This window comes from Cervus elaphus, chromosome X, assembly GCF_910594005.1.
Source record: "Cervus elaphus chromosome X, mCerEla1.1, whole genome shotgun sequence".
Lineage (NCBI taxonomy): Eukaryota > Metazoa > Chordata > Mammalia > Artiodactyla > Cervidae > Cervus > Cervus elaphus.
Window position 1 is genome coordinate 121,339,047 of NC_057848.1, and position 72,089 is coordinate 121,411,135.

Genomic DNA, 72,089 nt, shown 5'->3' on the forward strand with positions numbered 1-72,089 from the left:
ACACAGAATAATATTCAACCAAAGTCATAGTCCAGTAAAATTGATATAAAAATTAATCACCACAGAGTCATTGATAGAGGAAGAATGAACAAAATCCCAAGCCATCAGGCCAGAAAGGCTGTTGGTTTGATGTTAGCATAGTTAACAGACATAGGTTCTAGTTCAGAATCAAGGGGCACTGATTGTATAAGTGAAGGTGGAGGCACAGTTTCAAGGTCTAGAACAGAGAGTTACTGATGGAATAATTTGAAGAAGCCCAAGTTAAGGTCATGCCAGAGCAGCATAGATGGTGTAATACTAAAAAGAGGCTTGATAGACAAGAGATGTCAAGTGTTAGTGAGAGTGTGCAGAAAAGGGAACATTTATACATTGTTTGTGGGGATGTGAATTGGTACAGTCACTTTTGAAATGTGGTGCTGGAGAAGACTCTTGAGAGTTCCTTGGACTGCAAGGAGATTGAACCAGTCAATCCTAAAGGAAATCAGTCCTGAATATTCATTGCAAGGACTGATGCTGAAGCTGAAGCTCCAATACTTTGGCCACCTGATGCAAAGAGCGGACTTATTGGAAAAGACCCTGATGCTGGGAAAGATTGAAGGCTGGAGAAGAAGAGGACGACAGAGGATGAGATGGTTGGATGGCATTACTGACTCAATGGTCATAAGTTTGAGCAAGTTCTGGGAGATGGTGAACGACAGGGAAGCCTGGTGTGCTGCAGCCCATGGAGTTGCAAAGGTTCGGACATGACTAAACAACCAAACAACAATAGCCACTATAAGGAAAAGTGTGGAGATTCTTTGAAAAATTAAAAATTGATCCAGTATTCTCACTTCTGGGTATATACCCAGAGGCAATAAAATCAGAGTCTCTGAGAGATATCTATACTCTCATGTTCATTGCAGCATTATTCACAATAGCCATGGTATGGAGACAATCTAAATGCCTGTTGACAGATGAATGGATAAAGAAAATACATGAACACACACTATAGAATATTATACATCAATAAAAGAAGAAAATCCTGCCACTTGCAACAACATGGATGAACCTGAAAGACATTATGCTTAGTGAAATAAACTAGACAGAGAGATACAAATATGTATGGTATAACTTATATGTAGTAGATATAATGGTCATCTGAGTTAAATTCACCCATTCCTGTCCATTTTAGTTCGCTGATTCCTAGAATATCGACATTCACTCTTGCCATCTCCTGTTTGACCACTTCCAATATGCCTTTCATGGACCTAACATTCCAGGTTCCTATGCAATATTGCTCTTCACAGCATCGGACCTTGCTTCTATCACCAGTCACATCCACAACTGGGTATTATTTTTGCTTTGGCTCCATCCCTTCATTCTTTCTGGAGTTATTTCTCCACTGATCTCCAGTAGCATATTGGGCATCTACCGACCTGGGGAGTTCCTCCCAGTATCCTATCATTTTGCCTTTTCATTCTGTTAAATGGGGTTCTCAAGGCAAGAATAGTGAAGTAGTTTGCCATTCCCTTCTCCAGTGGACCACAATCTGTCAGCCCTCTCCACCATGACCCGTCCATCTTGGATGGCCCCACATGGCATGGCTTAGTTTCACTGAGTTCGACAAGACTGTGGTCCGTGTGATCAGATTGGCTAGTTTTCTGTGATTATGGTTTCAGTGTGTCTGCCCTTTGATGCCCTTTTGCAACATCTACCATCTTCCCTGGATTTCTCTTACCTTGGACGTGGGGTATCATTTTAGGGCTGCTCCTTACCTTGGACGTGGGGTTGCTCCTCTCGGCCTCCGCCCCTGACCTCGGGCGTGGGGTAGCTCCTCTCGGTCGCCGCCCCTGACCTCGGGCGTGGGGTTGCTCCTCTCGGCCGCTGCCCCTGACCTCGGGCGTGGGGTAGCTCCTCTCGGCCGCCGACCCTGACCTCGGGCGTGGGGTAGCTCCTCTCGGCCGCTGCCCCTGACCTCGGGCGTGGGGTAGCTCCTCTCGGCCGCTGCCCCTGACCTCGGGCGTGGGGTAGCTCAATTCAGCCGCCGCCCCTGACCTCGGGCGTGGGGTAGCTCCTCTCGGCCGCCGCCCCTGACCTTGGAGGTGGACTAGCTCCTCTCTGCCGCTCCTGCGCTGTCGCAGCCTGGCGCTCTCGGTCGCCGCCCTGACTTTGGGCGAGGGGTAGTTCCTCACCGCCGCGCTTCTGCGCAGTCCGTCGCAGCTGGCGCGCTTCTGCGCGGTCCGTCGCAGCCCGCGCACTTCTGACTACCCCACGATTGCACTCATCTCACATGCAGGCTTCAGCAATAGGTGAACTGAGAACTTCCAGATGTTCAAGCTGGTTTTAGAAAAGACAGAGGAACCAGAGATCAAATTGCCAACATCCATTGGATCATCGAAAAAGCAAGAGAGTTCAAAAAAACATTTATTTCTGCTTTATTGACTATGCCAAAGCCTTTGACTGTGTGGATCACAATAAACTGTGGAAAATTCTGAAAGAGATGGGAATACCAGACCACCTGACCTGCCTCTTGAGAAACCTACATGCAGGTCAGGAAGCAATAGTTAGAACTGGACATGGAACAACAGACTGGTTCCAAATAGGAAAAGGAGTATGTCAAGGCTGTATATTGTCACCCTGCTTATTTAACTTATATGCAGAGTACATCATGAGAAATGCTGGGCTGGACGAAGCACAAGCTGGAATCAAGATTGCTGGGAGAAATATCAATAACCTCAGATATGCAGATGACACCACCCTTATGGCAGAAAGTGAAGAGGAACTAAAAAGCCTCTTGATGAAAGTGAAAGAGAAGAGTGAAAAAGTTGGCTTAAAGCTCAACATTCAGAAAACTAAGATCATGGCATCTGGTCCCATCACTTCATGGGAAATAGATGGGGAAACAGTGGAAACAGTGTCAGACTTTATTTTTTGGGGGGCTCCAAAATCACTGCAGATGGTGACTGCAGCCATGAAATTAAAAGACTCTTACTCCTTGGAAGGAAAGTTATGACCAACCTAGATAGCATATTAAAAAGCAGAGACATTACTTTGCCTACAAAGGTCCATCTAGTCAAGGCTATGGTTTTTCCAGTGGTCATGTATGGATGTGAGATTTGGACTGTGAAGAAAGCTGAGCGCCAAAAAATTGATGCTTTTGAACTGTGGTGTTGGAGAAGACTCTTGAGAGTCCCTTGGACTGCAAGGAGATCCAACCAGTCCATCATAAAGGAGATCAGTCCTGGGTGTTCATTGGAAGGACTGATGTTGAAGCTGAAACTCCAATACTTTGGCCAGCTCATGCGAAGAGTTGACTCACTGGAAAAGACCCTGATGCTGGGAGGGATTGGGGGCAGGAGGAGAAGGGGATGACAGAGGATGAGATGGCTGGATGGCATCACCAACTCGATGGACATGAGTTTGAGTAAACTCTGGGAGTTGGTGATGGACAGGGAGGCCTGGTGTGCTGCGATTCACGCGGTTGCAAAGAGTCGGACACGACTGAGCGGCTGGACTGAACTGAAGCAACTGAACTTATATGTGGAATCTAAAATAAGCTAACTCATAGAAACTGAGTAGAATGTTGGTTGCCAAGGGTTAAGAGGTGGGGGAAATGGGGAGAGTTTGGTAAAACGATACAAGCTTTCAGTAAAAAGATGAATAGGTTCTGGGGATCTAATTACAGCATAGTTACTATAGTTAATAATACTACTTTGTATACTGGAAATCTGCTAAGAATGTGGATCTTAACTGTTCTTACCACCACTCCCAAGAGTAAACATGTGAGGTGATGAATGTGTTAATTAACTTAATTGTGGTGCTCATTCACAGTCGTGTCTGACTCTTTGCGACCTCATGAACTGTAGACCACCAGACTCCTCTGTCCATGGAATTCTCCAGGTGAGAATACTGGAGTGGATAGCCATTCCCTTCTCCAGAGGATCTTCCTGATCCAGGGATTGAACCTGGGTCTTGTGCATTACAGGCAGATTCTTTACCACTGAGCCACCAGGGAAGCCAGTGTATGTATGTATGTATGTATGTATGTATATATATATATATATATATATACTTTTTGTTTGTCAGTTATACCTCAATAAATAGGGGAAAACTGAGAAGTTTGGGTTTAAGTTCACACCTGAAAAGCTGGATATTAAAATATTTAACAATAGCCCAGATTCAAGTTTAGACTAGAAGGGTATTAATGGAAGAATAGTTAACAGACACATGGGTCACAGGAGGAGCACTGATAGTGGAACAGGTAACAGGTGTCCAGGTTCAGTATCAGCACAGAGAGAATTTGAAAGTAAAAGCATCCATTCTATGGCCTGAGTTGAGAAGAAAATTGATAATAGAACTGGTAACAGAGGTTCATGATTTTAGATCTAAGCCAAATGGGCACTTATTTTGAAAGAATTCACAGACCAAAATTTGAAGTCAGACCAGAATAAAACTGATAGAGGTAGATAAATCAGAGGCCTGGGATTTGAGATCTAGACCAGAAGGTAATTTGTTGTGGAGGGGTTAACAGGGGCCTGGGATTAAGGTCAATCCACAGAGACCTTGATAATAGAATAGTTAAAAATATACTTGAGTTTGAGGTCTGTCTAAAGGGGCATTCATGTTGGAAGAGGTAATAGAGGCTCTGGGTTTGAAGTTACAGCTGTGGGACACTAATGGAGATTCACTTTCAAGGTTAACAGAGATTCACTTTCAAGGTCAGACTCAAGGGGCATTAATGGTGGTAAAGTGACCTGGCTTCAAGGTCACAGAAGATGGCTATTCACAGTGGAGAAGTTGACAGAGATCTTTCTCAATTTCAAAGCAGAGAGGCATTGATGAAGGAATTGACAGAAGCCAAGGATTTGAGACCTAGACCCATGGGTGATTATTGTTTGTATTACACTAATTATTAAAGAGTTAATTACTATAGTTTCAAGGTATAAGTGGAGTAGTTTAGAAAGGCTGACTTTGAAATCAGTCTAGAATATCAGAGATATTGGAAAACTTAATAGAGGCATTGATCAACAACAAGATAATAGAACCAAAGACAAGTTCTAAAAAAGAAGGAAATTGATGGTAGTCAAGTTAACAGAGACCCAAATTGGAGGTCAGTTTAGGGGGACAGTGATGATGGAAGAGTTGTTTGATGCTTGGGATTTGGCATCCAGATCAAAATGAAATTGATGTTGGAATAGTTAACACAGGGCCAGATACAAGTTTAGAGCAGAGGGGTATTGTTAATAACCGTCTGGATTCAAGGTTTACACCAAAGTAGCATTTATGATGGAATAGTTCATAAAGGGCTGGAATTGACATGAGATCATAAAGCTATTAATGGCACAATATTTGACAGAGACCTGGGTTCAAAGAGTGGGACATGACTGAGCGAACTAAACTGACTAACTGGGTTTAATGTTAGGCCAGAAAAGTGTTGGTGAAAGTGTTAACTAAGGTACAGTTGGGATGTCAAATTATGGTGAAATAGATAAGAAAGTCTCAGGTTTATGGTCAGGAATATGAAACAGGTGATGGTGGAATAGTTTGTAGAAATGCAGATTCATGGTTAAAGCAAAGATTTGGTTGATGGCTCTTCAATGTGGCAGAGCCTATCCCCACCTGTCACTCTTGGTCCAAACATCACCTGCAGTCCTCCTATTGGCTTCAATGCTGGTACCACTTCTCCCAGGCTTGGGGTCACTGCCTCACATTGGGGCTATATATTGGCAAAGTCAGCCCCTCCCCATCACTGACCTGGCCTGTTACTCACAGACCCAGCATTACCACCCTCCATGTCTCTTATTGGTCCTTAGACCCAGTATTACCTTCCCTGCAACCTCCCACTGGGCTTTAGTAGGATAAAACCTGCTTCTGCCTATCACTCACAGCCCTCCAGAACTTCTACTGTTCCTTCAGTGCTGGCAGGGCCCACCTCATCTGACCATCAAATCCCAGCACTGCAATCCTTCAGATCTACCACAGATTCTTTACTGCTGATAGAGCCAACCCTTGCTTGTCACTTGCAGCCTCCAGGTCAGCACCCTCCAGGACTCCCATTGACCCTTTTATTTGGGCAGGATCCACCCTAGCCTGTCGTTTTCAGCACCAGCATTACCACTTTCCAGGCTTATCATTGGCTTTTTTTTTTTTTTTGGCTATTCTGGGTCTTTATTGCTGCACAGCCTTTTCTCTAGTTGTGGCGAGTGGTGGGCACATGGACTTCTCATTGCAATGGCTTCTCTTGTTGTGGAGCTTTAGGGTGCGTGGGCTCAGTAGTTGCATTTCCTGGATTCTATAGCACAGGCTCAATAGTGGTGGCCCTCAGGCTAATTTGCTCCATGGCATGCAGGATCTTCCTGGATCAGGGATGAAACCCGTGTCTCTTGCACTGGCAGGCAGATTCTTTACCACTGAGCCACCAGGGAAGCCTTCACTGGCTTTTCAATGTGTCAGAGCCCATTCCAGGCTGTCATTCACAGTGCTAGTGTCACATTCTCACTGTCTTCTGAGCCTCCCATTGTCCCTTCAGTGGGGCAGAGTCAACTCCTGCTTGTCACTCATAGCCCAAGCATAATTGTCTTTCAGGCCTCCCATTGTCTTCCCAGTGTCTATCCTTGCCTGTCACTTTCAGCCACTGGCCCCTCAAATGGGTACAGTTTGCCTCTGCCTGTCATTCACAGTACTAATATCCTCTCAGCCTCCCATTGGCTCCTCTGAGATCTGCCAAGGCCAATCTTTGCCTATCACTTACAATCTTTCTGGGCTTCCCTTGTGGCTCAGCTGGTAAAGAATCCGCCTGCAATGTGGGAGACCTGGGTTCCATCTCTGGGTTGGGAAAACCCCCCAGAGAAGGGAAAGGCTACCCACTCCAGTATTCTGGCCTGGAGAATTCCATGGGTTGTATAGTTCATGGGGTCACAAAGAGTTGGACACGACTAAGCAACTTTCACTTTTACTTTACAATCTTTCTGCTCCTGGAATCCCAAAGTCTCTGACAGAGTTAACAAAAGTCAGAATAGATTCAAGAAACAGATTCAAGAGCACATTTGATCAATACTGATGGTGGAAAAGGGACTCATAATTTGAGACCCATACTTTAATTACAAAAGAATTAACGTAGTCACAGTTTTATGATCCATAGCAGAATCATTGATTGTGAAATGGTTGTGTGAGATCTACCTTTGATGCTCAGGCAAGAGGAACACTGCTGATAGAAGGGTTAAGAGAAACCTGGACACTCTGAATAGTTAGGAAGGGTAGTTATAGGGGGAATATTAGCAATACCAAAGATGCAGTTTAGACCTCAGGGATGTTGATCACAGAAGTAGTAACAGATTCATGAGTCTAAGAAACAGAGAAGCATTGGTGGTGGAAGAATTAATAGCTAATTTGATATAAGATCTAGATCAGATGGGCATTGGTATTGGAAAAATTAGCAGGAACATTATTTCTTTGTCACATGTGGTAAGTTTAAAATGGCCACAATCCTTTTCATTTTCTCCCATTCTTACATTGGGCTGGCCTGGTTATTTACTTTGACTAGTACAATGTCACAGAAGTGATGTTATGAGGTTTGCAGTTTCTGCCTTCACTCTTGTAGAACTCTTCCTCCATTATGCAAAGAAGTCTAGGATGGAAATCTAAGTGGAGAAGAGAGGCCCAGGCATTTTAGCTATTACAGTCACCCCAGGTAAGGCCACTGACACGAGAGAGAGGCCTTCTTTGACATTCCAGCTGACTGCAGCTGCATATGTGAGCCCAGGTGAGAACAGCAGAGGAATCACCGAGGCAATCCTCAGACTCCTTAAATTAATACATGGTTGTTGTTGTAAGTCACTAAGTTTTGTGGTCATTTGTTACACAGCAATATGTAACTGAAATCTCATATCAGAGGAGTTTTAATGGTGGAATAGTTATCAGAGTACAAGGACAAACCAGGGTCCACTGATGGACCAGAAAGGCTTCTGTAATACAGTAATTGATAGAGCCTAGACTGAACAGCAAAGGTTTGATTTCAAGATCACAGGGGCAATGATTATGGATGAATTAACCTACAACCAGGTTGAATTTCAACCAAGTGATCACCAACAGTGGAATAATTTTAAAAGGCTCAAGTTCAAGTTCAGACCAGAAGAGCAGATGGTAGAACATTTAGGAAAGCCCCAGGACTCAAGATCTCTAGCAGTGAGATATTAATGTGGAAAACATAACAGTAGCCCTGACTCAAGGTGAAATCAGAAGGACCTTAATGGTAGAAGAGTTAATAAAAATCTAGTTTCAAGGTCATTCCAGAGAGATTTTTATTTTAGATCATAGTTTAGATTTCTAATGTACAATGTGAAATAATTTTTAAAAGTCAACACTTTGAGTATTTTACTTTTATACTGTAGTGTAATGCTCTGCAACTTTTAAGCTTCAAAATAAATGGTAAATATAGTATTTACTTTAGAAGGTCCTGAAAAATGAAAGTTAAACTGGCATAGACAGCTTGGAGAAGGCCTTCTTTGAAAGTTTTGATTAGTAGCTACTATCCAAATAATAGGCTTCCCTGGTGGCTCAGCAGTAAAGAGTCTGCCTTCAATTCAAGAGCCACAGGAAATGCGGGTTCAATCCTTAGGTCAGGAAGATCCCCTGGAGAAGGAAATGGCAACCCACTCCAGGATTCTTGCCTGGAGAATTCCATGGACAGAGAAGCCTGGTGAGCCATAGTCCATGAGGTTGCAAAGAGTTGGACATAACTGAAGCGACTTAGCGTATACACATGCATCCAAATAATGTCAAGAAGTTTTAAACAGGGTGAAAGATGAATAAACTAAGGGAACATATGTATATAAGCAAAGGGTTGTGATTAGATATGAACAATGCATTATTTGTAGGAAAGAACTAATTATAATACCATGGAACAGCAGCTACTTTATTTCATCTAATTTAAGGTACCATCAATTGTAAGATGTAGCATTATTTCATGTACCACTGAGGGAAAAAAAACCTTTGCCAATGGAATCATTTCTTGCCATTAATAGTAAAACAACCTGATTTCACAGATGTTACATTTTGAATAACAATGGATGTCCTTAATAGAATGAAACATGACATTTATTGGGAATTTGTATAATGCAAATTTAGATGCATGGGTGAAGCTTGACTGTGTAAGGCTTTGTCAGGCTGATCACTGTAAAGTTTTTCTCATTCAATATCATTTAGAGATACGAAAACCAAGACCTAAAAGTAGAGGTTAAAGTGTGGGGGATCTTTTAATTTTGGCCATAATGGAGTAGCTTGTATCGGACTTACTCTCTTACTGAAACAACTATATAGGCTGAATAAACATATATGAAACTTTTTGAAGGCACTGGAAGCCTACTAATACATGCAGGACTTGAGGAGCTATAATTCTTGAAAGAAGGGAAGCACAGGGAGTTCTACTTTTACCTTGATATTTTCCAAATGGCAGTTCAAGACAATAAGAGGGAAGAGAGACCATTAGAAAGTGACTACCTTGCCAAAGCAGTTGGAAGTAGGAGTCAAAAAACCTCAGAGAAGAAGGGACTGCAGACAGAAAGAGAGCCAAAGTATCTGTGTACAAATACCCTTTTGTCTAAGTTCTATGTGTGCAGGGTAAGATTCCAAGAAACCCAACAGAAAACTATATCTTGGAGAGTAAAGAGATGAGTGAGGCTTTTTGTAGCTATTTGGTGCTAGAGAAACAAAGAATGGAGTTCAAGCCCCATCAAGGTAGAGAGGCCCTGGCAAGCAATCTAGGCTTTCGGTTGAGACTCAGAAGAGCTGTGTCCTTGGAGTAAGAGCTACAATTTAGTAGTAAGGGTTACACCTTATGAGTGAGGGTGTAAGCAGAATAGACCAGCTTCAACAAAGCCTAAAATCAAGTCTCAATGGCATCAGTGTGATTTCACCAGACTCTATCTGCAGCCAGAAGAAACTATGATTAACAAGTTCAAGAATATGGAGGGAAGGATGGACAAATAGATGTAAAGATATAAAAATTCAACAGAGAACTACAATCACTAAAAGAAAAAAAGGATCAAATGGACCTGCTAGAGCTCAAAATTATAATATCAGAGGTTAAGAACTCATTGGAAGGGCTTAACTTTGTATTGAACACAGCAGAAGACAGGATTAATGAATTAGAAGACAGGACAATAGAAAAAACACAAAAAGTAACACAAAGAGAAAAAATAAAGCATAAAAATAACCATGACATGAATAATAAACGACATAAATGGACAAGAGCTATAGTGGAAGAGTTCCTCTACCATGTCCTGGTGACCTTGTATGTATCCACATGAGCCACATAGAGAAGGTTGAATAGAGCTGAATTGATGTCTTGGCAGAATGCTGTGTTGTTCCTGGAAAATGAGAGCATGAGAGGCTTGTGAGGAGCTCCTATAGGGTTATTTCCCACTTGCCTCCCTATCACCTCTGGGAGACCACTTCTCTCTCCTTTGAGGTTCAAAGAGGTATGAGATTTTCTGCCTCATTCTCTTAAAGTAGAACTGCAGGCTATAAAACTTCTTAGCTGCAGCTATTTCAGTATCAGAGGGTCCTATCATTCTTGTTGCATTCATCAGGCCCCTTTGTTTTGTTGCTGCCCTGCACAGGGTCTTAGGGAGCTGTAATCTTTGGTTGATCCTTTTATTTGTTGCTTCAGTCAGTAATAAACAGTCTGAATCTTAAAAAGGGTTCATTGTTTCTTTACCAGTTGAATCTGTCAAGCTTTGGCCTTGCCTTGCCTTGTGTTTGCCAAGAGGATAGAGCAAATAGGGGAAGAAGTATTAGGTTACTGCAAGTAATTGCGGTTTCAGACTGTGAATTTTAAATCATTATAAGTAGGCTCAAACACATCTTTATTGATAAAAAAAAAAATAGGAGCCAGTACAAGCAACACATTTTTGCCAATGGGAAATAAGTTTGTTTATTCCTGTAGCATAAAAATCTGTGCTTTGGGATTCAACTAACTCTTGGAAAGCATTTTCTGCATCCTGTTGGTTGTGGAAGTGTTTTCTCTGCAAAAAGTTGTTGAGATACTTTAATAAATGGTAGTTGGTTGGTGAGACATCAAGTGAATATTGCAAATGAAGCAAAACTTTGTAGCCAAATTTGTTCAACTTTTGAAGCACTGGTTGTGTGACATGCAGTCGGGCATTGTTGTGGGAAAGAACTGGGCCTTTTCTGCTGACCAATGCTGGCTGTAGGCATTTCAGTTTTCAATGCATCTTATCAATTTGCTGAGCATACCTCTCAGATGTAATTGTTTTGCCAGGATTTAGAAAGCTGTAGTGGATCAGACGGGCAGCAGACCACCAAACAATGACCATGACCTTTTTTTGGTGCAAGTTTGGCTTTGGGAAGTGCTTTGGAGCTTCTTCCTGGTCTGACCACTGAGCTGGTTGTAGCATATAATCCACTTTTTGTCACATGTCACAATCTGATCAAGAAATGGTTTGTTGTTGTTGCATAGAATAGGAGAGGATGACACTTCAAAATGACAATTTTTTTGATTTTCAGTCAGCTCATGAGGCATCCACTTATCGAGCTTTTTCACTTTCCCAGTTTGCTTCAAATGCCAACTGACCATACAATGGTTGATATTGAGTTCTCCAGCAACTTCTCTTGTAGTTGGAAGAGGATCAGTTTCGATGATGGCTCTCAGTTGGTCATTGTCAACTTCTGATGGCTGGCCACTACACTCCTCATCTTCAAGGCTCTCATTTCCTTTGCAAAACTTCTTGAACCACCACTACACTCACTATACATTCATTAGCAGTTCTTGGGCCAAATGCGTTGTTGATGTTGTGAGTTGAGTCTGCTGCTTTACAACCCATTTTGAACTCAAGAAAATTGCTGCAATTTGCTCTTTGCCTAACATCATTTCCATAGTCTAAAATAAATATGAAATAAATAACAAGTAATAAGTCATTAGCAAAAAAACAAAGTGAGAAATGCACATGAAAATGATGTGTAATATAGCCACATTTATTTAAGAATGTATTCCAATATCAATGGCAAATTTCAACAATGCAAAAACCACAGTTACTTTTGCACCAACCTAATTTGTAGAATTACTGTTTGAGTATTTTCCAACACTAATGGAAGTCATCAGCAAACAGTTTCAAGAACCACACCAAACTGTAAGTATTATAAACACAAATAAAACCACATCTAAACACACCATACTCAAATTGATGAAACCCAAAGTTATAAAGAAAACCTTAGAAGTTGTCAGAGAAAAAAGGACAAGGACAAAGGAAAAACAATAAGATGAATGGCTGGTTTTTCAAGAGAAATTCTGGTAATCAGAAAAAAAAATGGAATGATATCTTTGAAGTGCTGAAAGGAAAGAAAAATCTGCCAACTGAGAATTCTACACCCAATTCTATCCCGGTAGTCCAAAACAGCAGGTTAAATAAACACAAATATTTATTACAAAATTTAATAAAAGCTAAGAGAATTCATCACCAGTAGACTTATACTACTAGAAATACTAAGTGGAGTTATTTTAATCTGATCCTAAATGGAAGCAAGAAATATAGAAAGGAATGAAAAGGCACAGAAAAGTTGAACATAAAAGGATGAAAAAATGTATACAATGAAAACACTAATAGAAAGCTGTTGTAGCTATAATAATAGCAAAGCAAGCAGGCTCTAAGGTAGAAGTATTGGTAGAGATAAAGAGGGAAATTTCATAATGATAAAAGTGATAAAATCTTCATAAGATTCAGCAGTTCTTGAATTTTAATCTACCTGCATTATTAGTTTTTGTTGCTGATGTAATAAATTATCACAAACTTAACAGCTTAAAGCAACACCCATTTATTACTTCACAGTTTCCATGGGACAGATGCCCAGGCAAAATGTGGCTCAGCTGGGTTCTCTTCTTAAGGTTTCATATAAGGTTGAAATTATGGTGTTGGCAGGACTGTGTTCCTTTCTGGAGGCTCTAGGGAAGAATACACTTCCAAAGTCATATAGTTTTTTGTCATAAATCATTTATTTTTTCACATGGTCCCCTCCATCTTTAAGATGACAGTAGCATGGCAACTTCTTTCTGTGCTTTGAATCATTGACTTTCCCTTCCGCCTTCCTCTTCCACCAGTATCTGCTTTTAAGGGCTCATACATTTACACTGGGCCTATATGGATAATCTGGGATAATCTCTCTAAATTAAGATCAACTGATTAATAATCTTAATTATGTCTGTAATGTCCTTTCTGTCATGTAAAAAGCATTCATGTGCATGGTAACTCATCATATTCAGTTTCTGGGGATTAGGATGGTGCATCTTTGGGGGTTCATTATTCTGCTTACTATATCACCTAATAGCATAGGTTCAAAACATGTAAAGTGAAAGTTGATAGAATTAAAGGGTGAAATAGACAAACCCACAACATAGCTAGAGATTTGAACACACCTCTGTCAGTAACAGAACAAACAGAAGAAAATCAGAAATGATATAGAAGAGTTGAATATCACAGTTAACCAACTTCATATAATTGGCACAAATTCATATAATTACCACACCCAATAACTAAAGAATTTACAGTCCTTTCAGGTGCATGAGGAGTATTTATCCAAATAGATCCCATGTTGGTCCATAAAGAAAGTCTCAACAAATTTCAAAGGATGAAGTTATACAGTGTATATTCTCTGGCCATGGTGTAATTAAACTACATGTCTCTAACAGATAACTAGAAAATCCTGAAATGTTTGAAAATAAGTCATACACTTATAAATAACCCATGGATCAAGAGCAAATTACAACTGAAATTAGAAAATATCTCAACCACATGATACCATCTCATTTATGCATAAAAACCATTTGACAAAATCTAACATCCTTTCATGATTAAAAAACATTCAACAAACCAGGAATAGAAGGCAACTTCCTCAACCTGTTAAAGGGCATTTATAGAAAACCCATAGCTAACCTCATTCTCAATAGTGAGACTGAAAGTATCCTCCTAAGATGGAGAACAAGACAAGAAGGCCCAGTTTTGTCACTTCTGCTAAACATTGTACTTGAAGGTCTAGCCAGAGCAATTTTCAGTCAAGAAAAAGAAATAAAAGGCACCCAAATTGAAGTAAACCTATTTCTATTCCAAGATGATATGATCATACACACACACACACACACACACACACACATATATTCCTAAAGAATCCACAAAAATCTATTAGCGCTTATAACTAAATTCAGCAAAATGGCAAAGTACAAAATCAACAATAAGAATCGCTTGTATTTCTATACACTGGCAATGAACAATCTGAAAAGGAAATTAAGAAAAACAATTCTATTTATAATCTATTTTATTCTATGTATAGTAATTCTATTTATGATCCATTTTATAGGATCAAAAAGGATAAAATACTTCTTAATAAATTTAGCCAAACAGGTGCAAGACTTGTACACTTAACAGTACAAAGCATCATTGAAAGAAATTAAAGACCTAAATAATGGAAAGACTTCCAGTGTTCACCGACTGGAAGACTTAACATTGTTAAGATGGCAATACTCCCCAAAGCAATCTACAGATTCAATACAATCCCTATCAAAATTCCAAAGGCCTATTTTTTGCAGGAATGGAAAAGCAGATACCAAAATTTATACAAAATTACGAAGGATCCTGAATAGTCAAAACAATCTGAAAAAGAACAAATTGGAGAACTCACACTTCCTGGTTTCAAATCCTACTACAAAGCTACAGTGTGATACTGGCACAAAGATAGATGTACCTGTCAATGGAATATAATTGAAAATCCAGAAATAAACCCACACTTTTATGGTCAATTGATTTCAATAAGGGTGCTAAGACAATTCAATGGGGGAAAGAGAAGTCTCTTCAACAGCGTGCAAGGACATCTGGATTTCCACATACAACAGAAGGAAATTGGATCCTAACTGCACATCACATGTAAAAATTAATTCAAAATTTACCAAAGACCTAAATATAAGAAGTAATACATTCTTATATGAAGAAAACATAGGGGTAAATCATTGTGACCTTGGATTTGGCAATGGTTTCCAAGATATGACACTAAAACCATAAGCAATGAAAGACATATTAGATAAATTAGACTGCATCAAAATTTAAAACTTTTGGGAACTCACTGGTGGTCCAGTGGTTAGGACTCTGGGCTTTCGCTGCCAAGGGCCTGGGTTCAATCCCTGGTGAGGGAACCGAGATCCTGCAAGCTGCACAGTGTGACCAGAAAATAAAAATAAAAACTTTGGTGCATCAAAGGACATTATCAGGAGAGTCAAAACGCAACCTAGAGAATCAGAAGAAGTATTTGCTAATCATACATTAGATAAGCATTTGGTATCCATAATGTATAAAGAACTCTTACAATTGACAACAAAAATCCATTTAAAAAAATACATTTTTTTCCCAAAGACATTTCTCCAGAGAAGATATACACATGGCCAATAAGCACATGAAATATTCTCACTGTCACTAGGCATTGCATGTGTGCTAAGTCGTCGCTTCAGTCATGTCTGACTCTATGGACTGTAGCCCTCCAGGCTCTTCTGTCCATTGGATTCGCCAGACAAAAATACTGGAGTGGGTTGCCATGCCCTCTTCCAGGGGATCTTTCTAACCCAGGGATCGAACCTGCATCTCTTATGTCTCCTGCATCGGCAGGCAGGTTCTTTACCACTAGCACCACCTGGAAAGACCTCACTAGTCATTAGGAAAGTGCACATCAAAACCACAATGAAATACCACTTCATAGCTACTAGTATGCCTCTAACAAAAAGAAACAGAAAATGACAAATGTTTGGGAGAATGTGGAGAAATTGGACACCTATAGTGCTGGTGTGGAATGTAAAAGAGTGCAGCAACAGCGGAAAATAATTCCTCAAAAAGTTAAACATAGAAATACTATATGATCCAGCAATTCTACACTTAGGAATATACCCAATAAAATTAAAAACAGAAATTCAAACACAAATTTGTACACAAATGTTCATAGCAGCACTATTCACAACAGCTAAAAGGTGGAAGCAACTCAAATGTCTATTAGCTGATGAGTGGATAAGCCAAATGTAGTATAGCTGTATAATTTTTCCATGAAAAGGAATGATTATGGATACCATACTACCACATGGATGAATCTTGAAGACATGCTAAGTGAAATAAACCAGATACAAAAAGCCACATAGTGTATGATTCTATTAACATGAAATATCCAGAATAGGTAAATCCATAGGGACATAAAGTAGATTAGTAGTAACCATGGGCTGGGGGTAGGAGGGAATAGGAAATGGGTAAGCACTTCTTTGGGGGGTGATGAAGATGGTCTGGAACTAGATAGTGGCAATGGTTGCACAGCATTGTGAATGTACTAAATGACAGTGAATTGTACACCTTAAAATGATTAAAATGGTAAATGTCATGTTATGTGTGTTTTACCACAGTAAAAGAGATATTGACTGTCTCTCTCTTTCTCCACAATTGTGGTGTGTGTACGATTGATTCTGTTCCTCACTATGACTTTCTTCTCATAAGACTTTCAGGATCAAGTGATTCCTGGCCAAGAAACAAAAGAATAGTCCCATTCCCTAATGGATTGGGAATAAACTGGTAATAAAATCAGGTACAACTCCAAGAGAAGACACTGGAGACTAACAAAGCTGGGTCTGTAAGGAATTGCACATGAGATGGCACACATATTTATGCTGTATCAGAGTCACTAGCATCTTACCATATCAAGCTGAAAACATTACCGCTATCTGGACATTTGGAAAGGTTTTATTAGAAAAGTGATTTTTCCCTTTGTTTCTATGTTCTCTTTGTTTCTTCACTAGCAGTTTGGTTCAGTAATAAATATGTGAGAACATTGTTTGAAATAAAAAGGTATTAATATGAGGTACAGGACTTCTCTGGTACTCCAGAGGTTAAGATTTTGCCTGCCAAACCAGGGTTCGATCCCTGGTTGGGGAAGATTCCACACACCATGGGGCAGCTAAGCCCATGCACCACAACTACTGAGCTTGTGCTCTAGAGTCCATGAGTCGCAACTACTGAGCCCACCTGCCCTATAGCCAGTGCTCTGAAACAAGAGAAGCCACCACAATGAGAGGCCTGTGCACTGCAACTGGAGAGTACCCTGCCACTCACCACAACTAGAGAAAGCCTGCATGCAGCAACGAAGACCCAGTACAGCCATAAATAAATAAATAAATAAATAAAATTAATTAAAAAAGAGTTCACTTTAAAAAAAATATGAGGTACAGAGTGTGTGAATGGTAGCCATGAAGCAGAGTGAATAAAAATGAATAAACAGTGTTACTGAATGGGGTAAATCTGGGGCACAGTGAGAAGGAGTAGATTTAAATGATTGGTAGAGTCAGGAGGAATGGGAGCCATGAGGGGCAGAGTAAGCTGGAATGGAGGTGACTGGAAGTGTTGGACTTTATACCTGAGGGAGGCCTGTGCTTCTGGAAAGCAGTGAAGAAATTCCCCAACCCTTTTGTGTTCCTGAAAAGGGAACTACAAAGTTCCATGTTTTAATCAGCTCAGGTTGCCATAACAAAATACCATAGACTGGGGGTCTTAACAGAAATTTATTTCTCACAGCTCTGGAGGCTGGGAATCCAAGATAAAGGGATGGCTGATTTGGTTCCTGGGGAGAGCTCTTTTTCTGGCTTCTCACTGTGGCCTGACACAGCCTTTCTGAAGTTTTTTTATAAGGGCACTAATCCCATCTGACCTGAGTCCCACCCTCATGATATAACTGAATGCTAATTACTCCCAAAGGCCCTATTTCCAAATAATAGCACCTTGGGGGTTAAGGATTTAACATATGAATTTTAAGAGGGACACAATTCAGTCCATAGCAATCCCCAATACTTCTGCATATTCCAAGATAAACCCTGTCCTTGTCCTTTCTCATGACTCAAATATGATTCTTTTTTTTTTTACCTGCTTCTTTAGATAGCATCACTGACTCGATGGACTCAAGTTTGAGCAAATTCTGGGAGATAGTGAGGATGGAAGCCTGGTGTGCTGCAGTTCATGGAGTTGCAAAGAGTTGGACATGAATGAGTGACTGAACGACTGAACAACAACATAAAACCCTAGATTCCTTTCCTTGCCATTGAGAAGCTTCTCTTTAAAGAAAGTCTTCCCTATTGCAAAAGCCTGAAGAAAACAATCTCCTTTAGTGTCCCATGCATTTTGCCTTTCACATGACTAAGTAGTAGAGTATGATTAATACGGTAGAGCATTAAAGGTTCAGAACCTGAGCACTGGTTTGCCCCCTGTTTGTTCCTGCTCTAGGCCTCAGGGAGACCCAGAGTCCCTACCCACAGGACTTTGAGCCTGGTATCTTGGTCACACCTCATCTTTCTGTGGTAGGTTCCCAGGAGGAGGATGCAAAATGGACCTGGAGGGTCACTATCGGATCTGGATTCTCACCTAGTCTCCTTTTAGGATCCCACTTTGCCCCAGTTCTCCCGGGGCTTCTGTCTCCAACTTATGTTTACTGGTACCACTTTCTTCACACATCTCTTTCTTTGAGTACAGAATTGTACTACCCTCAGCGTTCTCCCCATCTATCCCAGTGGTATCTCCCACAGAGGAGCGTACCAACTCGGGTCTTCACCACTGCTAGCCCAATAGCGTCTATCGTTAAGGACTGCTTTACTCCATCTCCATAATTTTATCTTCTTGAGAGGACTACTACCCACTTCTTTCTCCCCATCTCTCCAGTGATACATACTGATCTCTAGAGGAGTGCATCATTCCCCGCTTTGCCTCTCTTCTTCCCGGTAATAGTTTCTAGGGATAGCTGCACTATTCCTGGCCTCCCTCCCACATCTCCCCAGTGGTATCTCCCCACAGGGGTCTGTGGTCCTCAGCTCTGTTTGTTCCTATGAGTTCCCAGGAACCTCCCCAAATGTGAGTATAACTTGCCCATCACTAGCCTTTATACAAAAGGCTCTGCTCTTACTGCAAGTTTTCAAATTCTTCCCGAAATTCCATATTTTCTAAACTTTCTCTGCTATAGAGTGGTAACCTTTGTAAAGATGTCTGCTCCCTTGATGATCTGATTTATTGGCACAGCCATTTTTCTTGCCAGCCACACAGTCAATGCTGTTACAGAACATGACTATCAGTGATGCTACGGGCTACTAACACTGATGGTCTTAGGAAGAGCAATTGCCCGGCGATCAGAAATGGTGGGGGTCAAGGACCAAGAAAGTAGTTGTTGGAAGAAGTTGTGACTGGTTTTGGAAATGACAGGCAGATCTCGCCAGAATAAGAATTCTGTTCTTAACATCAGAGCAGGGGATGAAAGAGGGTAGAGGGTTCACTCAGAATGAAAGTGAGACAGGGCTAGTGGTCTGTGGGCAAAGTTACACGTGTGAGTATGGGCTTTGTAAAGACGTGAATTTACTGGGTGATTACTTGGAGGGGTGCTCTGATATGACCAATAAAAGTCTCCGGGGATATGTGGTGAGAGGTCTGTAAGCTGAGTGATAGCATCTGTGGAGTGCATGACAGGGGATGTGAGGTGAGTGATAGGGTGTGTAGGGTAATTGATGGGTGTGTTTTTTTGGGGTGTGTGTGATGATGCATTTGTGGGGTTTGTAATGGGAGGTCTCTAAAGTCAGTGATGGGGGAATCTGTAGAGTGAGTGATGAGAGTATTTGGAGTGATGGGAGGGTCTGTAGGGTGTGAAATGGGGGGGGCGGGTCTCTGGAGTCAGTAATGGGTGAGAATGAGTGTTGCAAGGTCCTGTGAGGTCCCTGATAGGGTGGTGGTGTTGAATGATGGAGGTCTGTGGGGAAAACATGTTCTTTCCCATATTTTGGCTACAGTTATGGCCATTTTAATAGCTGGCATTTATGGATTTCTAGCCTGATGATTTGGTGAACTTTCAATCTAACTTTTCCATGCCATCTCCAATTCTTCTGTTTTCTTCACTCAACCGTTCTGCCTTTTTAGGCCACTGCCCTCACTCCACAAGTCAGACATGACCAAGTTCCAGGTAAGTTGTTATTTGCTCCCCTCTGTGCGACCTGTTAGGACACTTAGAGGCAAGGAACCAATAGTGATTAAGAACACAGACTCTGGAGCCAAAGGGTCCTTAATAGCTTTCTAAGTTTAGGCAAGTCTCCAACTTCTCTGCACCTTAGTTTCCCCATCTGTGAAATGGGGATGATGATGAAGAGAGTGGTAATAATAATACCTACACCATTATGGTTGTTGTGAAAATCAATTGAGTATTTAGAACAATACCTGGCACACATATAATAAGCCTTATGTTTTTAGTATATTATTATTAGTTAGGATTATAAAAGTGGATCAAAACCAAAGCAAAATTGAAATGTATATATGGAGATCATATGATCTTTCATAATTATGTTGAGCTAGTTATTTTCTGAGCTTCTTGGAAGCCATGACATAAAGGGATGGAAAAACACTCACTTGCTTTATTTATCTCAACCATATAGAGAAAGTGAGCCACTTCTCAGAAGCAAAGATTTCCTGGTATTGAGGTTTGAAGACATTTTTCTGATAGTTCAGCCTCATCTGCAATCTTGTGATAAATGCAGGGTTAACATTGCTCTATGTGTGACTTAAAATGTCTTCATGACAGTCAAAGGTGTCCTGCTGGGGCAAAACTAAAAAGATGCAACTCTTCAGGAAACCAAAGGCCTGCCAGCACAAGGGGCTCTCTTATGTTCTGGCTCAATTCAGGGAGAACACCTTGATGGTGAGGAAGAATCAGTAAACCCCATGATATAAAATTAGAGATCTAGAGATAACCACTAAAGGAATAACAATGATGTATTATAAATGTAAATAAATAGAAGGGATACATGATCAGAACAATGTAAAGGAAACACTAGGGCATCAAATCCAGTTTTCAAAAGTAACAACAGTTGATAATGCCCGTATTTCTTATTTATTTATTTAGTTGCACCCAGTATTAGTTAGAGCACTTGTGGTCTTTGATCTTCCCTTGTGGCATGAGGGATCTTTTCAGTTGCCACATATTGCATCGAGTTTCCTCATTAGGGATTGAACCCAGGCCCCCCGCATTGGGAGTGCAGAATCATAGCCACTGGACCACCAGGGAAGTCCCAGTGCTAGTATATCTGCCCTGACCTATTCTGTGGTCAAGATTTTGGCTTTTTCTGTGTGTGGACCTACCCCTTTTCTGAATTTGATCATGCAATCTTCCCAGAAATACTATGAGCTACCTGATAGGCTTTTAGAAGATCTGCTTTTTACTTAAATTCACCAGAGTTTATCTATGCTTCATTTGATAAATAAGCATCTCATTCAGAAACTGGTATCCAGAGTGATGGTACTTTTTATTGGACCCTCAAGGAAATGTGAGATTTGGTTATCTAGGCTGGTTGAGGCTGAAGGCAGGGGAAATCCAGGTGGCATTAAGGAGGGGGACTCTGGCATTTTTCAGCATGCAGTGCAGATAGCTGCCTTAATGATCATCTGTGCTTATCTTGAATGAAGTCAATACTGAAAACAAGGCTTTGGGTAGTTGAATATCCACTGCAACCAAAGAGTACAAAGAATGTGAGAGACTGCTTCCTCATGGGGGTGGCTGCTTCCAATGGGGCTGGCCAGCATAAAGGGAAAGAATGGCAAGTTCAAATGCCTAAATTCTCTGCTCAAAATGGACTGTAAAAATAATTATTACCTTGTGCAGCTGTTGAATTCCTGGCCTAAATTTCCAGTTTGTCATTTGAAACTTTGGTTATAGATCATGAAAGGAGGAGTTGGGGGCTGAGAGTTAGAATGGTAATATGTGAGAGAATGTGAATGCTTCAAAATCTCAATTCCTACTGAGCTTCCTGTGCCAGCTGAAACCAATTCATTTTCCCCTGAAGATTCTGTATTTGCCTTAATTAAACACCCTATAGTTACTTCAACTGAGAGTGATACTTTTTAAGGGAAGCCAATTTTCATACCTCCCTACTCCACTCTTCTACCTCCAGACTTAGAACTGCTTTGTGTACCACTTTATGTACCTTACAAACATTAATTCATTTAATTTTCTCAACAACCCCAGGAGATAGTTACTACCACTATCATCCTCATTTTGCAGATGAGGAAACAGAGGCACAAAGAAATTAAGTGCCTTACACAAGGCAACCCAGCTAGTAAGTGGTAGAGATGGTATCTGAACCCAGGAGAACCTATATTCTTAATCACTACATTATCTTCCACCCCCACCCAAGTGATCTCATGTCCCCTGATTAGAGCTTTGAATATATGGGGGGAGTGATTGAATAGGGGCACTTTCAGGCACTGAAAAAATGAAGAAAGCCAGACATCAGAGGTTGTTTGCATTGTTTATAGATATCATCCTTTATCATATCCACAGAAGAAAGAACAGAAAGGAAAATAAAATCTCCATTCCTAGGAAGCTGAGTCATGAATCAACTTTTTTGTTAGGTTTTGCATTCACATGACATCCCCTGAGCCATTCAGATAAATCATGGCCATAACAGTGTTGCTTCCAAGAATCCCTGGGAAATGAAGGAAGAGAGGGAGGATGAAGTGGACAGGCTGATGGAGTGACAGTGGCACTTTCCCAGCTACCCAGGGTCCAAGCCATCCCCATGAACATACCAAGCACTCATGCCATTCTCTGAGGACACTACCTCCTTGGCACACATAATGTCATCCAGAATATGGCGGTTGAGCAGTTCTAAAGGGAAAAGGTGACAGAGTGATCTGGGGTACTAGGAACAGGGTGACAGTATATAAGGGACCAGGGGTTCTAGGTTTCTTGGGACCTGAATATCTTCAACCACTATATTGTCTGATTCTAGATGACATTGATTTACTTATCAGCCTGTTATGAATTGCATCAACTACCATGTTGACTTGTTCTATAGAACCTTAACCCATTGACTGATCCCAGGTGATTTTGACTGTCATGTTGGCTGGTTATATATAACCTCGCCCACCATATTGACTGGTCCTGGACAACCTCAGACTCCATGTTGGCCAATTCTGTATGACCTTGACTGTCATTTTGTGTGGTTATGAATGATCTCAACTGCAGTGGATGTTGGCTTGTTGGGAAACCACTCAACCGCAAGGTTGGTCAGTCCTGGGGACTTCAAACACTATGTTGTCAGGTTCTGGATAACCTCAACACCCATTCTTACTGGCTACAAGTGACCTCAGTCTCCATGTTGACTAGTCCTGTTCAACTGCAGCTACCATGGTGCCTGGTCCTAAATGATCTCAACTGCTATGGTGGCTGGACGAGGATGACCTTAACTGTCATTCTGACTAGTTAATGATCTCAACCACCATGTTGACTAGTCCTGGATGACCTCAACCTTTGAGTGGACAAGTCCTGGGTAACCTCTTCTGTCACTGTGGCAGGACTTGGACAACTTCAACCTCCATTTGGGCTGGTTCTAGATAACCTCAGTCTCCATTTTGGCCAACCCTGAACAACTTCTACTGCTATTCAGTTTTGTCCTCAACAATACAACACTCTTGTCTGGAAAATTCTCTCCTTTCTGCACAGAGGTACCTTGTTTCTGTTCCTACAGACAGACAGCAGCTTCTTTCCTCCAGGCCTGGACAACCCCAATCCCAAATCAGGACAGTTTCCCCCTCCTGATTCCTAGTCCTAGAAAATGGCAGCCTCCATTATAGGTGAAGATTGGGAGCTCTGAGTCTTCCTGACCTAGACAGCCCCTCAGGGCAGTCTGGGTAAGGATACAGGCTGGTTTGTATCTGCAACAGCGCAGACAACTCTGCTCCTTTCCCTATAATTCTTCTGCTTGTTACTCAAGATTATGGCTTAGACAGTCTTGCCCTCTGCATGTTGGGGAGTGGGGCCATGCAGGGCTTCTGTGTGTCCTCAGTGTCGCCTCACCATGACAGTCCATGTGGCAGAGGTTCTCGGTGGGTGTAACACCATTGTAACACCACCAGGCGGAATTCAGCTGGAAAATGCCATATCCGCTGCTGCCATCGGGATTGTGGTTCACGAAGGAAGTGTCAAAGCCACTCTCATAGTGTGCCATGCACAGCCCTGGAGCAGGGAAGGGAAAGGTAGCAGAGAGGCATGAGTCCTGGGAATAGGGAAGAAGGTAGGAGGAGGGAGTGGGGCAGGCATGGTTTTCCTGTCAGTTGTGGGGGTGATGATCTTGGTTTGGTGGTGGTGTTGATGTTGGTGATTCTGGAAAGGTGTCAGTAATGGCGGTGGTGATGGCATTCACGGTGATTTTAGCAGTGGTGACATTGATGGTAATGATGGTGGTGTTAGTAGAGATGAGGGTAAATGGTTGGGAAGGCAATGATGAAACTAGAGTTAGTTAAACTACTCATAACAGTCAGAGGGTGACCAAGAGGATCATTCCCTAGCCTGGGGAGATAACAGATAGCAAGGGGGTGGGGTCTGGGTCTGAGTGTGGTGGGCAGCTCACTGCATGGATGGGATTTGGGGCAACTGGGGTCTCACAGTCTCCAATGGTATAGCCGTTGAAGCCCTCAAGGCCTGCCGCTTCCAGCTTATTTGCCAGGTCACAGCGTTCGTAGATCTTGGCCTCCACATTGGCAGCCACCAGGATCACCAGGATCACAACAATAGTGCCTGAGACCTGCATTTTGACAGCCACAAGTCTTCCTAACTTACTCCCCTGCTCCAGACTCACCCTGCAGTGTGCAGAACTAGGGGTTACTGGAACTATGGGCTTTATGAGCAAAGAGCTAGGTGATAGATTCTAGAACACAGAGGCCAGAGATGGGGTTGGGCATCTCATCATCTTCCCCTGTGCCAGCTCTCTTAAAGACACACACAAAGAAAAAAGAAAGATACTGATATATGCACAGAGGTGGAAGGAGACAAGGACAGGGAGAAACCCAGAGATGTCAGAAAGGGATGCAGGGAAAGAGGGGTTTGGGACACCCAAGGGACTGACAGGACCCAAGTGCTAGACCTCACACTCAGCACACATTCCCCTATGTTCCTTAACACTGTCCCACTCAACTCCCATTAATCATGCTCTACCACTTGGTTACCTCCATTTCCCCTCACTCTGCCCCTCATCACCTCCATTTCCCCCACTCCATTGAGTAGTCAGCTCTAGTCACTACACCATACCTACTACCACCTTGGATTCCTCATGCTCTATAAAATATGATTACTTGGGATGGGGAATACATGTAAATCCATGGCTGATTCATGTCAATGTATGACAAAAACCACTACAATATTGTAAAGTAATTAGCCTCCAATTAATAAAAAAAATAAATGGGAAAAAAAATTAAAAAAATATGATTACCATGCCCTCACCCTCTGCTCCACATTACCTCCATTTACTCATTCTCAGCACCTCCTTCACCTCTCTTCACTTAATGTGCTCTGTTCCACCCTCATTTACTGGAATCTGCCCCACATTACACCCATTTAATCAGACTCTGCCCCACATTATATATTACATATACATGTTCATTCTACTGCTTTTTCACCCACATCCTCATTCTAGCTTTTATTCCCTTGTCCACTTACACTGCCTTGTATCCATTTATATTCATTCATGCTGGGCCTTGTGTTTCTGTAATTCCGTAACCCTCTACTCACTATAACCCAAGCTCTCTCATATCCTTTCCTTCTTTACCTCCTTTCACTCCTACTCAGACTCTCATTTCCTACTTTAACCTTCACTGCCTGACACCGCATCAAATGACTCCCATCCACTCTCATGTGGCCTATCCTTCAGCTTTATTCATTGACTCTGGGCCTCATTCCCATCTCATTCACTCTCTTTCTGCCCCTTCTTCACTTCTATTCTCTCAAGGGCTGCCCCCATATTACCTGCATTTCCTGGAACTATATTACTCTCAAACACTAGCCCAAGTTATCCACACATACTCACTCTATGCTTGATCGCCTCTGTTCTTTCTCATTTTTCACTGCCTCTATCTTCACTGCCTCCATTTACTCACATGCTGCCTCTCATTATCTCATTAAAGTCACTCCCCAATGTAACCCCTGTTTCCACTCATCACTCTCGTTCTGCTCCTGATTCATGTTGAGTTGCTCCCACTCCATCCCACAGTACCCTTGTTGAGTCACACTCTGTCTCAGATTTACCACTTTTTACTCACATTGGGCCCCATTTCCCCCATTTTACTCACCTTGGGCCAAGTGACCTTCACCCTCTTTCCCTTTGCTGTATAATAGCTAGTTCCTCACCTTCTTCTGCTGTTTACTTCCATCCTCTATCACTCTGCCCATCTTTACCTCCATTCACAAACATGCTTCAGCTCATTCACCTGGGCTGATTCTCACTGGGATCCCTGCCTATTACTGCAATGCTACCCTGCATTATCCCAACCTAATCTCAGTCAGTCCAATCTAATTCAATATGCCAGCAATTTGGAAAACTCAGCAGTGGCCACAGGACTGGAAAAGGTCAGTTTTCATTCCAATCCCAAAGAAAGGCAACCCCAAAGAATGCTCAAACTACCACACAATTGCACTCATCTCACACACTAGTAAAGTAATGCTCAAAATTCTCCAAGCCAGGCTTCAGCAATACATGAACTGTGAACTTCCAGATGTTCAAGCTGGTTTTAGAAAAGGCAGAGGAACCAGAGATCAAATTGCCAACATCCGCTGGATCATCAAAAAAGCAAGAGAGTTCCAGAAAAACATCTATTTCTGCTTTATTGACTATGCCAAAGCCTTTGACTGTGTGGATCACAATAAACTGGAAAATTCTGAAAGAGATGGGAATACCAGACCATCTGACCTGCCTCTTGAGAAAACTGTATGCAGGTCAGGAAGCAACAGTTAGCACTGGACATGGAACAACAGACTGGTTCCAGATAGGAAAAGGAGTATGTCAAGGCTGTATACTGTCACCCTGATTATTTAACTTATATGCAGAGTACATCATGAGAAACGCTGGGCTGGATGAAGTGCAAGCTGGAATCAAGATATGTGTGTGTACAAGGTGGTACAAGGTGGTAGAGAAATTATGTTTACAGGCTGGAAGAGGCCAGAATAACATGGGCCCTAAAGGTCCAGATCCTCCTATTTTCCACCTTCTGATGCATTCAGAGAGTTGACAAGTTTTGTATCCAGGAGGTGCAAATCCTTAAGATTCCAAGAGACCTGAGTTACTTCTCTGCTTTCTCTCTTTGCTTTGTCTGTTAGGAAGCTCCATATGTATTCCTGGCCCCCCCCAAAAAAATTGTTGCCTTGTTTTTAATGGTTCTGGAATAAGGACCCTCAGGTACTTTCCAGAAGTTCTGTGGTATACCAAATAAAGTATTATTGGCTAGAAGTTAAAGATCTGATCTTGGGAACCTGTGTGACCTCGGGCAAGTTACTTAGTATCTCTGGGATTCAGTTTCCTCACCTGACAAGAGGGAGGACCACAGGATTGTTCACAGAAAATGGGGAGTATCTGAGGCAGGTCGTATGTCCTTCACACAGTGCCTGGCACACAGGAGATACTGAGCTAGGTCTGAGCCTCCATTATCACTTACTGGGCCCGTTGGTAGAAGCCTCCTCACTATTCTTCCTGTTTTCATCCTTGCCCTCTGCAATCTGTTATCCACAAAGCAGCCTGCAGGTCATCTTTTTATTTTTTCCTTCTTATTAGTAAAAGTTTTATACATACACACGTCTACTTTTATCTTAATCAACAACATCATCATCATCACTTATATATTAGCACTTGCTATGTGCCAGGGATTGTTCTAAACTATTTACAATTAACAGTTCATTTGTCACCACAGTCTTATATGTAAGTGCTGTCATTATCCTCATTTTATAGATGAGGAAATTAAACCCAGAGGAGTTAAGTCCTGCCCTAGATTACATAGCTGTTTCTATCATTTTATTTGGTTGGTTGGTTCTGTTTTCTTCCCTGCTGTATTCCAGTGTCTAGAACACTACCAGGCATACAGGAGGTGCTTAAGTAAATTCCTGCGGAGCTCATATTTTAGTGGTGCAAGACAGGCAATTAAAGAAAAAGTCAAATATACATGTATTTAAAAAGTTAATATATAATGCTAGATTGCTTCAGACTGGATTTTTAAAAATCTGACCCCCTCCCCTCCCGCTTAATGGCATCCCATTATGTCCAGAAGGAAATAGGAGCTCTGTCCCTGGCAGGGGAGGCCTTAGGGCATCTGCAACCCACTCACTTCTCCCTTGCCCACAATTCCTACATTCCCAACACACTGACATTGTTTCTGTTCCTCCAATATGCCAAACCAGTCCTACTTCAGGCAGGGCCTTTGCAACAGCCTCACCTTCCACCACAAAGCTCTTTGATTCAGATTATTTCTGTGGCTGGCTCCTTTGATCAGTGTAACTGTCACCTCCGACAAAAGGAGATCGTCCCTGCCCATCCTGAGAAAACAGCCTCCCAGCCACTACTTAACACATCCCCTTCATCCCCGTGTGTGTTTATGTACTAGGTCGCCGTTTATTTATTCTTCAGCAGCTTGTTTGTCTGCACACCGTCCTTCAAACGCTAGACTGTAAACTCCCAGCCTTGGCCACTGGATGGAGCCAGTGACTTTTCCCTACTCCCAGCCTTTGTGCACGCAGAACAATTCTGCTACGCATCCCGAGTTCCTATTCAATTATATCTGCAAACCTGATGCTGCCCTCCAGGTTCAAGACATCAAATTCCCGCCTGCTAGCGTTTTCCTTAATTGCGCATTTCCCCTCCCGCAATAAGGAAACCCGTCTTTGGAGTCTTAGGAATGACGGCCTCTGTAGATCATAAACACCTGTTCTACACTGCAGCCCTAGAAGGGAGGAGAAGCGGTAGGCGCGGCCATCGCGTCAGAGCAGTGACGTCACCGGAGCGGCCATTTTCCTTCTGCGCCTGCGCTGCGGCTCCATTGCTTTCGCGTCCGGCCGGCGGGAGGGGGCCCCATGTTGACTCTTGGCGGATGCGGGCTCAAAGGCCCCACTGAGCGTGCGCACACCCGGCCACTGCAGCCCTGTGGGCTGCGGAGCCTGAGTTGGTCCCAAAGCGGAAGTGCTTCTCCGGGGCTAGTTCTCGTAACCTCTGCACCGAGCAGAAAATCTGTTGTCGAGAAAGAGGTTGAGGGGGCGAGTGGTAGGGATGATGGGCTGAGTGATGGCGAGTTCTGGGGAACGAATGCATCGGGTTTGGGGGGTCATTGACGTGGGAGGTTGTGGGGTGAGTGATGGTGGACCAAGAGGTCAGCGAATGAGGGTTTGTGGGCTCAGTTGTAGACAAAGTTATGGGGCTAGTCAGGGTTGAATGGGGCTTACTAAATATTGACTTTTACACATTTTCTAGCACAGTGACCTGCGCTAAGGGTTTATACGCATCCTCAAGCTTCTGCCTAGGCGCCCCCACCTCTCCTGCCTGTATCCCCTTTTCCGAGCCCCCTAGGTAGGGGCCAGTTTTGAATGTTCCAGTTGAAGTGAATCTGCACCCGAGGGCTTCCTTCTGACTCCTGGGCAAGACGGCCCCAGTGAGGTGAGGAGAAGCAAGAAGAGGTACCTGAGAGTACTCACCCAGTAAAGGGCCTCGCCCAGAGTTTGGGGCTTGGGAAGGTTGGGCAGGGACTGGTGGTGTGGAGTCTGGGGGGATCTGGCTTAAAACGCATGGGAATAATAATTTTAAAGTTCAGTTTCTTTTTGGGATTTAAAAGTAGGTAATATTTGCATTGTAGATTGATTAGCAATGAGAGGAGAAGAAAATAAAAAGGAACTAATTTATGCCCCTATATTTATATTGTAATTCTTGACATTTTTTAGTGTGTATGAGGTGTATGCATTTTTAAACATTTAGCGCATGGGTTCCTGCAGTTTCATAACTTACCTTTTTTTCATTTAGAAGTTACTATGATTCAGCTTAAAAATTTATCGTATAACATTTAAAATACTTGTAATTTAGATACATGTACAGAAAAATAAACAGGTAATAAGTGTACAGTTCCATACAAGATTATTTTTAATAGCTATAATAGCTTTTAATAGCTATAATAGCTAATATAAATAATAGAATTTAATCCCTTATTATGGATCATAAGTTTGGCATTGTTAAAGTCAGTGCTGAGATGAAACTATTTAAAGAGAAATTGTGATCCATTATTTATTTAATTAAGGAAAATACCTAGAAATACAATTTCTGAGTCAGTACACAAGTATATCTACAGAAGAAAACTTTTGTTTTCGCATGAGAAAAAGACTCAAGAATACACAAGTGGTTGTTAAAACCACATGGTTTCCCAAACTTCCACAGAGCAGCCACGTGCCCAGCTGGTGTGAGGGGATTTCTAGGCAGATATTTCTGGGCACTGGAAGCCTGATGCAGTCTCTCATATGCTGTACACTTCTCCACTCTTCTAGCTCAGTCTTCACACATCTCTTGTTTCTTCCCAAGAAGAGGAGGGAATGGCCGAACCCCAGGTAAGGATGTTGTCTCTTCCTTTTATTTTACCATGAATGTGTTCAACGATGTAGGAATCTCAAACATAAAATAGATTATTTATAAACAAGTGTTAATATCAGGGAAAATGAGAGACAGCAAAGGCCAAATTAAAATGTAGACACAAGACTTAGGGTGTAAACACAAGACTTAGGGTGTAACGGACAGTTACGCATTACAATATTAGTTGAGTTGCAAATTTCTCTTTGAGCCTCTGGCAGCCAGAGGAAATCTGGCTCCATTTACTATTCATCAGGTCCTCAGGGAAGTAAAGGTTTCCTGCAATTGCCTTTCAAGTCATTTCTTTGCTGAATCTTCCTTTGGGTGGTGGAGTTGTCTTCAATCACAGACTAATCTGCATTTCTCTAATGACCAGTGATATTGAATATCTTTATATAGGCTTATTTACTTTTTGCATATCTTCTTTGGTGAAGCATCTGATCAAGTCTTCTGCCCATTTTTAAATTGGATTGTTTTTCTCACAATTGAGTTTTGAGAGTTCTTTGTATATTTTGTGTACAAGTCCTTTGTCAGATACATGGTTTGTAAATATTTTCTTCAAGTGTGTGGCTTGTCTTTTAATCATGTTGTTCATAGAGCAAGAATTTTTAATTTTGAAAATGTCCACTTTATAAGCTATTTCCTTTATGGGTTGTGCTTTTGGTGTTGTTGCAAGAAGGGGGACCCCTTCCAGGGCCCGAAACTGGGCTCAACACTTGGAAATGAATTGTCTGAGGAGACACATGTGCTGACAAACCAAGAGATTTTACTGGGAAAGGGCACCCGGGTGGAGAGCAGTAGGGTAAGGGAACCCAGGAGAACAGCTCTGCCACATGGCTTGCAGTCTTCGGTTTTATGGTGATGGGATTAGTTTCTGGGTTGTCTTTAGCCAATCTTTCTGACTCAGAGTCCTTCCTGGTGGTGCATGCCCTTGTTCAGCCAAGATGGATGCCAGAGAGAAGGATTCTGGAAGGTCGGACATGTGGTGTCTCCTTTTGACTTTTCCCGAACTCTTCTGGTTGGTGGTGGCTTATTAGTTCCGTGCTCCTTAGCAGGACCTCCTGTTGTAAAACAACTCATGCAAATGGTTACTATGGTGCCTGACCAGGGTGGGCAGTTTCAGTCAATGTGCTTCCCCTAACAGTGTCAGGTCTAAGAACTCTTTGCCTCACCCTAATTAAAATGGAAAAACTCTAGTCTTGTATCTCCTATGTGGAGTTCTTTCCTACTGTGTCACTCCCATAAGTTTTCCTTTACTCTCACAAATAACACTTCTGATACTTCTGGTCACCAAATGTGTGGCGGTTTCCCCCGACAACAAGCAAATCTCTGTGACACCAGCTGGGTGTTCTACAACTTAATACTGACACTGTCTACCTGGAGATTGTGTCAGATCCCATCGGTTAAGGGCTCAGTTCCACAAGACTGCCCCACCTCCCAACTTAAGATGCCGGTCAAAAGCCCAGTGCTTATCACCTGTGCTTCTGTACAACTAGCTGTTGATCAGAGCTTCCAGTGACCCCCTCTTCGAGTTAGATTCATATGCTAGAGTGGCTCACAGAACTCAGGGAAACATGTTTCCCAGTTTATTAAAGGATATATTAAAGTATACAGATGAACATGCAGATGGAAGAGATATGTAAAGGCAGAATATATGGGGAAGAGCTTCCATACCTTCTCTAGGTCCAGGTGTGTCACTCTCCTAGCACCTCCATGTGTTTACAATTCAGAAGCTCTCTGAATCCAGTCCTTTTGGATTTTTATGCAGACAGGGAAGCCTACCGTGCTGCAGTCCATGGAGTTGCAAAGAGTTGGACACAACTGAGCAACTGAACTGAACTCTTTACATAGGCATGATTGATTAACTCATTGGCCATTGGCTTTGTTGTTGTTATTTATTTAGCAATTGACTTTTGATTTAACCTCCAGTCCCTCTCCCCATCCCCAAGGTTGGGGGGCGGGAGTAAAACTTCCAGTCCTCTAATCACATGGCTGGTCACCAGCTCCCCCTTCTTAGGTGGGGTCCTAAAGTCATCTCATTACATACCAAAAGACACTTTTATTGCTTTCCTTGCTTGAGATACTCCAAGCCTTTCAGGAGCTCTTTCTGCCAGAATTTGGGAGCTAAGACCAAAAATGCATTTCTTATTATGAATCACAATATCACATTAGGTCATGAAGATTTTCTCCTATAATATTTATAATTTTAGGTTTACTCAAGATTTAGACTCAAGATCCATTTTGTGTTAATTTTTATGTAAGGCATAAGAATTAGGTCATGGTTCATAAATTTGCAAATGGATTTCTATTTGTTCTAACCCCCATTTGTTGAAAGGACCATCTTTTCTCCATTGAATTGATTTTATGGTTTTGTCAAAAATCAGTTGGCCATATTTGTGGGATCTGTCTCTGGACTGTCTTCTGTTCTATTGATCTGTGTATCTAATCCTCCACCAGTACCACACTGTCTTCATTACTGCAGCTTTATGATAGGTCTTGAAATCAAGTAGTATGATTTCGCCAACTTTATTCTACCTTTTCAACTTTTTTGGCTATTTTTGTGCCTTTGTCTTTATATGTACATTTTAGAATAATCTTGTTTACATGTCTAAAAATGATCTTGCTGGGATTCTGATAGGAATTGAGTTAAACCTATAGATCAGTTTGGGCAGACTTGATGTCTTTATTATGTTGTGTCTTCCAGTCCATGAACACAGTATTTATTTACCTCTCCATTTATTTATTTAGATCTTCATTTACTGACTCCATCAACATTTTGTAATTTTCAACATACAGATTCTATATGTGTATCAGTCTGCTCAGGCTGTCATAGAATGCCACAGACTTGGTGGCTTAAACAACAGAAATTTATTTTTTCACAGTTCTGGAGGCTAGAAATCCCAGATCAGAGTTGGTTTTGGTGAGGACATTCTTCCTGGCTTATAGCCAGCTGCCTTCTCACTGTCCTCACATAGGCTTTCCTTTGTGTATCTGCAGAGTGAGAGGGAGCTGTGGTGTTTCTTCCTATTTTTAGGACACCAATCCTGTTGGATCAGGTCCCACTCTTATGATGTCATTTAACCTTAATTACCTTCTTAAAGACTCTGTCTCCAAATACAGTCACACTGGGAGTTTGGGCATTCAGCTTAAGAATTTTCGGGGGGGCACAGTTCATTCCACAACAATATGGCATGCTTCATTTTTTAAGCCACCGCAAGTGGTTTTGTTTTTAAAAGTTCAGTTTCAGGTATTCACTGCCAGTATATAGAAATATGATTGATTTTTGTTTGTTGACCTTTGCTATGGTCTGGATGTTTGTGTGCCCCCAAACTTCACGTTGGAATCCTAATGCCCAAGGTCAGTGATGGTGTTAGGAGGTGGGGCTCCCTCTTCTTTATTTATATCATTAATACAGAATTTTAATTTTTATGGATTTTAACTTTTTCAGTAGATTATAATGTATTATAATTGTCATTGTTTATTTTGCTGCTCACTTGCCCCTGAGTTATCCAGGGGGATCCCCTAAGCTGGCTTTTGTGTCCTTTTGTCACATCCTGATACTTTTCTGAGCACCACCTTAGTGCCAACATAATAAGATTTTCCAGCTTCCATCTTTTTTACTTTTCCTACCCCAGACCTAGAATCATCCATTTCTCCAAGCAGCACTGGTTCCTGTTAGTAAATAATTATATATAGAAATCAAAATCTGGGTGGTAGGTGTGCTCATTGCTTTTGGAGCATTATTACTTCTAGGTCTTTTCAGTGAACTGTGTCTCTGTATGTCTGTGTATACACACACATACATACATGCATAGCTTGAATTTATGCAATATCCCAGGAATCTTCCTAGACCTCTCTTACTCCATATTTGCATCTCCCTTCACTAACAGTGAGGGGACTGGCTCCTAGCATCAATATATTGATTCATTTTCTTAGTCTTACAATATACAGAAGATAGAATCAGAATTCCTACACACCTGTGAAAAATCAACCTATTGAGTACAGTACACAAACTGCATGCCTTTTATACTGAGGATATGTAATCAAAGTACTCTGTTTAGAAGTTACATGAATTAATTTTTCCTTTTGATTTTTTCCTATATAGTGTGGTTATGTTATTTATTTGGTATACAGTTAGGTTCATTTTTTCTGTTTGTATTCCATTGTTATTTTATTTCTTTCCATCTTTGTTGATTTAACTTTATCCTTATTTTATACTATATATAAAATGTTAATATGATTTGAAGACAGAAATATATACACAGAATTGTCACCTCTTCCTGTACCTAATACCCAATTCTCATTCTACCTTGGAGATAACCAGTCTTGTTAGTTTCTGATTTATGCTTATAACGTTTCTTTTTTAAAGAAGCAGATAAAGGTATATTTTAAAAATTTCCCCTTTCAGTTCAGTTCAGTCACTCAGTTGGGTCTGACTCTTTGCCACCCCATGGACTGCAGCACGCCAGGCTTCCCTGTCCCTCACCAACTCCCGGAGCTTACTCAAACTCATGTCCATCGAGTCAGTGATGCCATCCAGCCATCTCATTTCATCCCCTTCTCCTCCCACCTTCTATCTTTCCCAGCATCAGGGTTTTTTAGTGAGTCAGTTCTTCGCCATCAGGTGGCCAAAGTATTGGAGTTTCAGCTTCAGCATCAGTCCTTCCAGGGAACATTTAGGATTGATTTCCTTTAGGATGGACTGTTTGGATCTCCTTGCAGTCCAAGGGACTCTCAAGAGTCTTCTCCAACACCACAGTTCAAAAAAGCCTCAATTCTTAGGCGCTCAGCTTTCTTTATAGTTCAACTCTCACATCCATACATGACTACTGGAAAAACCATAGCTTTGACTAGACGGAGCTTTGTTTGCAAAGTAATGTCTCTGCTTTTTAATATGCTGTCTAGGTTGATCATAGCTTTTCTTCCAAGGAGCAAGTATCTTTTAATTTCATGGCTGCAGTCACCATCTGCAGTTATTTTGGAGCCCCCCCCCACCAAAATAGTCTGTCACTGTTTCCATTGTTTCCCCATTTGTTTGCCATGAAGTGATTGGACCAGATGCCATGATCTTAGTTTTCTGAATGTTGAGTTTTAAGCCAACTTTTTCACTCTCCTCTTTCACTTTCATCAAGAGGTTCTTCAGTTCTTCTTCACTTTCTGCCATAAGGGTGGTGTCATCTGCATATCTGAGGTTATTGATATTTCTCCCGGCAATCTTGATTCCACCTTGTGCTTCATCCAACCTGGCATTTTGCATGATGTACTCATGTGATGATTTCCCCTTTCATATTACTCAAAAAAGTAGTATACTTTATTTATAGACTCTTTTGCACTTTGCTTTTTTCCCTTAACAATATATCCTGGAAATTGCTCCATGTATGTTTACAAATACTGTCCTCATTCATTTTAATTGAGATATGATTGACATATACATTAGTTTCAGATGTACAACATAATGATTCAATATTTGTGTATATTCCAAAATGATCACCACAGTAAGTCTAGTTAACATTCATCACCACAGTTACTCATTTTTTTCTTATGATGAAAACTTTCAAGATTTATTCTGTTAGCAATTTTTAAATATATGATACAGTATTATTAACTGTAGTCATCATGTTGTGCATTACATCCCCAGGACTTACTTATAGATATTTTATAACTGGAAGTTTGTACCTTTTGACCACCTTTACTTATTTGTCTATCCCCACCCATCACCACCTGCGTCTTGTAACTACCAATCTGTTTTTTGTGTCTATGAGGCTTCTTTTGTTTGTTTGGATTCCACATACAAGTGAGATCATATGGTATTAACTTTCTCTTGACTTACTTCACTTAGTATAATGCCCTAAAGATCCATCCATGTTCACAAATGGCAAGCGCTCCTTTTTTGTGGCTGAATAACATTCCATTTGTATATGTGTGTCTATCACATTTTCTGTATCCATTCATCCTTCAGTGGACACTTAGGTAAAGTCCATGTCTTGGCTATTGTAAATAATGCTGCTGTGAACATGGAGGTGCATACATCTTCCCCAGTCAGTGTTTTTGTTTCCTTTGAATAAATAGCCAGGAAAGGAATGGATGGATCATATGATAATTCTATTTTTAATTTTTTGAGGAACCCCCATACTATTTTACATAATGGCTGCACCAATTTACATTCTCACTAACAGTGCATGAGGATTCCCTTTTCTCCACATCCTTGCCAACACTTGCTATTGCTTATCTTTTAGATAATAGCCATTCTGACAGTTGTGAAGTGATAGCTTATTGTGGTTTTGATTTGCATTTCTCTGATGATTAGTGATGTTGAGCATTTTTTCATGTGCCTGTTGGCCATCTGAATGTATTCTTTGAAAAAATGTCTCTTCAGATCCTCTGCTTATTTTTGTTTTGATTTAAAAAAATATTTATGACTGGGTCTTCATTGCTGCACCCGGGCTTTCTCCAGTTTCGGCCAGTGAGGGCCACACTCTAGTTGTGATGCATGGGCTTCTCACTGCAGTGCCTTTTCTTGTAGAACAGGGGCTTTAGAGCGAGGGCTCAGTAATTGAGGTGCATGGGCTTAGTTGCTCCACAGCATGTGGAATCTTCCCAGACCAGAATCAAACACATGTTCCCTGCATTGGCAGGCAGACTTAACCACTGGACCACCAGGGAAAACTCCCTGCTTATTTTTTAATTGTTTTCTTTTTGATACTGGGTTTATTTTTGATACTGAGTTGTGAGTTCTTTATATATTTTCAATATTAACCTCTTACAATTTATATGATTTGCAGAAGTTTTTTCCTGTTTGGTAGGTTGTTTTCTCATGTTCTTGATGGATTCCTTTGCTGTATGGAAGCGCTTTATTTTTATGTAGTCCTATTTGTTGAATTTTGCTTTTGTTGCCTTTGCTTTTTGGTGTTAATCATTAAATCAATGATTTTTTTATTAACCAAAAAAATCACTGCTGAAACTGATATCAAGGAGCTTACCACCTATGTTTTATTCTAGGAATTTTATGGTTTTGGGTCCCATATTCAAGTCTTTAAACCGTTTTGAGTTAATTTTTGCATGTAGTATAAGATAGTGTTCCAGTTTCATTCTTTTGCATGTAGCTGTCCAATTTTCCCAACAGAATTTATTTTAGAATTTATTGAAGAGATTATCTTTTCCACATTGTATATTCTTGGCTCCTTTGTCATAAGTTAATTGACCATATATGCATGGGTTTATTTCTGGGCCTTCTGTTCCATTGATCTATGTGTCGGTTTTTATGCAAGTATTTTGATTACTATTTTGATTCAATCAAATCAAGCTATTTTGATTACTATAGCTTTGAATACAGTTTATTTGTAACTACGGAGTGTGATGCCTGCGGCTTTGTTTTCTTTCTCAAGATTGCTTTATCTATTCAGGTCTTTTGTGACTTTTATATGAACTTGAGGATTGTTCAATTTCTGTTTCATTCATTTTTTCAGTTGCATAGTATTCCATTAATGGATGCACCAGTTTGTTCAGTCATTCTCCTATGTACATGTGAATTTTGGTTGTTTCCAGTATTTTGCAATTAAGAATAATGCTGGGGACTTCCCCGGTGATCCAGTGGCTAAGATTCTGCACTTCCAGTGCAGGGGGCCCTGGATTGATCCGTGGTCAGGGAACTAGATCCCACATGCCACAACTAAGACCTAGCACAGCCAAATAAATAAATAAAATTTTAAAAAGAATAATGCTGAAATGAAATGTATTGTGCATAAGTTGTTTCCTTTTCATTCAGGTATATCTTCTATATAAATTTCTACAGGTTGCATTGCTGATCAAAGGGTAAATACACTTGATTAGATATTGCTAAATTCCCTTCTATATGAGTTATACTCTTTTATATTCCTACCAACAATGTATGATAGTGCCTTGTTTCTCTGTGACTATACCAATAGAGTATGTTGTCTGGCTTTTAAACTTTTTCCAATCTGCTAAGTAAGAAATGGTATCTCTAGTTTTAATTGCCATTTCTATTATTATGAGTAAAGTTGAATATAATTTCATATATTTAAGAGATATTTTTATTTCTCTTGTTAATTGTATTACATTTTTTGCCTGATTTTCTGTCAGGTATTTGTCCTTTTTTCCCCCTTGATTTTCAAGAGTTCTTTATATGTTAAGGATATTAATCTTTATCTGTGATATATGTTATACCAGTCTTTATTTGTGATATATGTTGCAACAGATTTCACCCCTGCTTTGTCCTCGGTCTTATCAAAGTGTTTATTTTTTTTTTTGCATTTTTTCCCATTTATTTTTATAAGTTGGAGGCTAATTACAATATTGTAGTGGTTTTTGCACTATAAAGTGTTTTTATATTGTATTTTGTGGTTATGTTTATTAATCTTTTATTATATCTGGATTTTTATTCATAGTTAGAAAGTCTTTCTCTGTCCCTGGTGGCTCAGCAGTATAGAATCCTCCTGCAATGCAGGAGACTTGCAGGAGATGTGGGTTTGATCCCCTGGAGAAGGAAATGGCAACCCACTTCAGTATCCTTGCCTGGAAATCCCCATGGACAGAGGAGCCTGGCGGGCTACAGTCCATGGGGTCGCAAAGAGTCGGACACCACTGAGTGAGTAAAACAACAACAACATCCAGGTTATATGGACATTCACCTATGCTTTCTTCTAGTACTTTGATTAGTTGCATTTTTTTACATTTAGGTCTCTGATCCATTTGGTGTTTATACCTTATGCAATGAGGTGTGGCTCCAATCTAGTCTTTCCAAAATGGCTTTCGAGTTAACTCAGCACCATTAATTAAAAAGTGGGTCTTTCGAACCCTATGCTTTGATAGAATGCCTGTATCAAAATATGTTTTGGTATCTGGTAGAGCTGCTTCCTCCCTGAAGCAGAAATTTTTCTGCTTTTTCTTTTCCAGAAATTTTCTAGCTATTCTTGCATATTTATTTTTTGATATGATCTTTAGTACTACCTTGTTTAGTACCATTAAGAAGCTTGTGTTTTAAATTGGGATCACATTAAATTTATAAATTAACTTAGGGATAACTGCATCTTTGTGACCTTGTGTCATTCTATCTGTCAAGAGTTGGACAACTCTGAAGTTAGAGAAAACTGTCCTGATAAGAGACCACACTCACTTCTGACACCACTTGCAAGTTTGGGGGTCCCCAAGGTCACGCTTAGGTTTGACAGTTCACTGGAGGAAGTCAGAGAACTCACTGAAAGCAGTAATACTTATGGCTATGGCTTATTACAGGGAGAGGACACAGATTGGAACCTACCAAAGAGAGAAGTATATAGGGCAGATCCCCAGAAAGTACCAAACGTGGGGCTTCCATTTTTCTCTCCCCCTGGAGTCAAGATGCATGACTTTGTGTAATTGGTATTGATGTGTGGTAGTACACATGGAATTCTGTCAACCAGAGAAGCTCTTGTGAGCCTCAGTGTTCAGAGTTTTTAATTAGGGCTTCATTTTATAGGCATGATTGTCCATGTGGCTGCTCTCTCTCTCCAGCCCCTCTGGGAGTGACCCAAAGCCCCCACCCTAAATCATGTGGTTGATCTTTCTGGTGTAGCCAGCCCCAACCCTAAATCACATCATTACATTATCCTTGGTGATCCAAGGCCCCTATGCAAAATATACATTCTGTCCTTCCTTCCAGTCCAGTTCATCCCTCTGTCCATCCTTTCTTTACTTCCATTCCAATTTGCCTTTCCTTCCTTCCTTTCCTTCTTCCTTCCATTCCAATCCTTCCTTCATTCCTTCCCTCCTTCCTATCTATCAATATTTATCTATCTTTGGTTATTTTAAGGAAATTATCATTTATTCCAATCTGTTTTGTTTATCAGGATTGGGTATTGAATTCTGTTTCAATATTTTTGTATTAGCATTTATTATATTAGTTATATTCATATAAGTTTTTTCTTTAGGTCTGTTTAATGGTGATTTATGTTAATGAATATTCTAGTATTGAACTATCATCGTATGGCTGGAATAAATCTTAATTGGTCACAATGTATTATTGTCTTAATGTGGATTTATTGTTTGCTTATGCAGCTGACTTTTGAACAAGGTGGGTTTGAACTGTTCAGGTCTATTTACATGTGGATTTTTTCAATAGTGAGTACTACAGTACTACACAGTCCTGTGGACTTGGTTGAATCCACAGATGTGGAAGAACCTCTGATTTGGAGGGCCAGTATAAGTTATATGGGGATTAACCTTCAGTTGTTCAAGGATCAGCTGTATTTTATTGAGGATTTTTGCACTGTTGTTCATAAGTGAGATTAGTCTGCATTTTCCTATTTTGTACAATCTTAAATGGGTTTATGTGTCAATTTTACATTCAATTCATGTAAGAATTTGGAAGCTTTTCATTTTTCTATGCTCATGAAGAATTAGAGCAGTTAGTCTTCTCATGTCTTTTGTGAGCCTAAGTCCTGTCCTGGGCATGTATGTGGCTTTCTACCTTTCCCTGTATATGGGTATTTTTGAATATCCTAACTTCCCACAGAATCTCAGGCCTTAGGCAGTCTGTTCTCTGTCTGGACTGTAATCTTTGGCCCCAGGCATCTCTGGGTTGTTAGTTTGTCTTGCAGTCTTTTAGAGCAATGCCTACTGCTTTTTGGCCTGAGTTCTGAGTTAGGCGAAACAGAGAGGAGTACCTCACATCAGTCTTTCTGGTTAAGACTCTGAGTTTTCACTGCTGAGGGCCCGGGGTTCAACTCCATGACCTGGAACTAAGATCCTGCAAGCCACATAGTGTGGCCAAAAAAAAAAAAAAATCACCTTATGTCTATGCAAGGATAGAATATTATCTACATATATACTATTTTTTCAAGACTTTTTCTTAATATTTTCTATATTTCTAGTGCACACAGTTTATGTGAGTTTTTCAAATTGTTGCAAATCTCCAAAATTTTTCCAGTATGTTTAATTGAAAAAAAATCTGCATATAAGTGGACCTATGTAGTTCAAACCTGTGTTGTTCAAGGGTCAACTATATTTCCCTTTTGTAGTTCACCCCTTGCCACACCCTGGTCCCTAGTAATCATTGATATATTTTTGGTCTCTATAGTTTTGCCTTTCCCATGTTATAGAAATGAAATCATATAGTATGCTCAGATGGTGAAGAATCTGCCTGCAATGCAGGAGACCTGGGTTCAATCCCCAGGTCAGGAAGATCCCCTGGAGAAGGGAATGGCAACCCACTCCAGTATTCTTGCCCGGAGAATGCCGTGGACAGAGGAACCTCATAGGCTACAGTCCATGGGGTCACAAAGAGTCAGATACGACTGAGCGACTAACACTACTACTACTATATAGTATGTTGCTTTTTGAGTCTGGCTGCTTTCACTTAGTATAATACATTTGAGGTTCACCCATGTTTTTGCATGTATCATTAGTTCTTTCATTTTTATTGTTGAGTTGGATTACATTATATATATTACAGTTTATTCACAGGTTGAATAACATTTGAGTTATTTACATATTTTGGTGATTACAAATATAGCTGCTTTATAAATGTTCATGTACAGGATTTGGGATTTACATAAGTTTTCATTCCACTTGGGTAAAGAAACCTGTGAGTTGGATTGTAGATACTATGGAAGTATATGCTTAACTTCATAAGAAACTGGAAAACTGTTTTCCAAAGTGTCTGTGCCATTTTGCATTTCTATCTATGATAAATGAGACTTTGTTTATTCTACATCATCACCAGCACTTGCCATTGTCATGTTTTTTCCCATTCTAATACATATGTAGTGGTAGCTCATTGTGGTTTTGATTTGGTTTCCTCATGGCTATAGATGTTGAGCATCTTGGTATATGCTTATTTGCCATTTAACTTTGATAAAGTATGTCTCTTGGCTTTTTTTTTAAGTTTTGAGAGTTCTAGTTCTTATGTATTCTCAATACAACTTCTTTGTCGGATGTACAATTTGTAAATATTTTCTCCCATTTCATGGGTTTTTATTCTTTTAACAGTGTCTTGAGTTTTGGTGTCACATCAGAAAAATACTTGGCAAATCTAAGGTTAAAAAGATTTTCTCCTATATTTTATTCTAAAATTTTTTTAGGTTTAGATTTTACATTTAGGTTTGTGATCCTTTTTTTTCTCATTTTATTTTATTTTTTTAGTTCTACCACTTTATTGCTACCACCCCATCTCCCTCCACCCTCGTGCATACATGCTCAGTCATGTAACCCCATGGACTGCAGCCCGCCAGGCTCCTCTGTCCATGAACTTTTCCAGGCAAGAATACTGGAGTGGGTTGCCATTTCCTTCTCCATGTGATCCATTTTTGAGTTAATTTTTATGTATGTTGGAGGTATATGGTTGAAGTTCTTTTTTTTTCTTTGCATATGGATAGTCAGTTGTTCCAATACCATTTGTTGAAATGCGAACTCCCATTTTCCATCAAAGTGTCTTTGCACTTGTCAAAAATAATTTTAAGTATAAAGGTATAAAATACATTTAATTATGACATACATGAAATATGGTTTATAAGTGTACAGCTTGATGAATTATGACAAAGTGAACACCCTGTGGAGCCACTCCTGGAAACAAGGTCAAGATTAGGACATAATCAGGACCTCCAAATCCCCCTTCATGCTCTCTTCCAATCAATACCAGCCCCAAAGGTAACCACTGTCCTAACTTCTAACAGCATGGATTAGGCCTGCCTGTTCTCTTACTGTATATAAACAGAATCATGTAGTATGTGCTCTTCTGTGTTTGGATTCTTTTGCTCATTAGTACATATGTGACATTCATCTGTGTTGGATGTGCAGTTGTAGTTCATTCCTTTTCATTACCACATAGTATTCCTTTGAAAGATTGTGCCACAATTTGCCCATTGTATTGCTGAGGGACATTTGGGTTTTTCCTACAATTTAGCATTACAAATAGTCCTCCTGTGAACATCCTTGTACTTGTTTTCTAGAGTACATGTGCCCGATTTTCTCTAAGGTGTGTATGTAGGAGTAGAATTGCTGGGTCATAGTATTTGCAGTCATTGACTTTAGTAAACAATGCAAACTGTTTTCCCAAGCAGTTATACCCGTTTTTACATTCCTTTTAACAGTGTGTGAGAGTTCCCATGTCCACACAGTTTTATGGCATTTTAATCATGTAATTATGTTTCTGGTGAGTGCCAAGTGGTGTCTCAATGGGGCTTAAATTTTCATTTACCTGAGTGCTAATGGGGTTAAGTACATTTTCTTATGTTCACAGAACATATGTTCATATGTTTTTCTTTTTAGTATTCACATCTCTTGTCTATTTTTCTGTGCTGTTTGTGTTTCTTTTGATTTGTAGGGGTTATTTTATATATTCCAGATAAGAACCCTTTATCACTTATGAAAGCTGAAGATAATCTCCCCATCTATACTTACCTTTTTACTGCTGTATCTTTTCTAACAGTACTGTATATTCTTTTTTTTTTTTTAAATTTTTGGTATGCATTTAAAATTTTTTATTTCTTTTTGGCTGTGCTGGGACTTTGTTGCTACCCACAGGCTTTCTCTAGTTGCAGTGCATGGGCTTCTCATTGTGGTGGCTTCTTTTGTTGCAGAGCATGGACTCTAGGCATGCAGGCTTCAGTAGTTGTAGCAGGTGGGCTCTGTAGTTGTGATGCACAGGCTTAGTTGCCCTGTGGCATGTGGAATCTTCCTGGACAAGGGATTGAACTATATGGATCTTTGTTGGCAAAGTGATGCCTCTGCTTTTTAATACACTGTCTAGGTTTGTCATAGCTTTTGTTCCAAAGAGCAAGCTTCTTTTAGTTTCGTGGCTGCAGTCACCATCTGCAGTGATTTTGGAGCCCAAGAAAATAAAGTCTGTTACTGTTTCCAACTTTTCTCCATCCATTTGCCATGAAGTGATGGGACTGGATGCCATGATCTTCATTTATTGAACATTGAGTTTTAAGCCAGCTTTTTCACTCTTCTCTTTCACCCTCATCAAGAGGCTCTTTTAGTTCCTCTTCTCTTACTGCTGTATTTTTAATCTTGTAACATATATCTTTTCCTTTATGAGTAGTGCTTTTCATGTCTTGTTTTTTATTTTCCCTACCCTAAGCCTATGAAAACATTTTCCTATAGTATTCTCCAGATACTTCATTGTGTTACCTCTCATATTAGATTTACAATTTACCTGTAGCTGATTTTTGTGTATGGTGAGAGTTAGGGGTTAAATGTCATTTTTTTGGTCCACATAGATATCTGGTAACCCATCTATATTTATTTGAAAATATCATCCTCTCCTCACTATTTTGCAGTTTCAACTTTATCATTACTCAGGTGTCCCTACACATTTGGATTATCTTTTTAATTCTATTGGACTATTTGTCTATTCTAATACCACATTGTCTTAAATATTCTATTATTTAGTATAATAGTTTCTCAGCCATGACTTGAGATTTTTTTCCCCCACCAAGTAGGTCAGTAACTTGACAGACATCCTGTATTGTCATCAGCATGAACTGGGAACCCAAACAGAAGTTCCCTTACATTTATCCCATCCTTATCATTCAGTGGTCAGCATTTTCAAATAAAAGAATATACAGTTACAGGGACTCATGACATTTGAGGATGTGGCTGTGGATTTTACCCAGGAGGAGTGGCAGTACCTGAACCCTCCACAGAGGACCCTGTACAGAGATGTGATGCTGGAGACCTACAGCAACCTGGTCTCTGTAGGTAAGAATCGCTTCCTCAGGTAATTTTGCTATTTATGATTACTCTGTCCCACAGAATGCCTTTTCCTTTCTCAAGTTGGAAACTTGTTAGGCCTCTGAACTATAGAAGAGTTTGACATTAAATTCCAGGGATCAGAGTTCCTTTTCCCCCTTTGCTTTCCTGACAAGGTGTTTGGGAACTCAAAACCCAGGTGAATTGGTTTGACTATCATTGTGTCAAGTGATACATCCCTTGTACTGCCCCACACTCCACCTTCCTTTTTCTCAGAATCTCTGAAGACCAAGGAGGTATTGCTTTCATTTCTCATTAGCAGGGCATCATGTTACCAAACCAGATCTCATCCTCAAATTGGAGGTGGAAGAGCGATGCCTGCTAGAAGGAAAAATTCCAATTTGGAGCTTTCCAGGTAAGTGGCATTGACCCAGGCTATGGGGGCAGGAGATCCCAGCTTGTCAGTCAGGGGTGAGGGCCTGTGAAATGACTTTCAGGAATATCTCAGGGATGGTTTATGGAGGACAGGGATATCAACACCTAAGACTAACACCTTCTCCCCTGTTCTACACTCACCAGGCCACTCTCCTTAAGTTGATGCTCACCCATAAGTTTCTGCACAGTCCCATTTCCCTGTGCAGGGAATAAGACACCTGTAATACAGGTGTCTTATAAGTGCCAGCCCCCTGGCCCCAAGGCCTGCCTCTTCTGTTGTTCTCATTTCTCACTGCTCATCAGAAGCCAGGCCCACATTAGTCACAGGCCTAGGCACTAGTGGTCTAATTCTGGATTGGATTACCTGATTCTATCCAGTTTAGATATTCCTATCAGAGTTGGTCTCCTAAAGCATCTTGATTCTCTTTCAAAATATCTTTATTAAGATATAATACACATACAATATAATTCATGCTTTTGAAGTGAAACTCAAAAACTCAGTGATTTCTAGTATATTCACAGAATACTCTATCTAACCCCACTATCTACTTCTAGAACATTATTATCACCCCTCAAAGAAACTCCTGTCCCTTATCAGTCACTCTCCATCCCCCAGCCCCCATCTCCTGGCAAGCACTAATCTACTTTCTCTCTCTAGTTTTGCCTGTTCTGGACATTTCATATAAATAGAACCATACAAAATGTGGAATTTTATGTCCAGTTTCTTTCATTTGTATGTTTCAAGGTTCATTCATATTGTAGTATGTGTCATCCCTTTTTATGGTGGAATGATATTTCATTGTATGGATATCCCACATTTTGTTTATCCATTCATCTGTTGATGGGCATTTAGGTTATTTTCACTTTTTCTGTATTAAATATAATGCTGTTATGAATATTCATGCAGAAGTTTTGAAATGTACATTTTCATTTTTTGTGAGTACATACATAGTGGAATTGTTAGACTATGTGATAACTGTTTAACATTTTGTGGAACTGCCAAACTCTGAACATCCTGTTCCTCAAAAATTTTTTACCCAGTGGTTTTAATGTTCATTGATGATTCTTCCCTGAATCAATTACAGTAAGTCCCCTACATATGAACAGGTTCCTTTCTGAGAGTACATTTGTAAGTCCAATTTGTTCATAAGTCCAGCAAAGTTAGCCTTGGTACCCAACTAACACAATCAGCTATATGGTACTACACTGACTTATGTGAGTGGACATGTGAACGCACATTTGCACCTTTTTTTTTTTTTCATTTGCATCTTTTGAAAGTTTGAAACTTGAAGGTTCATATGTAGGGCACTTACTATATTACTAAGATGGTTGGAAAAACTATGCATTTTCTATCATTCATTTTACATTTGTAAGTTGGCACTTTTAAGGACTTTTCCTTCTTTGTTGATTAGCTGGAATACTTCCATAAAGAGGGATTGCCCTCCATCTGTTAACAGTTGACCCTTGAACAACATGGGTTTGAAGCATGCAGGTCCACTTTTATGCCTTTTTCAATGTTAATAGTACCGTGCTAGACAATCTACGGTTGATTGAATTCACAGATATGGGACCACAGACTTGGAGGAGGAGCTGCCTATATGGAGGGCCAATAAGTTACAATTGGATTTTCAACTGTGCAGAGGGTCAGTGCCCCTAACCCCTGTGTTGTTCAAGGGTCAACTGTATTTGATTATATATGAGTTACATATATTTTTCTATTTATTTACCAGTTTTCAAAATGAGTTGGTTTTGTTGCATCATTCAAAGGTGCCTAATATGTCTTTTTTGAGTATCGTTTATGGACTTATGGATTTAAACACTTTTATGTTTTGATCCATTGCCTTATCCTTATTATAAATCAAACTGCTCCATCTCTGGCCAGTGGATTCCCCTTTAAGTTGGGTCCCGAGTCTTTGGTAGCTTTCTTTTGTTACAAGATATTCCAGGCTCATATTATGTATTTCCTATACCTTCCCTGAAATCAGCCATTTTTCCAAGGAGCTTTGGTTCTTTTTAGTGGTAATGTTTCGTGACCACAGTTTGGATGGTAGGGAATTGTTTTCTAGGCTTTTTAAAAAATTGACATAGCTAGGAACTATGTAAAAGATTTTTTAAGAGAAAATGCATCATGTATTCAAATGTATATTTCCAAATCAAATTCTGGGCTTAAAATATTTTAATTGGTTAATTTTACATCTGATGGTAGTATTGTTAGTATTATTCTGAGACTGCAGAATGTGTACAGTGGGTTGATTCAATTGAGTTAATCATGTTGGTGCCATTGAGAATCAAGAATTTTTAGCATGGTTGTTAGGAAATACAGAATGAGTTGATACTTATTACTATTAGGTAATCCTTTTATTTTCAGTTTTGCTCTATGATTATATAAAATATTTGTAAAATATTTACTTGATTCCAAAATCAAATCTAGAAAACAATGTATATTCTAAGAAGTCCAGCCTCTTTCCCTCTCCATCCTACTCTTTCCTTTCCTTACCCATAGGTAACCATTTATTAATATTTAAAAGTTTATCCTACTGTTTTTTACAGTATGAGCCTATATTATTTTAAATATATACTTAATACTTATTTCCTCCATGGAAAAATGGTAGTCTACTGTGTATATTTTTATTCATCTTTTTTTCATTTAATTCAAGAACATGTTAAATATCCTGAGACAGCCCTTATTTCTTTTTATAGTATAATGATTCTTAATCATAATAGTAGTAGCTATTATTATAGTAGTAGTTGTTCTAGTAAACATTTGAAGTGCTATACATGCCCTATTATAATTAATTTAATCCTATAGACATACATTTTGGTGGATACTGTTACAATTCCTGTTTTCCAGATGTGAAAGTAAGATACAAATAGATTAGCTAATATGCCTAAGGTCAAAGAACATGTAAAAGTCTGATCCAGGATTTGATCCTGGGCTAGAGAACTTACAGCCCTCACCACATGCGCTGTGTTGCTTCTTATCACCTAAGGAGGTCCAGATTCAGCAGATCCTTGGTGGAGCTTGGGTCCCATCAAATGTATTTTGTAAAAACTTTTCTTTATGATGTTCATGCCAAGTTCAGAACTAGTGCTTTACTATAGAAAGAAAGGAAGTCATAGGAAGAGAAGCCACAGCTGCATGATCCATTTTAAAATCCAGTATTAATCTTAAATATTGCTGTTAAATCTAAGTGGTAGTATGAGTAGTTACTGTACTCTTCTTTCAACTCCTCTGTATGTTTGAAATTTTTTGTATAAAATTTTAGGAATAGGTGAGAAGAAAATTAAACTACAAAAAATAAAAATTCAATATATGTGCAAAAAGTATTTACTGACCAAGATACCATTGATTTTAAAACACACCACTGAGAAAGAAAATTTGCCACCAATTAATGACATGTCATTGATTGTAAGGTGAATCTGGATTCAGTGGTATTAAAATGTGGAGTAATATGCATCTTGTAATTGATGATATATTAAAGGCAAGGCTTTGTGCTTTTAACTGTCTAAATGAGTGGTACAGATAACTGACTACTTTAGAAGTTAATGAAAGTTATATAAGATGATCAGAGTAAGCTTTTTTTGAAAAGACTAAACTGCTTCTTGAAAGTTATCTAGATTATGAAATAGCAAAACATGAAGGACTGGGCTATGTGGGTGATGAAACATGAGGAAGGATTTGAATTAATAATAGATGTAGTTTTTAGTGGAAATAGTATAGGCAGAAGTAGAAGTTGGTATTGAAGAACTGTGAATGCAAACTTGGATGAATGCAAAGATCATTAGGATGAATGCAAAAATCCAAATTCAGCAAAGATCATTAGGTTTCTTTGTTTTTGTAAGGATAATTATTCTGGATCTTTCTCATTTATTGAAAATGTGGATTTCAGGATTGTTGGAAGATTTGAGTCCATGAGTCGCAGTGTTGCATTTCTATCTAGGTGGAAGTAGTATATCAGAAATAGTTAAAAGAGTTCATATGATAAATGAAGATAAAAAGGGTGGTAAGGTCCCCAGAGTGATATAAAAGTAGAAGTAAGAAAGACTGAAGTGTTAGGATAAGATTGTTCTTGGTAACAAAAAGGCTAGCAAGTGGGAGTTAAGTAAAATAACAGGATTTGATGGTCAAGATTCTCTCTCCAGGAACTCTGTTAAAATGACATATCAGTATCAGCTTTCATATGGCAAAACATTTCTAAAGAAGGTCCATTCCATAATGTCAAAGTTTAAAGGTGGTTTATTGTACTTCTTTCTAGAAGAAGCCTGCCAGGTTGATGAACAGATTGAGAGACAGCATCAGGATGACCAAGATAAATATCTGATGCAAGTTGGATTCCCTGACAAGAAAACAATTACCAGTAAGAGTGGCCTTGACTATAATGAACTTGGAAACATACTTTATCTGAGTACAAACCTTTTTGCTTCAATACAAAGGCCCCATAAATATGAATCATTTGGATATAATATGGTAGATAATTTAGACTTATATAGTAGAAGTTCTGTGGGAAAGAAACATGATAATGGATGTGCAAAATTATTCTTCCATACTGAATATGAGAAAACAACTCCCAGAGTGAAACCTTATGGATATAAAGAGTGTGGGAAGACCCTCAGGCAAAAGAAGGGTCTTAGTCTACATCAGAGAATTAAAAATGGAGAGAAACCCTTTGAATGTACTGCATGTAGGAAAACTTTCAGCAAGAAGTCACACCTCATTGTACATTGGAGAACTCATACAGGAGAGAAACCCTTTGGATGTACAGAATGTGGAAAAGCTTTTAGCCAAAAATCTCAGCTCATTATACACCTGAGAACTCATACAGGAGAGCGACCCTTTGAGTGTCCAGAATGTGGAAAAGCTTTCAGAGAAAAATCTACTGTCATTATACATTACAGGACTCATACAGGAGAGAAACCTTATGAATGTAATGAATGTGGGAAAGCCTTCACTCAGAAGTCAAACCTCATTGTCCATCAGAAAACCCACACAGGAGAAAAAACTTATGAATGCACCAAATGTGGGGAATCTTTCATACAGAAGCTTGATCTAATTATACATCATAGTACTCATACAGGAAAGAAACCCCATGAATGTAATGAGTGTAAGAAAACTTTCAGTGATAAGTCAACTCTCATTATACATCAGCGAACTCATACAGGAGAGAAACCTCATAAATGTATGGAATGTGGGAAGTCTTTCAACGAGAAGTCAACCCTCATTGTGCATCAGCGAACTCATACAGGGGAGAAACCCTATGAATGTGATGTGTGTGGGAAAACCTTCACCCAAAAGTCAAACCTTGGTGTACATCAAAGAACTCATTCAGGAGAGAAACCCTTTGAATGTAATGAATGTGAGAAAGCATTCTCTCAGAAATCCTATCTCATGCTACACCAGAGAGGTCATACAGGAGAGAAGCCCTATGAATGCAATGAATGTGAAAAAGCATTTTCCCAGAAATCTTATCTCATTATACATCAAAGAACACATACAGAAGAAAAACCCTATAAATGCAATGAATGTGGCAAAGCCTTCAGAGAAAAGTCAAAGCTCATTATACATCAGCGAATTCATACAGGAGAGAAACCCTATGAATGTCCTGTATGTTGGAAAGCTTTCAGCCAGAAGTCACAGCTCATAATACATCAGCGAACACACACAGGAGAGAAACCCTATGCATGCACTGAGTGTGGCAAAGCCTTCAGAGAAAAATCAACATTCACTGTTCATCAGAGAACTCATACTGGAGAGAAACCCTATAAGTGTACAGAATGTGGGAAAGCCTTTACTCAAAAATCAAATCTTATTGTACATCAGAGAACTCATACAGGAAAGAAAGCCCATGGGAAAGGCCATTCTTGGAAGTCCAAGCTCATTGCACATTAGAGAATTGATGGTGCAGTTGTGTTCACTGAAGGACATTTTTGCCAGTTTAATTAAACATTTAAAAAGTATATTCTGACTTCTGGTTTAAATATATAGAGAGTAAAGTTAGCCTTTTTTTTCTTTTCATCTCAGTCTTCACCCAGAAGCTACAAGGGGAAAAGGAAGGACTTTGTATCTGACAAAATTAGGAAATAGCTGAAAACGGATGAGAGGGCTGTCAGAGGCAGAGGAAATCAAGCACCAGTGCAAGGAGATTTCAAAGGCTAGAGAGGAGTGGTCAAGGCTGCAGATGTGAGATAGCACTAGTAAGGACTCTTAGCCAAGTTTTAGGCTATACCCTGAGTGCAAGACCATATAGATACATAACAGTGGTAACAGAGCATGGGCAGGTGGGACGTTTCCTCTACCCATATGGAAGTCTCAGGAGAGACAGGCAGGGGCCTCAACAAGGAAGTGCTCAGACAAGCCATATTTGCAGAAAGTAGTCTATACTTGTGAGAGGAGCAGTTGGTAGGGATTGGGGAAAGAGAAGGGAGTGTTCTTGTGAAGAACCCAACAGCTGCCCCTATTTACTGACTCTGGAGAAGTCTGAAAGAACTACCAAATGGGAAAAAAAATCCAGTTGGAAAGCTCGATCTGCCTAGAACATGGCCCCATTTCTTCCCCTACATGAACTTCCAGCACTTACTCAAGGAGGAATGATTCCAAAGAATCAAAACCAAAACCACACATGGCTTTTGAGCCAGCAGTTCCAATTCTAGGACTGTATATATTCATGCATGTACCAAAAGACGGACATACAGAGGTATTCAGTGATGTACTGTTTGTGAAAACAAAAGGTTGGAAGCTTTCCACATGGCTCCTGGAATCCTGAAATGTTCATACAGCAACCTTTCAGGTAGACAAAAAAAGAATATACAAAGAAAACTTGGACACCATTTGTTTAGTGATGTGGGATGATATCCAACATACATTATTGGGTGAGAAAAGCAAGGTGCAGGATAGTGAGAATACTATGCTGCCATTTGTATATAAAAAGGAGAATAAATGGTAAATACACAATTGAGTGTATATGCATAAACTATCTCTGGAAAGATACACAAGAAGCTGGGAACCCTGATTACCTCTGGGAAAGGGATGGGGAAGTGGGTGGCTGGAGGGAAAGAATTGGGAGTGAGATAACTTTTGAAAATTGTACTATGTGGATGTACTACCTTCTCAAAAAATAACTTTTAAACAACACGTTTTGTTCTGTTACTGTTCAAAGGAAGTCAGATTCCAGATACAGGATTTCATAACATTTAAATATAGATATGCTTAAGGTGGAGCTTAGGGCTTCCCAGGTGGCTCAGTGATAAACAATCTACCTGTCAATGCAGGAGATACAGGTTTGATCCCTGGGTTGGGAAGATCCCCTGGAGTAGGAAATGGCAACCCACTCCAGTATTCTTGCCTGGAAATTCCCATGGACAGAGGAAACTGGTGGGCTGCAGTCCCTGGGGTTGCAAAGAGTTGGACACAACTGAGCATGCACATACAAAACCGACTCACAGACATAGAGAACAGACTTGGGAATGCCAAGGAGAAAAGGGAAAGAGGAGGGATGGACTGGGAGTTTGGAGTTAGTAGATGCAAACTATTACATTTAGCATGGATAAACAAGGTCCAACTTTATAGCACAGGGAACTATATTCAATATCCTGTAATAAGCCACAACTGATAAGAATATGAAAAAGAATATATACATGTATGTATAACTGAATCACTTAGCTATGCAGAAATTAACACAATATTGTAAATCAATTATACTTCAATAAAATTAAAAAACAAGCTTTTCATCCTCCTGCTGATAGAAAAATATTCCTGGGGTTTCTGGCCCATCAAAGGTCACCCTTAAGTGGGATGGGAAGGGGTGATCAGGTCTTGCCACTTCAGGTTGATTTTTTACTCCTGCTTCCTGGAGCCCAGGTGGCAATCTGATGTGATGGGCCATGTAGGTAATCAGAGGTGAGTGAGGCAGGGACCCAGAGGCAAAGGAGTGGGGATGAACAGCAGAATGTGGATAAATGGAATGGAATTAGGGGAGAGACGATGAAGGGCTGAGTATGGGAATGGGTCGATGAGGGACAGTGGGGGTGAACAGGGAAGGGCAGAGAGAAATGGAAGTATCCAATAGAGTGAGTTACTGGAGAACAAACAGTTGAATGTAAGCAATGCCAGGGAGAATGGGAGTGAGTAGTTTGAGCAGGCAGGGTGGATATTGGAAATGTGGACCAAGTGGAGTAAATTGGAAACAATATGAGGCACAGTGGTGAATGGGGCAGAGTGAAAAGCAGTCAGGCTCATGGCAAAATGGGGCAGAGTGTTTAGTAAGCGCATAGAGGAAGAGTGTGGGTGGGCAACGTGTGGCAGACCACCAGACCAGGTGAGTGCCAGGTGCTATGTGTGGTGAGTGAGGGGGATCTGTGGAGTTGGGCTGTAGGGTCTCAGAGTCTCAGTGATGCAGAAGCTTGTGTTGATGAGAACTAAGGGGAAGAAGTGGGAGGTGGTCTCAGGAGCTTCCCCAGGTCCCCCATTGGTGACCACAGGTATATGGGATGGGAGCAGCCTATGATCAGGACACACAGCTCAATGAACAGTTCCTCCATGTCAACAACATGCAGAGAGGGCAAGGCCCTATGACAAGTGTATCCCTGACACCTCCCCTAAATCGACTTGATATTCACATTCCTATATTTCAGTAACTCTTGTTTCTTCCATAGTAGATTTCATTTATTCTCTTTAATGCATTCTACAAGCTATTAACTTACTTGCTGACTATATTTAACACATCTTAGGAATTCTGCCTGCGTCTCAAAAGCTGCTTGCTTACTCATCACCTGTACTTCACACATCTGCTCATATTTCAAGCTCCTAGCGTACTTACTACCTATGCTTAACACTTCTTAGGAGCTTCCTCCATCACACTTGTTTTCTTGTCCTTCAGAAGTGATGAAGCAATAGAGAAAATCAAATTCTTTGAAAAGATTAATAAAGTGAGAAACCCTGGACTGATCAAGGGAGGAAAAAAAAGGAAAACACAAATTTTCAAATCAGAATGATATAGTGGATATCACTACAGATTTAATTAATATAAACATCAAGGAATTATGAAAAATCTCTGACAGTAAAGTTGATAATGTAATTAATAAAGGAGAAAAATATAATGACCTCTATAGATCTAGAGAAAGGATCTCATAACACTCAACACCCTTTCCAAATATAAATTAACAAACTAGGACTAGAGAGAGCTTCCTTAAGTCTGATAAGGGCTGCATTAAAAGAAACTGCAAAGACTTAATGGTGATATGGTAAAAGCTTGTCTTGAGACAAGATATCTGCTATGCCCACTCCTATTCAACAATGTACTGGAGGCCTTAGGCAGTGAAATAAAGCAAGAAAAAGGAGTAATGGCTGGAAAGGAATAAATAAAACTCAGTGTCTGCAGATGACATGTACACACAGAAAATCCCAAAGGACCTACATATAAGTTCTGAATAAGTGAATTTAGCAAACTTGCTAATATAAGCTGAAATTACAGAAAGTGTTTATCTTTTACTGGCAGCAAACAACTAGAAAACTGACACCACAGTTTCAATTTTGGGGAACAGAGAGAAACAAGCAATGGGGCCATATAATGGAAGTCCTTGAAAGTTTAAATTTGGATGGGGTGGAATCTGACTAAAACACAGGGAGAAAACACCTTGAGGTTTCTCACAAGGGTGAGAGAAGTAGAAGAAATGAAAGTCACAAAGGTAAGGACAGCTCTTTAAGTGTCTGTGTAAGGAAAGGAATTGATGACAACTGGAGAGAGGGAAAGTGCAAAGGCCAGGGAAAGGGAGAATGATCGAGAAAAGTTCGTTTCAGCTGGAGGAGGCAGGGATAACATCCTGAGAACACGGCAGGCAGGCAGTGTTCTTTTTTCTTTTTATATATTGATTTTATGTTATTTTTAAAATTTTGGTTGCACTGGGTCTTTGTTGCAGCACATGTGCTCCAACTATGCACTCCATAGTTGCGGCATGAAGGCTTAGTTGCCCCACAGCATGAGAGATCTTAATTCCCCAACCAGGGATTGAACCTGAGTCCCTGCACTGGAAGATGGACTCTTAACCACTGGACCACTAGGGAAGTCCCAGGGTTCTTTCTCAAAGCTAAGCAAAGAGTAGGGGAAGATGCATAGAGAGGCCATTTAATCTAAGGAACTCCTATCCATGTCCTACCTCATCTCCTTTGAGGAATACTGTTGTGTGACATGTCTGTGGCATGTCAAAGGAACCTCTTCTTCACTAGCTAGAATCTTCCATCCACCATCCGTTATCCCCAATCTTTCTAGTTCTCATTCACCTTTGCAATTTTAGATTTTTCTCTGTGTTCTTTCCCAAACATGAAGATTAAGTCTGGCTTGGTAACTTGATACCCTGATAGGAGGACATGATTCAGGATTTAAGGCACCTGCTTGGGCTTGGGACCCTCTGAAGACTGAGGAAGGGGCAGTTTCAGTGACTACACAACAAAGCTGCTCAATTTTATCCTGGCAAAGGCTGCCCATTTCCCTTGAAAGGTGAGAAAACAAATACCTACTCCAGGGTCTAAAAGGGATGAGAACATTTCACTCCTGAATATATTCAGCACTTCAGGGGTAAGAAGATCCCACATATCTTTTCCTCATCACCCAAGGATGATGTTACTTCACAAACCAGCCCCTGTACACAGTGGATGGCCAGGGGAAGTGTTGGGTATCTTGGCAGGGGTCCCCAGTCTGGCATATAGGGCTACAGGCTCTACTGGTTGGTCATTCAAATTTACTGAAGCCTGGGGCAGTACTTCGTTCTACACAGCCAAAGTGGTTTTACCTTTGGTTAGCAATTTAATCTGCTGCTTTAACATTGCATGCTTTCTACCAGCCCTGTTATAGAGGAGATGAAATCTCCATTCAGTGTCATGATCTTTTGCCCAGTCTTTCACATTGTGACCTTTGAAATGAGACACCTGATCACTGTCTAGTCAATGATGGTATCTACTTGGTACTCAGTTTCTCTAATTCCTTAATGGTGGCAGCCTGGTTTGTGCAGTGACAGGAAAGCTTGGGTTAGGCCAGACGCAGTGTCCACAAAAACCAAGGCATTTTTAGAACCCTTGCTCAGAGGGAGGGAGTCAATATTATCAACTTGCCAATCCTTCACCACTTGGGAACTCCAGTGGATGGCCCCAGACCCCTTTGACAGCTGCCTTGGACATTGCGTAGAACACACAGGACATGCTGTTACTGCATTAACCGTGTCACTGCATTTCAAGGGCAATCCAGCATCTTTGGCAATATGCCATTCCACCTGGATGCTATGGTAATGGCTTTTCCTGTGCACTCAATCAGTTGTATCTACTGAAGGGTCAGTTACTAGGTCACATACCTGAGCTAGGGCATCAGCTTCCTGATTGCCAAGGAGTGTCAGTGCCTTGCGAGCTGTGATCTGGAAGGCAGTAAGGATGGACTCAGGCTCTTGCAGGTGAGCCCAAATGTCTTAACATATCCTGACTCCACAAGGGCTTATTCATGATTATCTACCCCTCAGCTTTCCATTGTGCAAGTCATAGAGTCAACCACTTTAGAACAGCCCAATTGTCAATGCAAAGGACTAACAGCCAAGCATCATGAGTGATCACCAGATGAACTGCTCTGAGTTCAGCCCACTGAACACTTCCCAAGGAGCATATGATTTAGTCAGTCTGGGGCAAGGCCAAGGAATCTATTTTTACTATACTCAACTGTATTGCCCTCATGTCACCAGCAAATTAAACCAATATCATGTGTGTTAACATCCACTTAATGACACCAATCATAAAATAGATAACGAATGGGAATTTGTTGTATGACTTGGGGAACTCAAACAGGGGCTCTGTGACAATCTAGAAGGGTGGGATGGGGAGGGAGATGGGAGGGAGGTTTGGGAGGGAGGGGACATGAGTATACCTATGGCTGATTCTTGTTGATGTTTGACAGAAAACAAAATTCTGTAAAGCAATTATCCTTCAATTAAAAAAATTAAAAAGTATAATTCATGTATCTTTTTGGAAAAAAAAATTTTTTTTTCTCTGGAAAAAAATCCTATTTCCTGCTGGGCAACTGTATACTAGGCATCAGCTGGAATTTCCCCCACTCCCACTTATAAGCTGCAGGGGTTACCACAGGAATAGGGATGAGGGCTTCTGGAAGATCTACATACTCTACATGGCCTAGTAGCACCTGCAATCTGAGGAGAGTGGGCTGACTGACAGGGTGCTTCTTTGCTGTGAATAGGCATGCCACTTAGTCAAAGTGGGGGTATTAAGCCATGAGAGATGTGGGTCAATGGAACATACTCTCAATCCACTCCTGGATAGGAAGGGAAGTTTTTCTCATGATGCTATTCCTTTGTAAGAGGCTCTACCTGGAGAAGCGCTGTGCATGCTGCTAGGAGCTGTTGTTCTATGGGGGTATGTTGGGTTTCTGCCCCCTTCCAGAGCTGGAAGCAGAATCCTAGGGGTACTCTCTCTTTTTGTTGTCTCTGCCATGGTGCCCAACCCATCTTTTCCAGAGCCCCAGACACATCTAATTCAAACAGGCATCTCCCTGTTTGGGAGATGCCTCAAGCTTTAATCTGCTTCACTAATATTTTTGCCTTTTAAAGGTAGTTTGCTGCTCTGATCCCCAGTTCCACGTGGACTTGCCTTCACAGATCATGCTAGCCACCACTCTCCATCACTGAAAATGAGCTTTCCACAAAGTCCCTCTTACACTAACCACTCTAGGATCACTGGTTTGGAGGGCAGTAGAAACAGTATACATTTGGGACATAATGTAACAATGAAAAGACCAGAGAGAGCTATGTCCACATAAATTAGTCGTCCAAGAACTGGGACTCTCGACTGAATCTTACCATAGTTTAGGAGCCATGGTGTTAGATAACCACATAGCCCTAAATTACTTATTGGTTGCTTGTCTGGGGATGAGGGTGGGGTCCTGCATACTTGCCAATGCATCTCTCTGCATGTGAGTAGATAACACCAAGTTTTACTGAAAGTCAGGGATATACACCATAGAGGTCATAATATCACTCTACTGATTAAACAGATTGAACACATCAAAATCTTCTTTCCTGATTGGTTCTCCTGGGTTTCCCTACTAAACTGGCAGACTGGCAGTGAAGGGGCTTTGAAATCTCAGTTTGTGTCTATATAGAATTCTGGGTCTTGAGGATGCTTTGCACTGACTCCAAACTCATGTGTTAAGAAATAACATACAGGAGCTTTCCTGGTGGTTGAGAACCCACCTGCCAATGCAGAGGACACTGGTTCAATCCCTGGTCTGGGAAGTTCCCACATGCCGCAGAGCAACCAAAGCCCCATGCACCACAACTACTAAACCAGTTCTAGGGCCCATGAATCACAATTACTGAGCCCCTGTGCTGCAACTACTGAAGTCCACATGCCTACAGCCTGTGTTCTACAACAAGAGAAGCCACTGCAACGAGCAGCCTGTATGCTGCAACAAAGACCCAGCACAACCATAAATAAATAAATCTTAAAAAAACTAACATACAACTCAGGTTGCAAAACAACATGGGACCAGGGGATGAACTGTTACATAAATGAGACAAAGATGGCCCCAGTATACTAGCCCTATATTGTTTATTTTTTTCACAGCAAGCCAATACCCTTAGCTGAAAAGTTGCTGGTGCCAAACTCAAATTTTTACACATGCATTTGTTTTAAATATAGCTCCAATAAGCAGACTTTCAGCCATTTAGAGCCTGCTTGCTTTGTATACTCCTCAAAATTACAGGCAACATTTGCTAGCCATTTGAAAAGAGAAATCCTAGGTCTATAAAAGATCCCAAACCACTTGTTCTCCTTAGGGTGCTTACACAGAGACTTTCTACCTTGACATATAAGTCCCCTCTTAGATACCACTCACACTGGAGTTTCCTTGTCCTTCTCCCCTTCTGAGTGGCGTGGTTCCTGGAAGGTCTTCAGCTATAAGGACATCCTCTTGCCAGTATCCTTTCAAAGCATTATTTTAAAGCTGTTGTGTGCTACTGCCACTTTCTGGCCAGGTTTTTCCTCTTGATCAGACCTGAAAACTCTTAAAAAAAACTTTATACTTTGTTCTGAGGCATAGCTAATTAACAAACAATGTTGTGATAGTTTTAGGTGAACAGCAAAGGGACTCAGCCATACATAAACATGTATCCGTTCTTCCCCGAACTCCCCTCTCAGCCAGGCTGCCGTATAACATTGAGCATAGTTCCATGTAGGTCCTTGTTGGTTATCCATTTTAAATATAGCAGTGTGTACATGTCCATCCCAAACTCCCTAACTATCGCTTCTGCTTGACCCTCCCCCTCCCCTGGCAACCATAAGGTTGTTTTCTAAGTCTGTGAATCTGTTTCTGTTTGGTAAATAAGTTCAATTGTATCACTTCTTTTTAGATTCCATATATAAGGGATGTCATTTTCTCCTTCTCTAACTTCACTCAGTGTGACAGTCTCTGGGTCCATCCATGTTGCTGCAAATGACATTACTTCATTCTTTTTAATGGCCAAGTAACATTCTATTGTATATATGTACCACATCTTTATCCATTCCTCTGTCAATGGACATTTAGATTGCATCCATGTCTTGGCTACTGTTAACAGTGCTGCTATTAACACTGGGGTGCATGTATCCTTTCAGATCATGTTTTTCTCCAGATACATGCCCAGCAGTGGGACTGCAGGGTTGTATGGCAACTCTATTTTTAGTTTTTTTTTTCTTTTTTTTCCTTTATTTTTATTAGTTGAAGGCTAATTACTTTACAATATTGACTGGAGCCCATTATACAGAGTGAAGTAAGCCAGAAAGAAAAACACCAATACAGTATACTAACGCATATATATGGAATTTATTTTTAGTTTTTAAGGAACCGCCACACTGTTTTCCATAGTGGCTGTACCAATTTACATTCCCACCAACAGTGTATGATGGTTCCCTTCTCTCCACACTCTATCCATCTTATTGTTTGTAGATTTTTGGATGATAGCCATTTTGACTGGTGTGAGGTGATATCTTATTGTAGTTTTGACTTGCATTTCTCTAATAATTAGCAATGTTGAACATCTTTTCATGTGCCTCTTGGCCATCTATATGTCTTCTTTGGAGAAATGTCTATTTAGGTCTTCTGCCCATTTTTTGATTGGATTGTTTTAATGCTGTTATGTATCATGGACTGTTTGTAAATTTTGTCAGTCAGATATTTGCAAATATTTACTCCTGGTCTGCAGATAGTCTTTGTTTATTATTTCTTTTCCTCTGCAAAAGCTTTTGAGTTTAAGTAGGTCCTAATTGTTTATTTTTGCTTTTATATTGTTTATTCTGGGAGATAGATTGAAAAGATATTGCTGTGATTTATGTCAGAGAGTGTTCTGCCTATGTTTTCCTCTAGGAGTTTTATAGCGTCAAAAAGAGACATGACTATTAATGCAACATGTGATCCTAGATGGGATCCAGGACCAGAATTGGTGAAAACAAATGAGATAATATATGATACTGATGTTAAATTTCCTGATTTAAAATAACTACTGCATTGTATTCGTGGTTGTTATGGACTGACTGTTTATGTCCCTCAACAAATTCATATGTTGAAGCTGTAACCCCATGGTGTGGTTGTATTTGGAGGTGAGGAAATAGGGAGAATAAGATGGTGGAGGAGTAGGTGGACCTGGAATACATCTCTCCATGGATATATCAGGAATACACTTTCAGACACAGAAGATATTGCAGAACACCATCTGAGAGTGGGCACGAGTACCTGGTTGCCAGAAAAGAATACATAGACCCAGGCAAAACTTGGTAGGATGAAGGAAGGAGGTGGGAAAAGATGACAGTGAGCAGGACTGGACCTGCACCTGGCAGGGGGCGGCTGTGTGTGAGAGGAACTGAAGCAGGGATCAGATCCCCACATTGGGGCATTGTTTGGAACAGAGAAGCATTTGAGGCTGAGAGTGAGGTAGCTGATCTGTGACAGTCTGAATGGAATGAGACCCACACAAACAATCCTTGTCACAGCCCCACATACACTGGACGGAGATGCAAGTCCCTTAGAAAGCACAGTGGCTGGGAGTTGGAGCATAGGTATTGGAGAGCAATCCCAGGGTGAGGTCTCCTGTTGACTGTTGAGTGGGTAGGATAGAGGAGTCTGGTAGGATACAGTCCATGGGTTTGCAGAGAGTCAGGCACAACTTAGTGACCGAACAACAACAACCAACCCGGAGGACGTTTAAGTGCCTGCCGCAGCAAGCAGCAGAGAAGGACCCCAGCCAGGATGACCATTTAACCTTCTGACGCACAAAGTAATAGAGAAGGACCCCAGGCAGGGTGGCAATTTAAGGGCCTGTCATGCAGCAACACAAAAGGACCCCAGGCAGCGGGCCCTTTAAGTGCCTGATGTGCAGAGAAACAGAAAAGGACTCCAGGCATGGTCCCCTTTAAGTGCCTGACATGCCAAGTAACAGTGAAGGACCCCTGTCGGGGGCCCTTTAAGTGCCTGATGCACCAAGCAACAAAAAAGGACCCCAACATGGGTGGCCATTTAAGTGCCTGATGCAAAAGAGGAGGAGCCCAGCCAGGGGCACTTATAAGTGCCTGGTGTGCCAAGTAACAGAGAAGGACCCCCAGCTAGGGGGTCCTTTAAGTGGCTGACATGAAAAATAAGAGAAGGATGCCAGCCAGTTTGGCCATTTAAGTGCTTGATGTGCCAAACAACAGAGAAGGACCCCAAGCAGGGGGCCTCCTTATGCCCCAGACACAGAGGGCAGTAGGGAAGTACACAAACCCGGGGGGGGGGGGCGCGGCTTTAGTGCCTGATGCACCAAGTAACAGAAGAGGAACCCATGGAATGTGGCCACTTAAGCTCCAGACACGCCAAGCAACAGTGAAGAACTCAAGCCAGGGGGGTCATTTAAGTACCCGATGAACTGAGCAACAAAGAAGGATCCCAGTCAGAAGCCCTCTAAGTGCCTGACGCGCCAAGTAATAGAGAAGGACCTCAGCCAGGGTAGGCATTTAAGTGCCTGATGCACTGAGCAACAGAGAAGGACCCCAGCCAGAGTGGCGATTTAAGTGCCTGTCCCTCCAAGCAACGGAGAAGGACTCCAACCATGGGGACCCTTTAAACAGCTGACACACTGAGCAACAGAGAAGGACCCCAACGGGGGGGGGGGCTTAAGCACCTGACACATTGAGCAATAGGAGCCGACCCCAACCAGTGCGACCATTTAAACACCTGACAAGCTGAGCAACAGAGGACCCCAGCCAGGGCGGCCCTTTAAATGCCTGATATGCCAAGCAACAGAGAAGGACCCCAGCCAGGCGGGCCCTTTAAATGCCTGATATGCCAAACAACAGAGAAGGACCCCAGCCAGGCGGGCCCTTTAAATGCCTGATATGCCAAGCAACAGAGAAGGACCCCAGCCAGGGGGGCCCTTTAAATGCCTGATATGCCAAGCAACAGAGAAGGACCCCAGCCAGGCGGGCCCTTTAAATGCCTGACATGCCAAGGAACAGAGAAGGACCCCAGCTAGGGTGGCCTTTTAAGTGCCTGATATGCCAAATAATAGAGAAGGACCCCAGCCAGGGGGCCCGTAAAGTGCCTGAATGGGCGGAGCAACAGAGAAGGACCAGACAAAGAGGCCCTCTGATTGCCAGCTGCCAGAAGCTAGGAAAAGACTAATAGGGCCATAGTTCCTTCTGCTGAGGCAGTTCACATGCCTGTACACTTGGTGCCACCAGGGTTCCTGTGATCCATGCAGCTGTGCCACTTCCATGCTCAGTCCTCACTGGAAAAGAGCTGCCAGAGACTAGAAAAAAACCTAATAGCAGCACATCTCCTGCACCAATAGCCATTGGTGCCCCTGCCATACCCAGTATAGCCAGGGTCCCTGTGACCCAAGGAACCATGCCACCTCCATGCTCGATCCTCATTGGGACAGAGCTGCCAGAGGCTAGAAAAACCCTAAGAGCACCATATTTCCTGCTGCCTTAGCTGCTGACTCCCCTGAGTACCTGGTGCTGCCAGGGCTCCTGCAATCCAAGCAGCTGCACCACCTCCACACCCAGTCCTCACTGGGGCTTACTCAAGTCTTCCAGGGCAGCCTCAGGAGCAAACCCCTGTAGATGACTCACGTGCATAGGTGCACGTAAAACCACAATTTTAGCCCAGAAGCAGTGTGGCTAAGGAAGAGGACCCAAAACCATCCCACCAGCTATACAAGCTGCAGATTAAATCCACACAATCAACTAGGCAGACTATGTGTCTATGGAGTATATAAAAGGACAGTGAGAATTCCCACAAAAGAAAACAGTAGCTCTGGCAGCTGTGGACATTGGAGGCAAGAATACTCAGGAACAGGACCAATTAGAGTCTGAGCTGCCCCCACTGCAGGTCCAGAGACCAGCCCAGTATTGGAGGGCATCCTAAGGAGGTGAGGTGGACTGTGACTCACAGCAAGGGAAAGGATGCTGACAGCTGAGATCCAAGAAAACATTTATTATTTTTATATTTTGATTTGTTCTGAAGTTGCATCTGGATTTTTTTCCTTTTTTCCCTCTTGCTGTAGTTGTTGGTTTTTTAGTACTACTAAATCTATTTAAGCTTTTGAGAATTTTTAAAATCACATTTTTTATTTCCTTTATATACTGCCTCTGCATTGGCCTTCTGTGGTTCTGTGGAGTTTTTTCTTTAATTTTTTTTAAATTTATTTTTTATATTTATTCTTTTGTTTGCTTTTCTTATTATTCTTTATCTGGTGTAGTTATTCATATATATATGTGTGTGTGTGTGTGTGTGTGTGTATATAAATCTTTTTTATCTACACTCTATTTAACTTTGCTTTTATATTCTTTCTTTTTGTCACCATGTTTGTTTGTTTTGTTTTCATTGCTGTATTCCCCAGTTGGCACCTTCCTTTGGTTTTGTTTTCTGGTTTGTGCTTTAGTTAGTTTTGTTTTTAACTGGTTGATATCATTTTTGGTTTCCCATCTCTTGTACTTTCTTTTCTGGACTGTTTTGATTTTGTTTATGTGTGTATAAGTGTGTGTGTGTGTGTATTCCATTATTTTTGTTATTATTTGCCTGTTTTAGTTTGTACTTACCATTTGTCTGGGATTAGTCTTTTGTTTCTTGTTTTGTTTTCTGTTTTGTTTGTTTTAATCCCCTTTAATGCCATAACAAACCATTTGTGGAATCTCAGTTCCCCAGCCAGAGATTGGGCCCTGAATCTTTGGAGTGGGAGTGCTACCTCCAAGACCCTAGACTGCCAGTGAACTCGTAACCCTAGGGAGTATTAATTAGTGAGAACTCCCACAAAGGCAACCACTTGCATAGAAGACCCAGCATTGCCCAACTTCTAGCAGCACCCTGTGCAGGATACCTCATCCAAACAGTGAACAAAAACCAAACCAAAAACACAAACCAAATCATGAGCAGACAGGATTATGACCTCACACACCCTGCCCACCAGAGGGGAAAAAAAAAAAACCTCACCTCCTCCCACCAGAAAGCAAGCACAGTCACACCCAACACAAGGCCTACACAATCCACTGAACCAAGCTTACCCACCAAGGACAGAAACCAATAGGAAGAAGGAATTTGACCCTGAAGACTGGGAAAAGGAGACCTCAAACACAGTAAGTTAAAAAAATGAAAAGGCAGATAAATATTGTGCAAATGAAGGAACAAGCTAGAAACACACAAGACCAAATAAACAAAGAGGAAATAGGCAAACCACCTGAAAAAGAATTCAGAGTACTGATAGTAAACATGATCCAAAACCTCAAAAACAGAATGGAGAAAATGCAAGAATCAATTAACATATTTAACAAGGACTTAGAAGAAATAAAGAATAAACAGAGATGAATAACACAATTACCAAAATTAAAAATACTCTAGAAGCAATCAGTAGCAGAATATTTCAGGCAGAAGAATGGATAAGTGAGGTGGAAGATAGAATGGTGGAAATAGCTGCCAAAGAGAAGAATAAAGGAACAAGAATGAAAAGAACTGAGGATAGTCTCAAAGACGTCTGAGACAAAATGCACTAAAATCAAATAGGAGTCCCAGAAGAAGAAGAGAAAAAGAAAGGGTTTGAGAAAATTTTGAAGAGATTATAATGGGTAAGAAAGCTGTGGTACATATACACAATGGAATATTTCTCAGCTATTAAAAAGAATGCATTTGAATCAGTTCTAATGAGGTGGATGAAACTGGAGCCTATTATACAGAGTGAAGTAAGTCAGAAAGGAAAACACCAATACATTATATTAATGCATATATATGGAATTTAGAAAGATGGTAATGATGACCCTATATGCAAGGCAGCAAAAGAGACACAGATGTAAAGAACAGACTTTTGGAGTTTGTGGGAGAAGGCAAGGGTGGGATGATTTGAGAGAATAGCATTGAAATATGTATATTATCATATGTGAAGTAGATTGCCAGTCCAGGTTCGATGCATGAGACAGGGTGTTCAGGGCTGGTGCGGATGACCCTGAGGGATGGGATGGGGAGGGAGGTGGGAAGGAGGGTCAGGATGGGGAACACATGTACATCCATGGCTGATTCATGTGAATGTATAGCAAAAACCACCACAATATTGTAAAGTAATTAGCCTCCAATTAAATTTAAAAAATTTCCCAAACATGGGAAAGGAAATAGTCAATCAAGTCCAAGAAGCACAGAGTCCCATACAGCATAAACCCAAGGAGAAACATGCCAAGAGAAATACTAATCAAGCTAACAAAGACTAAACACAAAGAAAGAATATTAAAAGCAGCAAGGGAAAAGCAACAAGTAAACTCCATATGACAGGGAAACTCCATACGATTAACAGCTGATCTTTCAGCAAAAACTCTGCAGGCCAGAAGAGAATGGCAGGATATATTTAAAATACTGAAACGGAGGTGGGGCCTCTGAAGAAGTGAAGTGAAGTGAAGTGAAGTTGCTTCAGTCATGTCCAACTCTTTGCGACCCCATGGGACTGTAGCCTGCCAGGCTCCTCTGTCCATGGGATTTTCCAGGCAAGAATACTGGAGTGAGTTGCCATTTCCTTCTCCAGGGGATCTTCCCGACCCAGGGATCAAACCTGGTTCTCCCCTATTGCAGGCAGACTCTTTACCTTCTGAGTCACAGGGAATTCGTTCTGAGGAAGTAATTAAGGTTAAATGAAGTCTAATGGAGAGATACCCTTGTAATTAAGGTTAAATGAAGTCTAATGGGAGATACCCTTGTGATACAAGGAGATACCCTTGGAGATACCACACGTCCAAGGTCAGAGAAACCCCAGCAAGACCGGTAGGTGCTGGAGTGGCTGTGAGGAGGTAACTCACATCCAAGGGCAAAGGAGAAGCCCCAGCAAGACGGTGAAAGTGAAGTCGCTCAGTCGTGTCCGACTCTTTGCGACCCCATGGACTGTAGCCCACAAGGCTCCTCCGTCCATGGGATTCTCCAGGCAAGAATACTGGAGTGGGCTGCCATTTCCTTCTCCAGGGCATCTTCCAATCCAGGGGTTGAACCCAGGTCTCCCACTTTGCAGGCAGACGCTTTAACCTCTGAGCCACCAGGGAGGGGTGAATTCGCATTTAGAATCAAACCCCATTCCCGCCAGAGACGCTCAGAGGGCTCAAACAAAACTTGAGGACCCAGGACCCCACAGAAACTGAGGCAGAATTGTGTTTGAGTGTTTCCTGTGGAGGTATGGGTCGGTGGTGGTCTGCTGCAGGGACAGGGGCTCTGGGTGCAGCAGACTTGGGTATGGCATAAGCTCTCTTGGAGGAGGTCGCCATTAACCCTACCACAGAGCTGCCAGAACTTACACAGGACTGAGAAATAGACTCTTGGAGGGCACAACAGAACCTTGTGCACCAGGACCCAGGAGAAAAGAGCAGTGACCCTACAGGAGACTGTAATGAACTTGCCTGTGGGTGTCCGGGAGTCTCCGGCGGAGGCATGGGTCAGTGGTGGCCTGCTGCAGGGTTGGGGGCACTGAATATAGCAGTACATGCATGGGATCTTTTGAGGGAGGTCACCATTATCTTCATTACCTCCACCATAGTTTGGCCCCAGGTAAATAGCAAATTTGGAAAACACAGCAGTGGCCACAGGACTGGAAAAGTCAGTTTTCTTTCCAATCCCAAAGAAAGGCAATCCCAAAGAATGCTCAAACTACCACACAATTGCACTCATCTCACACGCTAGTAAAGTAATGCTCAAAATTCTCCAAGCCAGGCTTCAGCAATACATGAACCGTGAACTTCCAGATATTCAAGCTGGTTTTAGAAAAGGCAGAGGAACCAGAGATCAAATTGCCGACATCCACTGGATCATCGAAAAAGCAAGAGAGTTCCAGAAAAACATCTGCTTCTGCTTTATTGACTATGCCAAAGCCTTTGACTATGTGGATCACAATAAACTGTGGAAAATTCTGAAAGAGATGGGAATACCAGACCACCTGACCTGCCTCTTGAGAAACCTACATGCAGGTCAGGAAGCAACAATTAGAACTGAACATGGAACAACATACTGGTTCCAAATAAGAAAAGGAGTCCATCAAGGCTGTATATTGTCACCCTGCTTATTTAACTTATATGCAGAGTACATCATGAGAAATGCTGGGCTGGAAGAAGCACAAGCTGGAATCGAGATTGCCGGGAGAAATATCAATAACCTCAGATATGCAGATGACACCACCCTTATGGCACAAAGTGAAGAGGAACTAAAAAGCCTCTTGATGAAAGTGAAAGAGGAGAGTGAAAAGTTGGCTTAAAGTTCAACATTCAGAAAACTAAGATCATGGCATCTGGTCCCATTACTTTATGGGAAATAGATGGGGAAACAGTGGAAACTATGTCAGACTTTATTTTTTTGGGCTCCAAAATCACTGCAGATGGTGATTGCAGCCATGAAATTAAAAGACACTTACTTCTTGGAAGGAAAGTTATGACCAATCTAGATAGCATACGAAAAAGCAGAGACATTACTTTGCCAACAAAGGTCTGTCTAGTCAAGGCTATGGTTTTTCCAGTGGTCATGTATGGATGTGAATGTTGGACTGTGAAGAAAGCTGAGCGCCAAAAAAATGATGCTTTTGAACTGTGGTGTTGGAGAAGACTCTTGAGAGTCCCTTGGACTGCAAGGAGATCCAACCAGTCCATCCTGAAGGAGATAAGTCCTGGGTGTTCATTGGAAGGACTGATGCTGAAGCTGAAACTCCAATACTTTGGCCACCTGATGCAAAGAACTGACTCATTGGAAAACACCCCGATGCTGGGAAAGATTGAAGGCAGGAGGAGAAGGGGATGACAGAGGATGAGATGGTTGGATGGCATCACCGACTCAATGGGCATGAGTTTGAGTAAACTTCAGGAGTTGGTGATGGACAGGGAGGCCTGGCATGCTGCAGTCCATGGGGTCACAAAGAGTCAGACACAACTGAGATACTGAACTGAACTGAACTGAACTGAACTAAGGGTGGTGCCTTGATCTGATATGATTAGTGTCCTTATAAGAAGAGTTATCAGAGAGGCTCATGGTCACTGTCTATGTGCATCCAGCCAGGAAAGGCCATTTGAGGAAACAATGAGAAGACAGCCATCTATAATGGAACGGGATAGAAAACCCAGAAATAAGTCTATTCACCTCTGGTCAATTAATCTATGACAAAGGAGGCAAGACTACACAATATTGGAAAGACAGTTTCTTCAAGAAATAGTGCTGGGAAAACTGGACAGCCACATGTAACAAAATTATTTTAGATCATTCCTTAACTCTACACACAAAAATAAGCTCAAAATGGATTAAATACCTAAATGTGAGACAGGACACTATAAAATTCCTAGAGGAAAATATAGCAGAACACTTTCTGACATAAATCACTGCAACATCTTTTTCAATCCATCTCCCAGAATAATGGAAATAAAAGCAAAAATAAATGGGACCTACTTAAAAGCTTTTACACAGCAAAGGAAACAATAAACAATAAAAAACTACAGATTGGGATAAAATACTTGCAAATGATGTGGCCTATAAGGGATTAGTCTCCAAAATTTACAAACAGCTTATGATGCTTAATAGCATCAAAACAAACAACCCACTCATAAAATGGGCAGAAGACCTGAATTGACATTTCTCCAAAGAGGACATACAGATGGACATGAAAAGACACATGAAAAGACATTCAACATTGCTACTAGTTATTAGAGAAATGCAAATTAAAACTACAATGAGCTATCATCTCACACCAGTAAAAATGGCTATCATCAAAAAATCCACAAAGAACAAATGCTGTAGAGGATGTGGAGAGGACACCCTCTTACACTGCTGGTGGGAATGTAAATTGGTATAGCCACTATGGAGAACAGTATGGAGGTTCTCAAAAAAACTAAGAATAGTGCTACCATATGACCCTGCAATCCCACTCCTGGGCATATATCCAGAGAAAAACATGATCCGAAAAGATACATGCATCCCAGTGTTCACTGTAGCACTATTTACAATAGCCAAGACATGGAAGCAACCTAAATGCCCATTGACAGAAGAATAATAAATATAAACAATGGAATATTACTCAGCCATTGAAGAGAATGAAATGCCATTTGCAGCAACATGGACCTAGAGAGTGTCATACTGAATGAAGTTAGAGAAGGAGAAATATCATGTGACATCACTTACATGTGGAATCTAAGAAGAAATGATACAAACGAACTTACAAAACAAAAACAGACTCACAGACTTAGAAAAAAAAAAAAACTTATGGTTGCCAGGGGGAAGGGATAGTTAGTGCCTTTGGGAAGATCAAGTACACACTGCTATATTTATATTTTTAATTTACTTTTTTATTTTTTTTAACACCAGAAGTCTAAGATCAAGGTTCTGGCTGAATCAATTTCTAACAAGGGCTTCCTTCCTGGCTGTCTACTGTTTTTCCCCCAAACTTTAAACTTTTTATTTTGCATTGGGATACAGCTGATTAACAATGTTGTGATAGTTTCAGGTAAACAGCGAAGGAACTCAGCCATCCATATACATGTATCCATTCTCCCCTAAACCCTGCTCCCCTCCAGGCTGGCATATAATATTGAGCAGAGTTCCATGTGCTATTCAAAAGGTTTTAAATATAGCAAATATTTAAAATGGATAACCAACAAGGACCTACATGGAACTCTGCTCAATGTTATGTTCCATGTGCTAGACAATAGGTTTCTGTTGGTTATCCATTTAAAATATATACACTCCTATATTTAAAATGGGTAACTAACAAGGGCCTACATGGAACTCTGCTCAATGTTATGTGCCAGCCTTGATGGGAGGGGGCTTTGGGGGAGAATGGATACATGTATATGTATGACTGAATCCCTTGGCTGTTCACCTGAAACTACCACACATTGTTAATCGGCTATATTCCAATGCAAAATAAAAAGTTTAAAGTTCGGGGGGAAAAAAGAGACAGCCATCTACAAGCCAGGAGGGAAGCCCTTGTTAGAAATGGAATCAGCCAGAACCTTGATCTTAGACTTCCTTCGTCTCCAGAACTGTCTGAGAACATATTTCTGTTGCTTAAGTCACCCAGCCTATGGTATTCTCTTATGGTAGCCCAAGCTAAGACAGTGGTTATGTAGGAGAATGTACTTGTCCTTGGGAAATGCACAGGGAAGTATCCAGAAACAAGGAGCCATCATGTCTGCAACCTACTATAAAGTGGTTCATAAAAAGGAAATGATGCTTATATATATAAATGTGTATATAGAGAGAGGATGGAGGGAAGGAAGGAGGGAGAATCACAAAGAAAATGTGGTAAAATACTAACAATTGTTGAATCTGGTTGAAGGGCTTATAGGAATTCTGTGTATTATTCACAGAAACTCTCTCTCAGTTTGAAATTATTTCTAAATAAAAGGTTTAAAAAATTAACTGGTCCTTTGGGGGTATGGGTTCATTAGGAATTTGAGCAGTATTTTAGACCAATAATATTTATGGAATCTTTCCAATCTGATTAGGCTCACTTTATCAGAGACTATTTCCTTACCTGGGCACAGTATTGGGTCCTTGTTTCCACGTTTCAAAGTTTCCTATCTTACTTCACTTTCTCTGTAGTCCTGCATCTACAGGACAAGCAACTTGTCAACATTCTATAGATGAGGCAGTTGCAGTTGAAAGTGGCTTGCCTGGGTGACCTTCACCAATGACCCTGGCCTGCTTGGAGGGCCACTGAACCAAAATGTATCCAGGGCACTAGAAAGCATTTCCCTGTTTCCCAAAGATATGAAGCACTGAAACATCTCCCTTTTCTTTGTGTGAGACAGAGCACATGCTTCTAGCCATGCTCACCCCGAACATGACAATGACTCTTGACACTTCCTCTTCTCACCTCCTCCCTCCATCCTGTATAAACAGAAAGACAAGTGTTCTGATGCAAAACCATGTACCACCACCACCAACCTCACTGCCACCATCACACTTGGTCTCCTTTTCGTGGGGAAGCAGAGTCCAGAATCTCCAGTGCCCCGGCCACCTGGCATAGCTGGCTG

General features: G+C 40.9%; 2 protein-coding genes and 1 pseudogene across 6 annotated transcripts; 2 read left to right on the forward strand and 1 right to left on the reverse strand.

The window, feature by feature from the left end:
- The first annotated feature begins 16,263 nt into the window (after positions 1 to 16,263).
- LOC122690465 lies at positions 16,264 to 16,736 on the forward strand (annotated as a pseudogene).
- A 5,580-nt stretch (positions 16,737 to 22,316) lies between these two features.
- On the reverse strand, positions 22,317 to 24,665 carry LOC122690823 (sperm acrosome-associated protein 5). The gene is made up of 4 exons (XM_043897782.1): positions 24,469 to 24,665; positions 23,881 to 24,039; positions 22,611 to 22,689; positions 22,317 to 22,507 (listed from the first exon to the last, which is right to left on the reverse strand). Exons 1-4 carry the CDS (start codon positions 24,611 to 24,613, stop codon positions 22,411 to 22,413), a joined length of 480 nt encoding a protein of 159 aa, XP_043753717.1. The 5' UTR covers positions 24,614 to 24,665; the 3' UTR covers positions 22,317 to 22,410.
- Positions 24,666 to 28,915: 4,250 nt separating this feature from the next.
- Positions 28,916 to 52,695, forward strand: ZNF182 (zinc finger protein 182). Of its 5 annotated transcripts, none has more exons than XM_043895197.1 (6): positions 28,916 to 29,098; positions 29,306 to 29,488; positions 30,364 to 30,423; positions 45,058 to 45,142; positions 45,456 to 45,548; positions 49,825 to 52,695. In XM_043895197.1, the coding sequence occupies exons 3-6, from the start codon at positions 30,409 to 30,411 to the stop codon at positions 51,453 to 51,455; spliced, it is 1,824 nt and encodes a 607-aa protein (XP_043751132.1). In that variant the 5' UTR covers positions 28,916 to 29,098; positions 29,306 to 29,488; positions 30,364 to 30,408; the 3' UTR covers positions 51,456 to 52,695. The 5 variants fall into 5 exon arrangements, with proteins under 5 accessions (XP_043751132.1, XP_043751130.1, XP_043751131.1 ...); XM_043895195.1 differs by having other exon boundaries at positions 28,917 to 29,098; positions 45,010 to 45,142; XM_043895196.1 differs by having other exon boundaries at positions 28,917 to 29,098; positions 45,453 to 45,548.
- Positions 52,696 to 72,089: the final 19,394 nt, after the last annotated feature.

Coding starts and splice junctions, on each gene's coding strand:
- LOC122690823 (XM_043897782.1), bottom strand. CDS start 24,613: ATGCAGGTCTCAGGCACTATTGTTGTGATCCTGGTGATCCTGGTGGCT. Junction 22,690..23,880: donor CTGCCACATGGACTGTCATG/GTGAGGCGACAC, acceptor TTTTCCCTTTAG/AACTGCTCAACCGCCATATT. Junction 22,508..22,610: donor GAGAATGGCATGAGTGCTTG/GTATGTTCATGG, acceptor TTCATTTCCCAG/GGATTCTTGGAAGCAACACT.
- ZNF182 (XM_043895193.1), top strand. Junction 45,143..45,452: donor CAGCAACCTGGTCTCTGTAG/GTAAGAATCGCT, acceptor ATTTCTCATTAG/CAGGGCATCATGTTACCAAA. Junction 45,549..49,824: donor TCCAATTTGGAGCTTTCCAG/GTAAGTGGCATT, acceptor ACTTCTTTCTAG/AAGAAGCCTGCCAGGTTGAT.